We start from the raw sequence: 60,948 nt of genomic DNA, 5'->3' as shown, positions 1-60,948 counted from the left end.
CTATTAATAAAACAAATATGCTCGACCTTCACAAATACTAATAGTAAAAGACAAAGTCAAAAGTAATAGGCCAATAAGAATAACAAGATCTAATAGTAGGCCTAATACCTGGCTCCGCTGGGTAGACATAGAATCTAGAATCTACTTCTTTACTTAAATTTAATTACTTTAGATCTACATTCGATTCAAAATACACCCATAATAAATCAAAAGTAGTCATAATAGGCCTAATAAAGCATTTAATTGTCTCTAAGATTTAAAATCTCGCTCTATTATCTAATCATTTTTTTAGCAAACGAAATTTTCTGAAATTGAAATAGATTATATGACTAGACTTAGATCTAGAATCTGCTACTTAAATTAAATTGTAAAACTTTATACAAGCATGTAGTTGATATTATTGTAGTAGAAGGCTTTAATAAATTACTAAGGCCTACCTACTTTGTTGTCTTTTTACAGCAATATGTATCTGATACTGGACTGAGTTTAATTAAATTCAAATTCATATCTAGTAATTGGTCTACTAAGTTTTTGTAGCCTAGTAGTACAATCTAGATCATACCAGCCAACAACAAATAACCACATTATTATTATTTGGTTAATGATTAGGCTAATTTTTTTTAAATCCACTGTTTATAAAAGAAACAAATCAAGCTAGAAACATTATAAGTGAGATGGTTTAGAATAATAACAATGGACCCAGTCTACAATTGATACAATTGCAGGTCTACATAGGGCCTACAGTCTAGTAGTTTACAGTAGGCACCTAGTGTGTAGCTAGTATACTAGTGTGTAGCTGTCCAGAGTTAAGATTCTTAATGCCTTAATGCTTTCCCCTGATAAGCCATGTGTGCTATAAATGACATAACATGACACCGAGGTGAGAAGTGTTGAGGGGAGAGCAGTGGGACTTTCCCCTTTGTTCTCCCTGCTGGGCCCTGAGGGTCAAAATTATATAAGAAATACTATCTCTGTGGGGCTGGGTATCACGGAGGTGAGACATTTTCAGGGGAGGGCAGGGCAGACTCCTCTTTGGTTTTATTGTGGGCTAGATCCAGGTGGGGGCAGCCATTATGAGGGTTGAACGTCAGTATTAATGTGTCTGATCACTTCCCTGCTGGATTATAAGGGTCTTAAATTGTATAACATGCTACCCAGATTGGTTATTACCCATGGATTATATTAGCCGTTGTAGTGTGGTTTTTGTAGGAGTTAAGTGGTCTCACGTTTGCTACAGTAGATAACCTCTAATATATTACTGCATTTGATCAGCTTCGTCTACTTAAACTCTAAACGCAAACGGTATTACTAACAGTATTTTTATTTAGAAATTTCGGCCACATATTTATATTATCCACGAAACTGTCAATAACTGTATAAGGATCTTCAATTCCTAAGAGTTCAAGTTTTTTAACATATTTTTCCTTTTCCGCGGGCGCGATTCTTTGCATACGGTGAACACGTCCAGCGCTGGCGAACAGCTGATTGTGTTTACGTCTGATGTACACCACTGTGGCGGCGGGCGTAGGTATCACGTGATTTAGGTCACGTGTTTGCAAGGACTCTATATATTTTAAGTTTGTTATAATCTGGATAGATCTAATTATTTATATTATAATATAACTAGGGGTCGTTCATAAGTGACGCCAAACTCAAAGTGGGGGGGGGGGGGGGGAGGTGGGTTTTTAATTTTAGTTTGTATCGTACCACTTTTGCATTTTAAAAAAGTAAAGCTAGTAAACTGAATTTTGCCGGGGTTTATTTTTTTTTTCGTTTTTGAAAATTATTTTAACACATTGTAATGGAAAATTATCAAAATACTCAAATTCCCCCGACTACAGTCAATATTTTAAAAATAAACAGATCGATGTTAAAAAAAACATACACAATTAATTAAACCGCAATTTTTAGTGGGGAGGGGGCGACACCCTTATTAAAGAATCTTAGCTTAAAACCGATTTAACACAAAAATATAGGCTATATTCCACTAAATGGTTTACATTAGAGATCTAAAATCTAAATCTAATATAACTCAATTTGAAGTAAAAAAAAATAGTTCTAAAATATTAATCTGGATTTTTTACTTTATAATTATTTAATCTTCACATCAGGCAAAGATAATGATCATCATCTATGCAAGAGTGAGAACCTCCGCCAAATTCAACTAACACATGTTTTTTAGTTTAGAGTGTCTTCCCTTGGTCTGTTTAGAAACAAAATGGCGAGCATTTTGGACAGATTTCATGATTTCATTTGGAATGAACAATTTTGGCTGGGTGATGACGCACGTTGGGAGGATTTTATCAGTTCTGATCCTTCAGTTTATTACCCAAAAATAAGTCACATGAACTGGTCGATTGTTGTTGGAATTGTGTTGGTATTCGTTAGACTTATTTATGAAAGGTAGGTAGATCTAGATCTCTGAGCAGTTGAGCTGAGTCAGTGACTGACAGGAGACAGACTCAGAATTGTCACTTGTTCACTGAAACAGTGAAGATTACATTTAACGGACTCCATTCGACGTAGATCTAGATCTACAGATTTTTAAAATATGTAGATCTACTTTTATTAATTTTTAGACTTTTAGGTAAAGTAAAGTGTTAGCCTATCTGAATTGAATCATTGATTGAATCAAAGGCCTCAACATTACTCAACAACTTCAACAAGTTACAATGGATTTGACTTGAATTTTGAATGGACCTGAACATGACATTTTTTGAAAATCAGAAGTTCCATTAAATTAATTAGTATAATTAAAAAAATTAGGGCCTAGGCCTAGGCCTTTTAAATTATAAATAGGCCTACTGTTTGATTTTTGTCAGACTTTACTAAAAGCTTTGGCTTGTTTGACTTTTTAAATTAAAAATTTGGGTTATTTTGAACTTAACCAACTATTTGACATGTTAGACTTTTTTAGTAATTTGTGTACCTAAACAATAACATAGAATCTTGTTAAAAAAAAGTAAAAAAAAATAGCTAAAATAATTTTGTTTTTCCTATTCTTCAAGTTGTATTGAGACTGAGACATAAACAAAGACACTCTGCTATTTGATAGACTCGCACAACATTAGGAAATATTGTAGATGCGCAGAAAAGTAATATTTTTATAATTTTGATATTTATTATTTAAAGTAGCAGACACAGTACTTTATAAACATTTTGTCCAGTAAGCATTATACTCGTAGGCCTATACATAATATATAAGCCTATCTAATATACAAAGATAAAATGGACTCTGTATGTTTGTATGTAAAATGTATGTTTGTGTAAAACATGCGCCACATAGTCAATTTTGATGAAACTTTATATATAAGTGTTATATCAAATGTGTAGGTCTACGCAACTTTTTCTGTGATTTCCAGTAACCAGAAGTGTAATTTATTCTACTTTCAGTTATTCAAAAGCTTATAACTTGAGTACTGTTTTTGATAGATAGATGAAATTTCACATAAGTAAAAGATCCAATTTTCTGTTTTCTTTCAAATATTAATTAATTTCCAGCGACTGGAAGTAGTACTTTATGCTATTTCCAATTTCTAAAAAAAAAACCGCATATGAATATATTTAGTACTTTCCCCATTGTTTGCTGTTCACTTGGTGCGCAATTCTTTTTTCTATGAGATTCTGTTCTATTTAAAAATTGAGTAAAAATCATGTCTACATTCCGAGTTGCCATCCCCGGTAGTGTTACATAAGAATATTCGAGAAAGTTTAGGGAGATCACTTCCAGTTTTATTTTAGTTTGTTTTGATGTTGGCAAAAAAACTATTATCTAATTAGCATGGTTTGTAGGTAAAACACAGGTATTTAACTACCTTTTATGTATTTTATATACTGAATGTAGGGTTTATTAATTTTTATTTTTTATCAACAACAGTTTAGAAAAAAGTAAAGTTCCCTTCAAACCTGACGGTCTATAGGGCAAGTGAAGTAGAGTTCACTTGTTTCTGTGACCTCAGCATATAAAGAGAGAGTGTGGTCAGCACTATACCCAGCCGCCTTTACTTTCCCTAACGTGAGTTAGGTACCCATCAGAGTTGGGTGGACTCAGGGACGGTCTACTGCCTTGAACCCGGATTCGAACTCGAGACTTTCGGGTTAGCAGTCCAGCTCTCTACCACTAGACCACTCCGTCCCCAACTGTTTAGAAGTCATATTTAAATGTCCTCTATGTTTATGTTTACCTTTGCGTTATTGTTTATGTTTGTGTTTGCTATTGTGTTTTTGTTTGTTGTGTTTTGATTGAGGTTAGGGTTAAGTTTATTTAGAGTTAGAATTAGTGTTGTGTGTTATTTTCTCAAATGTCCGTATTTGAATATAGACATTTAATTGGAAGAGTAATATAATTCCTAAACCCGGACAATGCTGCTTTATAAACACAACTCACGGTCCTTTACAGATAGGTTTTTTACAGAGGCCAGTGGACTGCCTAGAGGCTATATAAATCTATGGCTGTTGATGGAAAAAGCTGTTATCTAACATATTTGCTGACTGACCTGAATATACATTTGTTCACATGGGAAAATTGATGCCCATTGACTTGACAAACACTGAAAGAGTTAAGAGTAGTGGTTCCTGCAGGAAGTTTAGATTTCAAGTAGTTTAATCCTGTTGTTGACACTTTTGAAATAATATTCATGTGCTTGATGTTGAGTGATGACAACATTTGTCCTTTTAGCAGAATAGTACAGTCATAATAAAAACATAGGCTCATGTAATGAGTCATCACATAGGCATATATTTGTTATGATTGTCATTATGACATATTAACTTTAAAATAAAATTCAGGATTTTCATGTCCTTAACATAAATTGAGATCTTATAAAATATTTCAGTGTTCTAATCAAGCCTCTGGGCCATTGGTTGGGACTCAAAGAAAGAAAGTCTATTAGTTTAAAAGAGTCACCTCAGTTGGAGGCAGCATTTAAAACATATAAAAACAAAGTTCCACGCAATGAAGTTTTGGTAAGATTATAATAGTTTTAAAGTAATTTGCTTCAATTATTAAATTTCTAAAAAAAACTGATATAAAACAAAGTTGAACTCTGTAGCAGGGTTTTGTCAAATAATATATATTTATTCCTTATTATCTAGTCTGTGCATCTTGTTCACATAATAAAAATTGAGTTCTAATTTTTTAACTTTAGAAACTTGTAAAGCAAACAGATATGACAGAGAGACAAATTCAGAGATGGTTTTTCAAGCGAAGAATTTTACAAATGCCTTCATCAATGTACAAATTTAGAGAATGCAGGTGAGCTGTGTTTAAAAAAATATTTTAATATATTTTATATTCTTCATAATTATATTGTTTACTGTAATTTCTACACCTCATTAAAGTAAAAGTTGTCAAGTTTTAAAATACTTGGTAATTCAATAATGATAATAAAGAGAGTCTTCAGTATATACATTGGATTTAAAGTAGCTATGCAAATCATTTTTTAAAGAGTTACTTCCTTTGTATCTCTGATTTCATTATGTTTATTTTATTGTAATAAAAAAATAAATTAAGCATTTCTCTAATTACATAAATAGTGATTGATTTCTTATTGTTTTTTATTACAGTTGGCATGTATTGTTTTATACAACATCTTTTTGTTATGGAATGTATGCTCTCTGGGATGTAAGTAATTTTCCTTTCTCTATTTTATTCCTTCACAGTTATATTTATCTCATTATATATTTTTAACATACAATATATTTCTGCTATAAAAATAATATTTGTATAAGTTTGATAATGATGTTCCTCTTGTTTGTTTAGAAACCTTGGTTGTGGGTTACTGTTAACTGTTGGGTTGGCTGGCCAAAACAGGTTTGTTTACTTTGATTTTATTAGTTTGGTTTTTAAAGTCGTTATGTTGAAGAATTTTAGAATGCTGAAATGTTATTTTTGTTAGAAGATAATTAGTCTTAATAATAATAATACCTTGAGTTAAATCAATATTCTTTGATTTTTACAAAATAACTGTTTACTTAAAAATTAAAGAATCCTCTTTAGCCCTAGCAATCCATTGGGCAGATGAAGTAGAGTTCATCTTTCTTGACCATGGCATAAGAATGGAAGGTGTGGTCAGCACTTTGCCCAGCTGCCTTTACTTTTCCAAACCTGAGTTAGGTACCCATCAGAGCTGGGTGGACTCAGGGACGTTCTACTTACTTGGAGCTTGATTCAAATCCCAGACTTTTGGGTTAGCAGCCTAGAGCTCTCTACTGCTTATGCCACACTGTCCCATGTTTACTTATGTAGATATCAGATAAACTGATTTGCATTTTCAATTACCCTTCAGTGTACTCTTTTAAATCCAGTGTTTATTGGGAGTACATCTGTTGCTTTGTACTTTTCATACTACACAGGGATTATTTTAACTAATCAATAAAATTTAAGGTCAAGCTTTTTTTTTTGTGTTATTTTTATGTTTAATTTTGTTATCCAAATTTGTGAACAAATATACTTTATAATATTGTGATATTTTTTTCTCTCTACAGCACATTGATAATGACGTGTTTAATCTGTATTTGGTAGAACTTAGCTTTTATTGGAGTTTACTTTTTGCCATATTCTTTCAAAGAGATTATCAGAAAAAGGTAGGCTATGTTTTTTGTAAATAGAAATTTTTAGATCATCAGTAGAATTATTTAAATACATGATATTAATCCTCTGAGTATTAGAAGTAATTGAATCTGGCCTTTGGTACCAAGCAAAGGGAATTAACATCATAAAAAAGCAATATATATATATGCAGAAAAATGATGATTATTTAATTAAAATACTACACAATAATTATTTCTAATCATACCAAGCATGGGCAAACATTGAATATTGGATCATACATAGCCAACAGCACCATTTTGTTTAATTTTAGTTAATTTGTTTTTTTGGTTTTTGTTAGAATAAAAATATCTTGAAAGAAGTTAAAATCTCCTAAAGAGCATCAAGATTTTGAACTAATTCACTTTTACTACCTTTTAGTTTCCCAAAATAATTCATAATTATTATTGGCAATATCATTCAACATCAGTTATTCAATCAAACATACAAACACTATACAACAACAAAAATTACTTGAGACTTCCTGTTTATTAATAGGCATTTCAAAACTCCTTAATAAGAAGATTTCTATTCACTAGGCGAGGCTGAAAACAGCATGTTATTTACGGCCTGATTCAGCCACAATGCAATTTAGAGGATCAATAAGAGAAAATAATGCTATAATTAAAAAATACTCTGTGTTAATGTTATTATTGTTTATGTAGAAGTTTTTTAAGACTTCAGAACATCTTGCTACATTGTTTGTAGATTTATTGATCGACATTCTATTCTTTAATTTTAATTGTAATAATATATGCTTACAATATTCCAGCACTTTGCTAAAATATGGTTGTAGAAAGTGGAATTCAACCAGTGTGTTTATATTTTATTATGAAAAACTCAGTAGTTTGAAGAAAATTTGAAGTATAATTGTATCTAATTCACTAAGTGCAATGTCTTTTTATAACAGGATAAAAAAGAGATGGTCGTCCACCACCTTGTGACTATCTTGCTGATATATTTTTCATGGGCATGTAACTTTGTCCGTGTTGGCAGTCTAGTCCTTGTGGTACATGATTTTGCTGATCCATGGCTAAATGTAAGAACTTCTTTAATTTGTTAAAATAGTTTTTTCTTCTTATCTATGCAAGTAGACGCTTTATATTTTAAAGAAAACATAATGACTACATTTATAACTGAAATTTATGAGTAACTCTTAAATCTTTTTTATCCTTCAAAGATTGCAAAAATGGCCAAATATGCCAAATATCAAACAACCTGTGAAATATTTTTTGGAATGTTTATATTAACTTGGATTATCTCTAGAATTTTTGTTTATCCATTCTGGTAAGTTACCGTTAAATAAAATATTTGCAAAAAGTTGCATGTTAATAAAGTAAATTTTATTGTTTATTTTTATATCGCCATAAAATTTTTTATAAAATTTTCTTTTGATTCATGTATTTGCAATTTTATTTTTAGTATACAAGTTATACCAATGCATTTGATTTAATGCTATGCTAACATTTTAAAATATTAATTTTCTTTTTAAATATGTATTAAATAATAGTTTTTATTTTCATCTAGGGTGTTAAATGCCTCAGCTGTTGAAATTCATGACTATGTCACAACATTTCCTGCATACTGGTTCTTCAATGGACTTCTATTTGTTCTACAATTACTGCATATTATGTGGACCTACCTAATACTTAGTATTGCCTTCCAAAAGCTTACACTAGGCTCAGTAAGTCAATGTTTAATATCATGTATCCCTGACAACTTCTACCATCCTTGTACTCTGGTTATATAGTTTAGAACTACTGTTGACGGTTCAACATGATGCTTTTTCCCCCATCATCCCCCACCAAGCCCTTCCCTACAGAGTTCTTCTCACAACTAACCAACTTACTACCTCGCCTACCCCATTTATACCAAAACTCCTGCCCACCCCTAAGCAGTCCCCTTACATAGTATTTCAAAAGATTTTTATCATTAGTGTCTTTAAAATTATTGAGCTTAAATAAAATTATTTTTCATTTTTATACACAGTCAAAGTGAAAGTATATGACATGCATAATATTTTTGCTAAAACAACAGTCTGTTTCATTATTAATAATTGCTGAAGTGATCATTAAATTTAAAATACTGTTTAACTTACAGCCTCAAATACAAGTTTTGATGAGTTAACTGTTTTGACTTAGTGCTTAATTTTCAGCATTTTATGTAAAAAAATGCGAAGTTCCCTTTTGCACTTTATGGCCGATGGGGCAAGTGAAGTAGAGTAAATTTGTTTTGTTGACCTCAGCATATGAAGGATTAGTGTGGTCAGAACTATGCCCGGCTGTCTTTACTTTCCATAACATGAGTCAGGTACCCATCTGAGCTGAGTGGACTCAGAGATGTTCTAGGGACTTGAACTTGGTATAGAACTCAAGATTTTTATGTTTCGAGTTAAGCTTCTTTTCCATGTTAGTCAATAGGATATCATTGAGCCCACCCAGCTGTTGATATTGCTCATTAGAGTACAAGAAAGTACAGTATGCTATTCATAGTGCAGGATACATAATCTCAACATTTACTGATGTCAAAGAAACTTATGAACCCAACATTTTTTTAATGCACTATCGACTCTGATCTATGTTTCTTGGAACTTATTTTATGATTATAACTGATCTGTTCTAAGTATTAGATACTGAATGCAATGTTCTAATGCTGTGTATCTGTGTCCACCAGATTGAGAAAGACATCAGGAGTGAGTCAGACAGTGAAATCAGTGACTCGACCACAGAGGAAACCACAAAGAACAATAAAGCAGCTGTAACCAATGGTGTTTCACAGAAAGGAGCGCAACATTCAAACAATCTTTAGAACCACAATTATTTTTATCATATAATGTTGACCAGTCTACAAGAAATTGAGTGAACAGTTACTGTAAAGATGGAGACTTCTGTTTGTTTGCATTTTCCATATCTCCAAAAGTGTGTATATTATATGTCATAATATGTCATTGTTAATAGAAGCTATTTTATAACTGGAGTTTAGATTGGCTATACAATTTATAACTTGGTACTTTTAATGTTCACATTTTACTTATATTTAAGTGGCTTTTATGTTATGATTATTCGGTTTTAGTTACTTTTTACTCAAAGAAAAAAAGGGTAATTCCTTGTGCATCTTAAACTCTACCTCTTAGAAAGATTTTACTGTCTATTCAACTTTAATTTCAGCTCATACTTTATATATTATTTTTGAAAATTTTAATAAGATCCTTTTAAATTACAGGAACTGATGGATTATTTTTTTTTAATCTTTAATTTTAAACATCTGATTTTTAATACCATCATTATCTCCCATTTGAGTAAGGGCTGCAAATTACAACTATCCAGAGTTCTTTCTCCTGATTCATTAACTCCATCTTATTCCTTCCACCTGTGAACCATCTTAATGGTATCTGCCTCAAGTTCTTGTCACCTTGAAGGCTTCTTTTCTGCTCACCTTAGAAGTACCGTGGCTGGTGATATTTATAGTGTGTGCTCTGCCCATCACCGCCTTCTGATTTTCATCTTCATCCAGGAGTTGGAAAGTTTTTGGTCAAAGGTTGTTTCTTCTTCTGTTGTCTGGCCAACTAATCTGGATCATTCTCCTCAGAATTTCTGGGCTTCCGCTATGGTTACTCTGGTCATCTGTCAAGTCTTTACTTCATACTGACTTAACGTTGCTGTTAAAGGTTCAGATATTTGCTGACATTAAATATATTGTTATCTGCGTGATGCTTTCATCTGCTGACAGTTTAAAGTGAGTTTTTGTTTTTTAGTGAATCAACTTAATGTGTGATAGGTTAGATAACCCTCTCAGATAGCACATTTCCAGTTCTAATAGTTTTGTACTTGCATTCTTGAAATGTATGGTTTTAGTTTTCTCATTTTAAACTAGAATCAAGTTTTAAAATTGCATTATTTTAAAAATTTGGCAAAAGATATAATTAGCATTTTAATAATTTAAGTAGTTCCATATCAATGGGCATTTTAAACTATAACGAAGTTCAAAATTTTAATGTGTTGATGTCACTGTGTCTAATTTTGATATATTGTAACATATATTTTTACTCTTTTGGTACGTCTACTAGTTCTTTAAAGTATATCTTAACTGTTCATTTAATGGCAATTGTTTATTGTAAGGCTTTGTCATGTGCCTCTATAAAGATTAGATGTTATATTAATGTAAATATTTTTAAATTGGAAAAAAAAATATTTTTTATCTATCGACCCAGCTAGCCTTTTCCAGTTTTCCCAGATAAATTTACATGCATGTTCTTATACTATAAATTTTAGTTTTTAGTAGCTGAAGTTTCATAACTTCTTGATTTTGTGTGTATATATTTAAAATAAAAATTAATAGTCAGGCATGTTTTTATATAAAATTTCATATGAACGGAGTGCATAAGACCCCTATGTTTTCATAAATTCTGCATTTTATGCTATTATATCAATTCTTTAATTTTTCCCCATTCTTATTCTGTTTGTTTTAATCCATAACTTATGCTGGCTTTGTTGATTTGTTGCTAACTAATTAACATAATTAGGATCAAAAGTTTAATATTTCACTTTTTGTTTGTTTGTCCGCCACTATGACTGCTCATTACAGTAATAACTTCCTGTGAATTAACGAGTCGTGTTTTTGAGCATCAAGCAAATACTTTCATTGTCATTAATTCACAATCTTTCCTGTACCAGTATTTGTACAACTCAAACTCTTAATGGAGATAACTACATTTACAAATTACTTCTTTTTTTAGCCCTTTTTTACATACTTTTTTATACAATTATGGTTTGTTATATATTTCCAGTTTGATGTAAGTTTAAATTATTTCCTGGATTCTTAATAACTTGAAAACATTTAAAAATACTAAATGTTTTCAGGATATTTAGTTATACAGTCACCTAAGTCACTAACATTTGTCAACCCATTATGACATTGGCCATAGTTTTGTTTCCACATACATAATATTGTCACTTGCAACTTGTTCTTACCACAAATAACTTGTTGTAATACATAAAGTTGTTTACAGCAACTTGCTCAGATTAAAACAATTTGAATAACAACTAGTTCTAATACATAAAGTTGCCTCTCATAACAATTTAAAACATGGTGACAGTTAATTAATTACTAACGGCTGTGAAACAGTTTGTTTGTTAAACATTGAAATAATCTTCCAATCACAATTTTTGCTGAATACAAAATTGTTTTTTTCTTAATTGGTTTTTGTAGATTAAGTAAACCTAATAAGCAGAATCATATTTAAAGTTACTTAAATTATTTTTTTTTTTATTCAGTTCACAGTTTTCAAATGGTGTTTAAGAAATTAAAATTTTTATTTCCAGTTGGCTTCTAGTCAAAGTGTGATATACTTGCTTTATTTAACTAAAATAATAAGATAAAATATTACTAAACAAGGTTATTCATCATTTAGTTGTAAAAATTGGATGACATAGTGCTATAATTATTTGGTGTACAATAGTTCCCTGTGACTATTTTTGAACATATATTTTTAAATTCTTTTAAATTAAACTTCTTTGCAAACATAACATTTTAAACTGTTAGCTTAGTTAAAAAATTATATATTTTTAGTTAATTTAATGTTATTTAAACAGGTATTAATCAGAATTAAAACATGATACAGCTGATTTAAGAAAATAGAGACAAGAATTTGTGTCCTTAAAAAGAAACAGTTTAAAAAATAGTCACTCTTTATTTTGCTGAGTTTGTTTGTAATATATTTTAATTTATATGTTGAACCTGAATTTGCAAAGAAAGCAGAAACATTGTTCTTTGCTATCAAATATTCCATGTTTTGATTTGTGTGCAATTTATTTGGCAAATATCAAGAGGTTTCTTTTTTTTTTACATTTCAACTTTTATTAAAAGTAAAAGTAGCTTATTTCTACTTAATTACTTCATTGTGTTCCTTGTTTTGTTTTAAAAGCATTTAAACCAGGATTTAAAATATAGACATTTTGCTTATTAGAACTAACACAAAACAACCATAGAAAAACTAATCCTTATAATTTCACTTACTCCCGAAAAGTTATAAAACATTTGATTGCACTTCTGTTTAAAATTCTTTTAATCTTACTATTTCTATATAAAATGCATAATATTTGTCATTATTCGTGCCACCAAGTATTGAATATATATATATATATATATATATTTATATATATATATATATATTTATATATATATATATATATATATATATATATATATATATATATATATATATATATATATAAATATATCTATATATATATATAGCATGAAACTATGCAGAGTAAAGATGATAAGTTGGCCAATACAGTCATTTTTATGTTAAATTTTAAAGTATTTGCTTCCTGTGTATAAAAATAATTGTCCTAAAATTTCCTTGTATAAAATAAAAAGCATAGTATGCTGCTTTCTTTGTTGGCGCAATTACTAAGTTACGAATACTGGATGAATTCTTCATTTTAACTTGTTTTTTATTTGTACACAGGCATTTTATGTTCTCATAGAGTAAATAAAATAGACCAAATGTTAACATAAAATATTGATTATTTATTAAAGAATAATGAAACAGCTGTCTCTGTACCTAATTTTAGCTCCTAACAATGTCCAGCTAGCTAGTAAATCGAAGACATTTTAAAATCTTAGTTCTTTTTTTATCATATTTTTTCAAATAATCAAATAGTAAAACAAGAATTTGATATCAAAATATTTTTAATATGAGGCCAAGGAAGGTCAAAGAAACAGTATATCAGTGTTTAATCATTACAAATGTGTCATAAAAAATGTATTTCACATGTAATTTGAGGTGATCTATTGTTTAATTATTTTTAATGTGTAATAATTTGCTGGACTTGTCACTTTTGAATGAGTTAGGAGCAAATTTTAGCTGTTCTAGTCGAGTTCTGTTGTGCACAGTTTAAATATGTCATCTAGTCTTGTAAGTCTCCTGGTTTTGTTTATTTTTGTACAGCTTGTGTATTTTTAGAACCACTGGGTGGCATGATATGATAACTTATGCTATTCAGGTCCATAGGACGAAAGTGTATCTTAGGTACTAAATCAGTATTGATTTTTGAAGGCTAACTAGTCTTACGCAGCTTCTTAAAGATTGTAATTTATAGCTAGACCTCTGTCATGTTATAAAACAGAGAAAAGCTTAGTCTAAAATGTGAAGTTTAGACTATTTATATTTGATAGCTAGACCTCTGTCATGTTATATAACAGAGAAAAGCTTAGTCCAAAAAGTGGAGTTTAGACTATTTATATTTGATAGCTAGACCTCTGTCATGTTATATAACAGAGAAAAGCTTAGTCCAAAAAATGGAGTTTAGACTATTTATATTTGATAGCTAGACCGCTGTCATGTTATATAACAGAGAAAAGCTTAGTCCAAAAAATGGAGTTTAGACTATTTATATTTGATAGCTAGACCGCTGTCATGTTATATAACAGAGTACAGCTAATTCCAAATGTGAAGGCTTAGACTGATTGTATATGATTGCTAGTCTTTGTCAGGTTATATAACAGCACATCATTTTCAAAATGTGAGGGTTCGAGCTCTTTGTTTTATAACAAAGCAACCATCTCCCAATTACTTAAAAAGACCGCTGCTTTGTAACATTACAACTTATCCCCACAAATGAGTTCAACTTTACCTTGTAATTCTACAGCAATTATTTCCCATAATCTAGCCAGTTATATATACCACTCTCATAAAGTATTCTGTACAAGATTAAAGGACTTGATACATTAACGTGTAGTATTGCAGATTAAAGTATGATAGACTTCCCTAAAGAAATGTATTATGAAAAAAATGTCTACCGGTAATTTAAAACATTACATTTAAATCTATAACATTCGTGTTTGCATTACTACACTTAGAAGTTTAATTTATTTTGTATTTTATACCTATATATATTTTTTACTGTCTTTTCACTTTAACTGTAAACAACTTTATATTTATAAAAGCTAGCCAGGTGAACTCTTGAATTGTTTTAATAAATGGTTGGTTAACGTTATATTTAACATATGTACTTTTATTATGTTGTAATATTGGAGGCTTGGTAAGATCAGGTTTAGTTTTTGGATGTCTCAAAGAGATTGTTTTAATATCCAATATCAGATTTATTTACCTACACTATGAATTTCCCAGTTGCACTTGTAGTCTGCAAAAATCTCTGGTCATTTTTTCCTTATGTCTAATTTGGCTGTTGACAGGTTACTTTTATTTTTACTTTGTGTTTTCTTTAAATTTAAGATAATATTTTTATTTATAAACAACGATTAAAAACTACAATCTTTTAGCTGCTTTATTAATTATCCCTTTAATAAGAAGTTTAATGTTTAAATATGCAATACCTTGTTCAATATTTTAAGACAGTTTTATTTATTATTTTTTACAGTAAATTAAATTTCTATCTTTTAAGGTAGCCTTAATAATAACTTCCCTTTGATCAGAAATATCTATTGTAATACATTCAGAATTTCAAAAAAAATTTCAGTGAATTTATTTTTAGTTGTATTCATTTAGTTGCTGTGTATAAAGCTGTTTTAAAAAAAAAACTTGACTTGATTAAAACATTGTCTGTTCAGAAATTTACTTTCTTAAAGAAGTCCCTGAAATGTCAAAATATCTGTAATGCTTTATTTCACCTGTCTTCCTTGCAAATTGGTTCTATATCAATTTGTCCTACAGTTTGCATTGTTCATGATCCATTTGTATAAAATGAGGTTTTTGAAAAATATTTTCTAATACTAAGTAAAACAAGACGTAACTGGTGTTATGACTCAAGACATTAATTTTATAGGGAATATACTAATAAAGCAACTTTTTAACTGCATATTTGTATATTAATTTGGAAAAATTTGAAAGGTGACAATGTTAAAAATGTGTTGTTTCCCTTGATTGACATTTGACAAAATTCTTCTCCTCAAACTTTTGTGTTTCTCATAGCTGAATACATGTTTCAGATCCCAAGAACCAACCTATTTATAGCATTTCCTAGTTAACTGACCGTTACCTGGCAGTTGTGACAATAGCTTTCACTTTGAAATATTTACCAGTACAACTAAATCAATAAATAATTTCAGTGGGCTGTTCTTAAAATCAACTAAACATCAAAATGTTTCATGTTTTTTTTTTTAAACAGCCACAGTGGTAAGCTTAGCAGAGAGGAAGGATTTTATATGACATTTTATTTCATTTCCAGTATGGTTTCCTATCAATCTATTCCAAATTACAGATACACTGGGTATATAATGGTTTGTGTGTTCCTTAAAAATTTTAACATTTTCAGTACCAATATTTTTTTGATTATTAAGTAATGTACATTTTAAAACATGAACAAGTTTCAAAGAACCAGAATAAATCATGAAGTGTGATATAAACAGAATAGTTTTGAGTGTGAAAATTCAAGTTGATTACACAATAGCAGTAAATAATAAAGAAGTGCTAGAAAAATGTAGCTCATTGATTTATTATGCATTGGTTTAAGTTGATTGATGAGAAAATAAACCCCATAATGAATGTGTGCCTGTCTTTTAATAACCTATAACATTGCCTGTAAATTATAGCTTTTCAATAAATAATTTATGAACATGCCCTCGTGTGTTTGTTTTATGTGACGAATATTTATGGGGTATTCCAGTTATAAAAAAAAAATCAATTACCACAAAGTTTGGTAGCAATTCAGTTAGAGATGTAAGATGTTCTATTTAAAAATTGATTACAGTTTTTTGTTTTGTTTTCCAAAATGAATCAAGACATGCCTAAGGTATGAAAATCAATAAATCAAGGAAGCCCTAGTCAAAAACTCAATTTAATGAAGACTAGCCTAAGCTATAAAACTTGATGAATCAAGACTAGCCCTGGCTTGTCAGCAATAAAATTTGGGAAAGTATTTCTGCTGATTTCTTTCCAACGACCACCTTTCTCCAGCTTGGTTAAACAAGATTCAAGGCCATCCTCATGCCAAGGTGCATTCATTGCTTTCTTTCCAAATACGTTGACAACATATCCACCTAGGTTAAAAATAAACGTTTACAGAATATCCAACAAGGTTAAAAAAAAAAACGTTTATAGAATATCCAACAAGGGGTCGTCCATAAATGACGGTGTGTGATGGGGGGGGGGGGGGATTAAGATGGTGCGACGGGGGGGGGGGGGGGAGGTAAAAATCGTCAAAAAAAGCGTTTACACAATATCCAACAAAGTTAAAAAAAAAACGTTTACAACGTATCCAACAAGGTTTAAAATAAACGTTACAGCATATTACCTAGGTTAAAAATAAACACTTTCAACATATCTAACTTGGTTAAAACATGAACGTTTAAAATAAAGTATAAACACAACAAACTATCATTATAAGCTTATTAAAAAAAATTAAATTTTCTTTTTTGAGAATATAATTATTGTAAAAACATAATAGAAGACATTTTTGAAAGTAATTAGAAACATAAATATAGATACATAAATGGGTCAATATTTAAGTACAACTTTTAACGACAAAACTATTTTGTGACCTTAGGGTCATCAAAAACCAAGGTCATACTTTTACAACGATTTTACCCTCCCCCATCACCAACACCTAACCGTCGTCACATTTCTTCACAAAAAAATACAGGCCATCTCCCATCTCTAAAAAATGTCTCTGATGAGCCCGCAAGAATAGCTAATTTTTAACCTAATTAGATATAATCATTAATAACTAATTGGTGCTACATTAAATGATAAGAGGGGAGACAACAAGCTGTTTCATCTCAATCAAACATTCGATCAGTCTCGTTGGTTTAACGCCTGGGAGCGACAACGGATGTTAAACTGGGAAATGGAATTTATACAGAAAATATATACTTTTAACAGCGTCCGTCCCCCGTCCCCCCCCTCCAAAATTTTTAGTCCGCCCCCCCCCCCTTTAAAATTTCAAGTGCCCCCTCCCCCGGTAAAAAAAAAGTCTGGAAGAAACACTGATCGCAAATTTACTGATTGGCTGGTTGGGTTTTAAAACAAATACTCTTAGTCGTATGTAATCTCAACTTCATTAAGAAAGATTTACTAAAAAGTAGATGATAAACAAATATTTAAAAAAAAATATAATAATTAACTTTTAAATGCAGTAAAAATAAATAAATAAAAGAAACTTCATTACTTACTAAGGAAAAATATATCAACTTGTTGGTTTTAATTAATAAACCTTATTTAATTAAGTCACGCCAAACCTACCTGGCTTTACCACGCGAATGATATCGGCAAAACCTGAGCTGGGCAGGTGGTTTTTAGCCATAGCTCCACACATCGCAACAATATCGTAGCTGTCTGCAAGTACAATCTCCATGTCAGTCATATCTGCCTCGTATTTATCAGTTATATTGTCACGAAATGATCTAAACTAATTTTAAGATTCTATGTAAATAAATACAAAGGAATAGGAAACATCTTTCCAGCCATAAAAGTTTGTAAGTTATGAGAAGTGTCTTACGTCGAGGTGATAGAAAATATTACATAACCACAGTAGTTCAAAAGAACGGCTGTCTCACGTAAAATTACAGCTATTGTTGATATGGATGCGTTTGATTTGTGTCAAGATATACACCTCTTTATATTTATTAAATAAGCCTTTATATATATATATATATATATATATATATATATATATATATATATATATATATATATATATGTGTGTGTGTGTGTGTGTGTGTGTGTGTATGTGTGTGTGTGTATGTATGTGTGTGTGGACTACTTTTTTTCTATTTTTCGCAAGCACCAGATTTTCACAAACTAGTTTTAATTAAAGCAATAACACACGGGCGATCCTCACCATTTTCAAATGGCATTTCTTCACCCAGGCCTACAAATTGACAGACGAGTTTGCCGTAGATTCCTTTATTCCTGGCAACCTGAAGCAAACCACTGGCAGCGTCGACGCCATCAATGTTTCTAAAGCCACGCAGGACCAGCTAGACGTAAAGATTGTTTAAAATAATTATTATAAATACATTAATTTACAAATAAAGACAAACAGATTATTTAAAAGAATTATTATGAATACATTAATTTACAAAAAAAGTGATGTTCCCTTATATAACAATAAGTGTTGGTATGGCACTTCCAGTGCAATCGGTTTGTAGAAATATAAAATGTAAAAAAAAAACGGATCCTTACTTGAAATAGGCCTACATGTACAGACCAAAAGGTTTTAGAATATGCTACTTCATAAAGTGAAGCATAACATTAACAAATTCGTATGACTTTGATAAAACAGAAGTAGTATAAAGGAGCAATTCCAGTCACCGGAAACCACCGATTAAGATCTGTTACCTATGAATCAAATTTCATCCACCTTACTGAAACGGTACTCAAGTTATCGGTATTTTAGAAACTGGAAATTGAGTAAAGCAACATTTCCGGTTATCAACGGTCTGTTGAAAATTGAAAATAATCCAAGTATAAAATATTTTACTTGCATATAACATTTCGTCTACCCAGTGGCGTAGCGAGGCCGGGTTTCACCCGGTGCGGCACTTAATGGTGTCACCTCCCAGAGACGTAGCGACCCTTCCCGGGGACAAACTTTCAAATTTTCGATTTGCACCCCCCCCCCCCCTTCGAACTTTCGATTTGCACCCCCTTCAAGTCTTTCTCCATATATTTTGCTATTTTTTGCCTTGGTGTCACCCCCCTAAATGGTGTCACCCGGTGCGGTCCGCCCCCCTCACTACGCCTCTGCGTCTACCAAACTGAAACAATACTCGAGTTATCGTGTTGACACGAAAACTGAGTAAAGTATCACTTCCGGTTACCGGAAGTCTAAATTCAAAGTATTTGAAAAATTGTACGTATGTGATAACCTGTTCTGCTACCAGGCCAGTTCCTGCCGCTATATCTAGGATCTTGGCATCTCGATTATCCTTCAGTAGCTTCACAACTGTTTCTGCCAACACTTTTGGTCCTTGATAATTCAGTGTTTTCATATACTGCAGATAGATTTTTAAAATCCTTAGCCTTTTTATTTTGTGTTTTAAGTGCGTGTAGTATAAGTTATAGCATACATTGGCTTCTGAACTGATATTTTGAGATGAGATTTACAATGAAAATTTCGAATCCCAGATCTGAGTCGTTAGATTGTCTTATAGGCCACCCAGCTTTGATGAAAACCTGATTCAATTAGTGAGGGTAAAGACGGATGGGTATATAGATTTAACTCACTATACTATTCCTTCATATACCGAGTTCACAGAAATAGGTGAACTCTACTTCACCGTATTAACCCGTCATGTCAGAACGGATAAACTTGACTTTTATTTTCATAATTGTTTAGTTTTTGACAACAGTAAATTTCTAGTGAGTTTTCTCTATCAACCAAGTAGTAAAGGGATGAAAGAGTTAATTTACTGCAACAGTTACTGTGTAGTTGAATGTCCTATTTCGTTGAAACTCTTTGTTGTTATGTCCCCTGTTTCACCTGGGTAATGTATTTCAAAGCCATTTGCTGTGAATTGAAAACAGTGCTCAGTTTTCTGGCACTGTTTGTCATGGTAATTGGTATATCGTTGGTTATTGGATACGTGTTATTTTAAGCTTTTTTAATTTCTGATAAATATGCTTAGCTATAATAGTTTTATAAAATCAGCTTTTATTTTTCTGCATAATCGAGTTTTAGTTTTCATTTATCTTTTCTGGCGTATTATCTCCCCTTTTCACAAATGTGCAGTACAGCAGATGTGGGCCAGTTGTCCAGAGCAAACCCCCGTTTAGCTTAATCGATATTGTACTGTCATTGAATTAATTGATTAACTAATTAACATCATTGCGGTCGCATTAGTTCTGGGCACAAAGGTAAAATATGATAATGAATTAACATCACGTGTTCAATGGCACATCTAAGTATTTAAATTACTATTTTTTCTGTTTCAGCACGTAATTCATGCACCTATGTGCTCACTGACAAAATGACAACATGTAATTCATGCAACTATGTGCTCACTTACAAAATGACAATATATAATTCATGCAACTATGTGCTCACTTACAAAATGACAACATATAATTCATGCAACTATGTACTCACTGACAAAATGACTACATATTATTCATTCAACTATGTGCTCACTTACAAAATGACAACATGTAATTCATACACCTATGTGCTCACTTACAAAATGACAACATATAATTCATGCAACTATGTGCTCACTTACAAAATGACAACCTATAATTCATGCAACTATGTGCTCACTTACAAAATGACAACATGTAATTCATGCAACTATGTGCTCACTTACAAAATGACAACATATAATTCATGCAACTATGTGCTCACTTACAAAATGACAACATATAATTCATACAACTATGTGCTCACTGACAAAATGACAACATGTAATTCATGCAACTATGTGCTCACTGACAAAATGACAACATGTAATTCATGCAACTATGTGCTCACTTACAAAATGACAACATGTAATTCATGCAACTATGTGCTCACTTACAAAATGACACTCAGTCGTTAATTTAACTAATTACATAATCTAACTATGCTATTCGTTACATAATCTGACAATGCAATTTATGTCATAATCCAACTAATAATTTCCTAATATGACTAGTCATTAAATAATATGACTGTACCACTTAATACTTCTCTACAATGATTTATTTTATATTACATATCTAAGTTGTTTGCCTACCTCCTCGTATTTAGCACCATGTTCCGAGTAGGCTGAAATAGAACCCTTAGCACCGACGCCCCATCCGATGTAGTTTTTTACAGCTTCGTTCGCTTCTTCCACAGACATTTTATTCAGGTGCTGTTTTTTTTCAAAACGTTAAGGTTATCTTGTATAGATGTAAAAAAAAACCCAGTAAAATTCTGAGTTTTTACATCGTTTTATATCTTTTTTTGTGTGGGACTTAAGTACACTGGATACATGGGATACACGATCAAGCAGCTTTTTGATGCCAAGTCAATTGGTTTTTTAAATTAACAATCGCATTGACACATCCGTTTGATGAGTCTTCGGTTAAAGGGGCCAATACTAAACATCGATCCAACAGTCGACTCAACCAAACAAGAATAAAAAGTGTGGATTAATGCGTCGTTTAAGGACCTATATCGCATCTATCTATATCTAAGGAACTATAACATTGCCTATAAATTTTAAATTATTTAATAAATATTTTATGAGCTTGCCAAAGTATGTTTGTTTTCTAGTAATATGTATTACCCTTTAATTGGAGAGCATAAAAAACTCATGTTTATTAAATATTTTGGGATTCCTTCCATTATGTAAAAACTTATTACCAGGTAAGTTTTGTAATTGAAAAAGAGATGTAAAACATCGTAGTTTTGTTTTTCGAATTTGAAAAAAAATGTCTTTAAAAAAACACCGAGTAATGAAGAAGTATGTAATCGAAGAAAAAAAATCAAAATCTGAGAGCCAAAAAATTTAGTTTTGCAATATTGTCTATGTTGATGTCTGTCTGTCTGTGTATGTGAACACGACAACTTGGGTGTCGCTTAATTTAGGCTGGCGCTAATTTAAACTATGAGTGTTATATCTTATTTATAGCTTCGTGATTTAGGGAGAACGGAAGTGTAATAACTTTCGGTTTTTTCATATACCGATAAATTGAGTACCGTTTCAGCCATTTTTTTTTAAAAGTAAAATATTGTATGAGCAGATTACTTTCTACTTTTTAACAATTTCCGAAAACTTGTACGTTACTCTATTTCCTTGGGAACATGATAATTTGAGCTTTGTTTTTGTTGGGTAGAAGACTATTCATATATTAGTATAAGATCTGAAACTTATTTAGTTTACATTAAATGTTTGATTGACCTCAATATCTGTAAGTGGTAATTTACTATATTTCATGTTCCTAAAATACCGATAACTAGAGTACCAGTTAATGTATGTGAGCGAAATTTCACATACATTTAGATATATATTATATATTATATAGCTAGATTTCCTAAGATTTAGTTACTGCTTAGCATTTATAACATTCTTCAATTATATAACTGAACTGCCACGTAAGCCTATATCTTAGTATCGAATGCAGTAACATGTTCTATTTTTAAAAAAATAACATATTTCTATTAGACAAAAATCATCGTCGTGACGATATTGTTTTCTGAATTTTCCTTGTTGTAAACAAAACAAACAAACAAACAATAAAGCAACCAAACCAAACAAAGCTTTTCTAGCAATCCATTTTCCAGGTGGATTAATTTTTTAAGGAAATTATAATTTTAAAAACTTGGTTAGTTTGGAACCGTTGCTGTGCACGCTAAAAATATAGGCCTATTTCCAAATCAGCGTAACAGAAACATCTGAATTCATTCTACGTTCTCTTTTAGTCAATTACCAATGTTTATGATAAGCCAGTCTGCTTTTCCCCCAAATATGTTGAGCATGACATCAATGATTTTTTTCGTTAAACAAAACATACAGCTTTCACACAATACAGGTTGAGATTGTAAAGTAATTTTACTGATGAGATGTAATCTTGACTATAGATCTCTAACTTTTTAGAACATGGTTTTAATAACATTTTGGTAAATATATAGCCAAGGTAAAATTAAAATATTCTTATTAAATCATTTCTATGGTGCCCTGGGTCTAAAACTTGATAAAACAAGACTAGCCTTAGCTATAAAAGTTAATGAATGAACATTAGCCTTGGCTATATAACTCAATGAATCAAGACAAGCCGTTGTTATAAAACTTAATTAATCAAGACTATCGTGGTTATACAATTTAATCAAGAATAGCCATGGCTATAAACATGATTTAACAAGACTAACATTAGCTGTAATATTAAACGTTCAATAAGACTAGATTTGGTTACAAAACTTGATGAATCAAGACTAGCCCTGGCTTATCAGCAATAAAAATCGGGAAAGTATTTCTGCTGATCTCTTTCCAAAGACCATCTTTCTCCAGCTTGGTCAAGTAAGGCTGAAGTCCATCCTCATACCAGGGTACAAACATGGCTTCCTCTCGAAACACGTTGACAATGTATCCACCTAGGTTAAAATAATACATCAACTTTTACAGTATATCCACCTTTATGAAAAATAATATACACTTAGGCCTACGTTGAAAATGAAAGTTTACTATAGAATATCAAAAGAAAATAAACATATATTGTCTGTTTTTTTCTATTGAAGGAGGTTCACAATAAAAATAAAATGTAAGGTATTTTTTTTGTAAAATATGATAAAATGTTTTTACTGGCTATGACGAAAAACAGAAGTAACATAGGGCGGGGGGGGGGGGGGGTGTCATCCATAAACAATACCTTCCCTTTCTCACATCATACAATAAAGTCACGCAATTCTCCCATTAAATCACGTCACTTCTCAGGTTACCACCCACCCCAAAATTGTAATTTTGTTTTTTAAACATACATCTGTTCCTAAAATATCTATTTCGCTCAATTTACATTTTAAGTACATTTGTCAATTTCTATTACAATTTACAAAACAATCTTAAACATACAAACTAATGGCTAAAATTCAGTTTCTAGTATCACTACCTTAATGCTGGGAGTGTATAAAAATGTTGGTAAAAAATAATTAGCAACACTTGATGCTTAACTTAAAAATCATAGTAAACTTTTTTTTTAGGTTAACACAAGCAAGACTATGCAATATGTACCACGGTAACTTACAAACTTGATACTTTTAATTAACCTAATTTAACTAAGTCACGCAAACGTACCTGGTTTTACCACACGTAAGATATCGTCAAAAGCTGCTTTAGGTATGTGGTTTTCACCCATGGCTCCACATATCACAACAATGTCGTAACTGTCTGCAAGCACAATATGCATGTTAGTCATATTTCCCTCTTATTCAATTGTTTACCCTGATCATAACCATCTTTATAGCCCAACTCTTTTAGGCTTTCAAACTAAATTAACATTAGTCTTTTCCCGACGTTGGGATAAAACTGTACCAGATTTTCACAAACTAGTTTTAATTAAAGCGTAACACACGGGCGATACTCACCATTTTCAAATGGCATTTGTTCACCCTGGCCTACAAATTGACAGACGAGTTTGCCGTAGATTCCTTTATTCCTGGCAACCTGAAGCAAACCACTGGCAGCGTCGACGCCATCAATGTTTCTAAAGCCATATCCCACCAACTGTTCTGCTACAAGGCCAGTTCCTGCCGCTATATCTAGGATTTTGGCATCTCGATTATCCTTCAGTAGCTTCGCAACTGTTTCTGCCAATACTTTTGGTCCTTGATAATTCAGTGTTTTCATATACTGCAAATACATTATACAATTAATTATTTAAATTATACAATTTAAATAGCTGTTATATTAGTTATAGCTTATACTACACTTCTGATAATTTTTTAATAATTATTTTTTATTTCTGATTTAACGATGATTTTATTTTAATTTTTTATCACTTCTAGTATTTTCCGCCTTTTTTGTATGTTTTTATCACAATCGATTGTGTGGGGCAAGTGTTCAAAACATTCGTGTTATGTAGAATTCGTATTTCAATGTCCTATTATGAATTAACGAATTAATTTCATGTGCTACTAAAGACAAAGGACTGTAAACTCACATAAAATAATTGGTAGTAAAGTGTATTTTCGTACCTGACAGTCCATGTGGCAGGTGAGCTAGAGTTCATCTGTTTCAGTGACCTCGGTATCTAAAAGATAGTGCCCAAGCAATGTCCAACTGACTTTACCCTTACGTACCCAAAAATAGCTGGGTGGACTCAGCTACGTCCTGTTGACTCGACCGCGATTCCGAACATGAGACTTTTGAGTAAGCGGTCGTACGCGCTACCATCCGACCACATAACGCGCATTCATAACCAACACTACTCAGTACATGATGTAACCACGCCACTTACATAATGTAACTACGCTAATGCCCTACCTCCTCGTATTTAGCTCCATGTTCCGAGTAAAATGAAATGGCACCTTGAGCTCCTACGCCACGTCCCAAGTAGTTTCTCACAGCTACGGTAGCTTCTTCTACAGACATTTTATTGTATGGCTGTTGATTTTCACAAGTAAAACTTATCTCTAAACCTCGACTTGTATGAGATGTGCTAGCTAGCACATTTCTTAACTGTTTATACCGTAAAAAAACGATTGCTTAAAAAGTAGGCCGAAGTTTTTAAAAATCTTTTCTGGGCCAAAGTTCACGAGAGACACGTGACACATGACAAAGTTTGTAGAAAGCTATGCGTTTTGTTACGAACTTTCACAATGTATAACAATGGTCGGTGGGGAAAAATGCGATTGAGGAATCCGTTTACAGAGACTTGAAAATTGGCCCATGCCAAACGTCGATACGAACATCAAATCAAACAATCAAGATCCAAAGGTGGTATTGCCATTAGGTAAAGTTACACTTTGTAGGGCGGGAGATGAGGAGGGGGGTAAAATGGCGGTCGTGAGGGGAAAACTCACTTGTGTAACGCCTGTGAGCAGTGTTTCTTCCAGGCATCTCTACGAAGAGAGTCCTCCCCGAACGAAATGGAATTTATATAGAAAATTTAACAGTGTCAGCCCCCCAGAAATTTTAGTCCGCCCCAGGAAATTTTAGTCCACCCCCAAAAAAATTTCAAGTGCCTACCCCCCCCCCCCCCCCCCCCCCACCCCCACCCCCGGAGACAAAAGTCTTGAAGAAACGCTGTGAGTGGGCAGTTTGAGACAATATGGAGTAATACTTATGCACTTATCATAAACATAAAGCAATGTACCTAATTTCGACCTTGATTACCAAAGTTTTTATTAGAAATTAGCAATTCGCGATATTTTTTATACAAACCGTCTGTCTAGCTGGCGGTCACATTTTTTCACTGTTTCCAAGGCAAAAAAGGGAAACAACTTAGTTTTTTTTTTGTTTAGAAAGAAAATAGTTTTTAGGGTTAAAATTAACCACAGAGATTTTATCAGCGGTGTGTGTGTGGGGGGGGGGCAGTGGCGTAGCTATGAGAGGGCGGGTGGGGCGGCCGATCTGGGCGCCGACCCTATGGGGTGCCAAAAGGGGTAAGAAAATTAACTTAAAAACTCATTTTAAGCAGAAGTATTGAATTATACACAGTCAAAGTTACTAAAATAAACAACAGCAAGGCTTTACACTGTTTTCTACATCAATTTTGTGGCACCGAAATAGAAAATATTACTGGGAAGAAACGCGACTAACCTTTTCAACTGGGGGTGGGGAAGCGGGGGCTTTTTCACAGACAGGAATAACTCTATATATAAATGGGAGGGAGGGGGCGCAAATGTGATAGTCCACCCGGGCGCCAGAATAGGTCACTACGCCTCTGGGGAGGGGGAAGAAAAGGATGGAGTGGACGTCAGTAAATAGGATGAGATCTGACTTTTTGTGATAATGCTTGACAAAAAGCAAAGTATAAGAATTTTGTTTAAAAACAAACTTCCTATTTGTAATGGAAAAAAATCCAACTAATTCGCCTTCTTTAAAAAAAAAACATTGGTTGCTCAGTTTAGTTCTTTCTTGTTTTGATGTCGTCACCATATACACATTATAAAATATCATTACTCATATTAGGGGGTCATCCATATGTGTCGTCAAGCTTTTTTGACGATTCCCCCCCCCTCCCCTCCGTCACACATCGTCACAAAAAGCCAGACCCCCCCCCCCTAAAATGATCGCATCATCTGAACCCTCTTCTCCCCCTCATCACACACCGTCACAAAATTACGGACCCCCTACCCCCCCCCCCCCCTACGAGTGGGAAGTCATTTATGGACGACCCCTTATATATTTTTCATGGTAATTAAATTATTACACTTGTATATAAAGACGACATACAAATACAAAATAAAAGACATTTTTATAAAAAAATTATAGGATGTTTTAAACATTCAAAGTTTTGATATTTCGAAATACAAATCAGAGTTTCCAAAGCGCGTCTATTTTAAAATCTTACTACTTCCGTTATGACAATATTGTCTACACCCGCTCAGCTGTTGTTAGAAACAAAATGGCGAGAATCTGGGACGGATTTTACGATTTCATTTGGGACGAACAATTTTGGCTGGGAGATAATGCGAGATGGGATGAATTTAACAGTTCTGATTCATCAGTTTATTACCCTGAAATAAGTCACATGAACTGGTCTCTTGTCGTTGGTGCTGTGTTAGTATTCGTCAGATATCTTTATGAAAGGTATGTAGCTTAGAGAATGTATGTCTATTATATTTCATTTTCACCCCTACCTGTTCGGTATGTCGGGTCCGTACTGCCATACTAACCCCTCCACTCCATTGTGACCTGATGTTTTCAAAGGCTACCCTATAAAAAGAACACACCTCACCGCCTCCGTCATGGTCGTTCAAGCGTGACTGAACACCACGTGATCTGGCACATTCCCATTGATGCGACTTGTATCCTATTTAAAGATATTTAAATGTATACTCTTAAGCGTTGATGAAGTATTTTTTTTAAAATGCAGTCTTAAGAATACGCCGGTATCCTACATTTTATAATGTTTTAAACTTTTACGACTTTCCGTTTTTACTTAGTTTAAGGGATTATAAACTAATCGACAACTAGATTTAGATCATCTCGTACTAGGGACACTAAAGTTTTAGGGGGCGGCTCGTTCGCGTCGCGGGGAATATCCACAATTAGAAAATGTTTATATAAAACAACAACGTTACTTTCGGATAATCTAATCAGTTTCTTTCAGAACGAAATGAAATTTATATAGAAAACATATACTTTTAACAGTGTCCGCCCCTCCCCGGGAGAAAAAAGTCTGGAAGAAACACTGAATCTAATATTAGGGTTGTCAATACATAACAATTTAAAGTAGTTTTCTAAATATTAGTAAGCGGGGCGGATAGCGATGGGGGGGGGTGCGGGGGGGGGGGGGGTGTGCGGACCACACCGGGTGACACCATTAAGGGGGTGACACCAAGGCAAAAAATTGATAATATATAGAGAAAAATGATAATTCCACTTAGTTAAGTGATTAATTTGAGTGTTAAATAGTGTTTTAAGAGATGCAACTCGAAAGTTTGAAGGGGGGGGGGGGGGGGTGCAAATCGAAAATTGTAAGTTTGTCCCCGGCCACGCCTCTGGGCGGGGGGGGGGGGTCTGACACCATTAAGTGCCGCACCGGGTGACACCCGACCTCGCTACACCACTGTTAAAAGGCCGTTTCCATAGTAATTGTTTAAACATCAGAATGAGATTTTGATTTTGTTGATATTTGTTTTTACTTTAAATTTATTAGTAATTTAATACAAAAACATACAAAAATCAGCATATTTCCTTTTGGGGTGAATAGAAACAAATATTTTTCACTTATAAGTAAGTCATCAACAGCACAATTAAAATGCAAATCAAATGTACAGCACAATTAAAATGTAAATCAAATGTACAGCACAATTAAAATAAAATGTCAATCGCAATTTTTTTTGTTAGGTGGAGCGCTGCCGATAGTATGACGGAATAGCTAAGTAACGAAATTTTGCCCTTTATTTCTTGTTACTGTTAGTGTTATTTGTGTTTTAGCCATGAGAGTAACACCACCCTCACATCTTACAGTAACAACAAGTACGATTATAACCATTTATATTGCTGTTGATTACGTATACAGTGTCAGAATTACGTATAGAGTCAAATGTTATTTTTGTCAAGATTACATAAATGCAGCATTGTGGTATCAACAAGTGGTGTATATGTTGACTGGTCGAATCCTTCATTATTATCAAAACAGGTGTTAAACGGGGGGGGGGGGGAGGGATGGAATAAATTTAATTTTTAATTAAAATTGATGCCACGTGTCTAAATGTGATCTATCATCGAACGTTTATAAATATGTATTATGACTATAGTTGCAAAATTTCCAGGTGTCTATTAGATGCATCACAAGTGTAAGTTGTTGTATTAATTACTGTACATTACACAGGCTACTGGTCAAGCCGTTCGCCGATTGGTTAGGACTCAAAGAAAGAAAGTCTATTCGTTTAAAAGAGTCACCTCAGTTGGAGGCAGCATTTAAAACATATAAAAACAAAGTTCCACACAATGAAATTTTGGTAAGATCATAATTAGTTTTTAATTTATTTGCTTCAATTAATAAATTTCTTAAAAACTGATGAAAAAGTTAAGTCTTAAAGCGGATTCGTCATTTATCATGTTTTATATCATTTTATATTTCATACATATTCTAGTTAAGTTTATATCTTTACGTTAGAGTATTTTTCACCACAGAAACTAGTAAAGCAAACAGATTTGACTGAAAGACAAATTCAAAGATGGTTTTTCAAGCGAAATATTTTACAAATGCCTTCTATGATGGCCAAATTTAAAGAATGCAGGTAGGACTATGCTTAATGTAAGCGTTTTTTACCTACCTTAAACATTTAAAATAGAATTTAAGTATAAATGAATCTCCCCGTAACGCCGGGTGTGGGTGGGGCTGGGGTGGGGAAGATAATCACAGTTAATATTTACAAAAATGTTGCGATCTTTGTCGATCTTCTACTGCTCTGAGTAATTATACAACGGACAGCTCAGTCCATTTATTGATGCCCTGCATTCACTGTGATCTTTGCCTTTCTCACCTTCTCCTTAGTCGTACCTACAGTCACCTGTATGTGAGGTTTTGATTGGCTTGTGACACATCCCCCAAACCATATCAGTTGCTTAGCTTTTACCATACTAAGAAGGTCCTCAAAAGGACCAATCATATTAATGGTAACTTCACTGATCTATTCCTTTGTTTCATGCTCTGTGTATGGGATCCCTTCAAGTCTGTGTAAACATTACAAGCAAGGGCATTAATCCGTCTCTGAAGGTCTACGTTGTGGGTTCAAGCCTTGCATGCATACAAAAACGGAGATGAGTTTAATTTACCTTCTAAGAAAAATCTTATTGTCACGCCAAATCTTTCTAAACGTGCTGAGTGATATGGTCGTTTGGTTATTCACGCAGTACATTTTCAATTTTATCCTTTATTTTCGTGGTTGGTCCTTATTTTAAGATTGTCAAATTGTCCCTAGTCGGGGTACGCTTTCATGCTATTATTCATGTTCATGTTTTCCTCCATTTCTTCGTATTGAGTTTTGATCCATGCTTCTCTAGTTGTCGCCATGCTTTATCTTGTAACCTATTGACTGTTCTATAGTGGCTCGCTATATTAGTGTTGTGCATATTTTCATTTTTAGCTCGGGACGTTTGTCGCGTGTGTTCAGTGACCCGGGATTTCTTGACTTGTTGCTTTCTCAAGGCCTTAGTTTTGCTATATGAATGTTGGTGGTGTTACTTGATTAGTTTATTCAGCATCTATGATACCGAATACTTTATATTTAGCAATATCTCAAAAAAAGAGAGAGAGAAAAAAAGAGAACACATGTATCACAATTTTTATAATGTACACTATATTTGTTTTTAGCGATCGTATTTTTTAAACACGTTGTTAATTTACTATATTTCATGGTATGTAATTTACTTGCTTTATTATAAAACACTATGCAATTAAATAATGCTGATTGATTTAAGTTTTTATTTTTACAGTTGGCATGCATTGTTTTATACAACTTCTTTTTGTTATGGAATGTATGCTCTCTGGGATGTAAATATATATATTTTTTCTTTTTCTTTTTTATACCTCCAAAATTAGATTTATCATATTAGTCAAAAACGAAAGTAGTTTACAATAGCTTCAGTGATAATACTTGTATAAGTTTGATATTGATATTCCTCTTCTTTGTTTAGAAACCTTGGTTGTGGGTCACTGTAAACTGTTGGGTTGGCTGGCCAAAACAGGTTTGTTTACTTTGATTTTAAAAGTTTGGGTATTTAAAGTAACAATCTAGAATGCTAATTTAAAAAACTCTCGGTGCAGTACTGTAGACGAGAGATGGGTGGGGAGTGGAACCCTCAACAACAGACTCCCAAATGAGCGTTGACTTACGGAAACATTACAGCTACTGACGATGACATATATATATGTATTTAAATTACAATAAATAATTTAACCCCGCCCCCATACATTCAAAGACAAAATCCCGCTTGTGATGCTGTTATTGAATTCTCTAGAAAGAAACCGTCATTATTTTTCTTTCCGTCTTTCTCATAGCAGCACATTGACATGTTTTTCTTCCTATTTGCAGCACATTGACAACGACATATTTACGCTGTATATAGTAGAGCTTGGTTTTTATTGGAGTTTACTCTTTGCCATATTCTTTCAAGGGGATTGTCAGAAAAAGGTTTGTGATTTTTATTCAACTCAAATAATTGTTCTTCTTATCTACAGCTGTGGACTTTAAGAGAAGATATACTTAACTGCAATAATTTTATCAAGTTATTTTATTTTTCACTTACGTATGTTTACAAAATGAATAGAAATTGAGCTGATTGACAGCGACAAGAAGCTCGAAAAAGAAATAAATAAGTTGTCTCTCTTTACTATCACTACTTATGTCGATTCTTTTCAAGAATTCAGAATAACTTACAACATTTTTTTATGTCTTTTGTAATAATATATTGTAATAAATATGTTTATAATATTCCCATATTTTCCTCAAATCTATTTCTTAAACATTTACAATAACTCACCCAGTAACTTTATTTTTACTCTGCGTAAATCTCAGTAGTTTGAAGAAAATTTGAAGTTCAATTGAATCTTATTCACTAAGTGCAATGTCTTTTTATAACAGGATAAAAAAGAGATGGTCGTCCACCACCTTGTGACTATCTTGCTTATATATTTTTCATGGGCATGTAACTTTGTCCGTGTTGGCAGTCTAGTCCTTGTGGTACATGATTTTGCTGATCCATGGCTAAATGTAAGAACAACATTTTTGTGATAATTGGTTGAAATTATTTTTTTTATAATAAAAATGTAAAGACACATTGTTATTACTAATAGAAAGTTGTTCGACATTGTAATTTGTATTTTAAAAACATATCTGTTAAATATTGTTAACCAGTATTTTTTTTTTATCTTTTAAAGATTGCAAAAATGGCCAAATATGTAAAATATCAAACAACATGTGAAATATGTTTTGGAATGTTTATTTTAACTTGGATTGTCTCTAGAATTTTTGTTTATCCATTCTGGTAAGTTTCGGTTTAATAAAACATGCTTAGAGTGTTAATTTAGCTGTTTTCAGTGTTGACATTAAAGTTTTAATAAAAATGTATTCCTCATTTGGCATTCTATTAATAGTTGTATATTAACACTTTTTATTTACCGTGCGTGCTAATTACAATAATGTAAAGCGAAAAGTTGTTTACTCATGCAGTTTGAGATTATTTTTCATAATCAATAATATATTATATATTACTTTTTCCACTAGGGTATTATATACCTCGGCTGTTGAAGTTCATGATTATGTTATTACATTTCCTGCATACTGGTTCTTTAATGGACTTCTATTTGTGCTACAATTACTGCATATTATGTGGACCTACATATTACTTAATATTGCATTTCAAAAGCTTACACATGGATCAGTAAGTAAACATTTCTATTAATATCCCTAATAACCACTACCATCTATGGATACGCGTTACTTCAATGTAGTTTAGAGTTATCGACTATGAAAAAGGAACCGTGGGGGGGGGGGGGGAGGAGGGGGTTGTAGATTAGCACATAGCTGGCAAAGTCTTCATACAGAAATCAAGGATGCGATAACTTCGGGAAGTTCCGAAATCGGTAGGCACTGATTTGATTTTTTGAATCATATTTTTGAACTGTTGGGTTCAATTTACTGGGCCAAAATACTAAAGCAGGTTACCTGTGTATCACGGCAACACGTGATTTCTAGGCCTGTGTAAAGTTAGCCTACTTTGGTGATAATATAGACTTTCAAAATGTATAGCCTTTAACTTCAATCTAGATTTTGCATACGAAATAAAAATATAACAAATAGCTTTTGAATGCTCGAACATAAGAGTATAAAACAAACGTTTTATATCTAGATGTTAATCTAGATGTAATAAAAAAAACTTTGGTCGCTTAAAAGTATTAAAAAGATAAGAGCGAGCAAATTAAGTAAATAGTTTTTTTAATTATATGATTTTATTTCTGCAATAGTCATTCCTTTGAAAAAACTCTAAACATTTTCTGTACTATGTAGGACACTTGAGCCTATTACATGTCGTAATACTTAGATCCGTTTCTTATATGTTACAATGTTCATTAAAAAAACAGGTTCAACATTATGTCATCACATATCTAGAAGATTTTGGAAATTTGTAAAAAATGATTAGCATTAGGAATAAAAATTAAAAAAAATTGAAATTCAAACTAAAGATTACATTGGAATGCTGATTCTTGAACGGTTACAATTTTAAAGTCCTAATCAGTCTTAACTTTTTTTTTAGTGATAGGGCATTTTTAGGTTTGAGTAATAACTAGGCCTACATAACCTTGCGTTTCTATTTAAAACAACGTGTAAAAAGTGTTAGCTTTTAAAAATGGTTAGATTATAAGTAGACAGAACTAGCTAACTGTAAACTATTTTGTCAAATACATAGGGGTGAGATTTAAGATGGCGGTTTGAGTATGGCATAGGGTATTTTTCATTGGTGTAGATGGGAAGCGGTATTGGATGACGAACTGCAGACAGGGTCATCTAGTAACTATAAAAAATATATTTCGATTAATTTATGTACATAATGTGTTAGGTATTAGGAGATTGTTTTCAATGTAGTTTTTGTATCAATCAGATTGAGAAAGACATCAGGAGTGAGTCAGACAGTGAAATCAGTGACTCGACCACAGAGGAAACCAATCCAAACAATAAAGCAGCAGTAGACAGCATTGTTTCACAGAGAAGAAAGCAGCCTTCAATCAAGTCGTAGCAGCCCAAGCAACACACAAACCTCTTTTACATGCTGTCCAGTCTATAAATATTAAATGAACAGCTATAGTAAAAGGAAAGACATTTATTTATGTTTACACATTTAAACAATCCATAGGCTTAGCGACCCCTCCCGGCGCCCGGGGAAAAACTTTCAATTTGGCGCCCCCACCCATATATTTTTTATATTTATAATTCAAAATAGCAGCTAAAATGAGCTTATTTTGGCTCCCGGGGACATATTCCCGTCCCCCCGTCGATACGCCTCTGCCACAATCGTTTCTCTATTATATCACTTGCGTTTTAAATATTTTCGCTATAAAACTAAGTTTTGGTTGTGCATTTTCATTTCTTTTGTTCTATTTTGAATACTTAAGAAAGTGATTCTATTAACAAGCTATACTATTTTAGCTGTAAGGTTATTTATAATGGTTCTTTATAAGACAAGTTCGTGTCACTTTATTTGAATTAGATGTTTTATTTATGTATTTTAAAACTGAACAATAATTTAAAAAAATGGATACAGCTAGTACTTTCCAGTTAAAAAAAAAACAACATATTAACATGCATGTTATATATTCCTATGCCCCTGTTTATTTCTATCATTTTGGTCACTTTGTATATATTGATAACATTAATAACAGGCATGTTTTGATATACAATTTTATATGTTTTATATTGTGTTTTAAATGCTCTGCACTTCACGGTATTAAATAATGTTTCTCAATTCTAGAATATATTTTGTTTAATTCATTACGAATGTTATATGCTGGGTGTGTTGATGCAATAAATAATTATTTCGTATTATTTAAAGTTTTTTTTTTGTTAATTATGATTATAATTTATGCATGTAACTTATCTGGAACCTGATCGATCAAAATTTAAAGTTACCTTTTTTGTGTAATTTTCAGCAACACTAGGCAACAAACGTGATTTGCCCAAAAAGAAAGAACACACATAATTATTATAAATAAATTGATGTTTTTTTTTAACTGAAAAAAATTAGGAATGATGGGGACTGGGGGTGGGGGTGGGGGGCTTTTTGGTAGGCTAAAGTGTTGACATTATTTTTGTGGCCGGGTATTGATTTTTTTTTATTATGTCGGTTAAAAGGGTGTTAAAATCGGAAAATGTTTGGCATTTGTAGAATACTATTAGATCATTTAATAAATAGTGTTTTATGATAAAATCACTTCTAAAACTGTAAATTTCATGTAACAATAGTTGTACAAGTGAAAGTCTACGACCAGAGAAACTTAATTACTTATTCTTTGTTTTTTAACGTTTACTCACAGTTGCTATACAATTGTTTTATTATTTATTTCGTGCTTGTTATTTCCTGGATTTTGTTAAAACTTCAAAAGCATTTAAGCATTGAACTTGTTTTCAAGAAATTGACCTATCTATGTAGATCATTTTAAGATCAAATGTGTTTATTTTAAAAGTATTGTATATAAAGAAATATTCGAAGAAAAATTTGTATATTACATATTATTCATCTACAATGTTATCCTACATTGGAATAGGAGGCAAAGCTACCTCTATCACTTACATAGTGAAAACGACAATTCGTTTAGAAATCATGCTGTACTATACATGACCTCTAATTTTAGTGTTTGCGTTTCTTTTGATTAATGTATATCAAGTTATGTTTTGCGGATATGAATAAACAGGTAAGACCTAATAGTATTTTAGTTTTGTTATTCATTTTAAGTTTCTTCAGTTTATAATACTATTAATGTTTAAAATTTGTAATCAATCGTCTAAATTTAGATATTAATATATCGTAAATTTCATCTGTACATTGGGCGGCCTCCGGCGCCCTTATGAGCACTGAGGCGCATAAATTCATTTTAAAGAACACCCTACACTATTGATTCGGCGAGGCACTACATTCAATGATTAAATCGAAGCACGGGTCACACCCGGTACCCCTGCGGTAGTGTAATAAAAAATATCTGTTAATGGCTTTTTTTTAATTTTTTCAGAAAAATTTCATTAATAAAATCAAATGAAAAAAAACCTTTTGCTTGTTATATATATATATACTAACAATAATAAAATATACAAACATTTTATTTGATATAATACAACTGAATTTCGACAGAACGGGCTATTGTAAAAATTTCAGAACTTCCGTTTCGGCCATACGGGCCGCACCCGTCCAACCCTCTGTGCATTCAGTTACAAAATGGCGAGTATATGGGACATGGTTTACAATTTCATTTGGGACGAACAGTTTTGGCTGGGAGACGACGCACGGTGGGAGGATTTTATCAGTTCTGATCCTTCCGTTTACTATCCTAAAATAAGTCACATGAACTGGTCCATTGTAGTTGGTGCTGGGCTTATACTTTTTAGGCTTGTTTTTGAACGGTAGGTACCACATTGCTAAATATGTCACATAGTATTACTTAAAGTTCATTATTTTTAACCCCGGCTGATCGGTACGTTGAGACCAATATGCCGTACCCACCCCACTTCACCAGCGTGCTTTTTATTGACGTTTAGCACTCTGTGTATGAACACACCTACCCACTTCTTTCATGGTCAATAGAGCGTGACTGAAAACTTTGTGACCTGAATAACAAAGTCCCGTATAAACGAATTCTCATCTCACCGGCGATAGTACTTAAGCAATGCTTATTTGTAGGTGAACTCTACTTTATTTACTCAATATACCATAATGTTTTAATGGAACTTTACTTTTTCTTTTCTACGGTAGACGGGATAAGAAATGCAGTCAATAGTTCCAATGCTTTAGAAGAAATAAACATTGTGCTTATATGTATATCCTCTTAAAGTTTAGATGCAATAAGCGCGTTACTTATTTTCTCTATGTGGTGTGTGTGTGGGGGGGGGATATGTTATTTATTATATATACGTTCGGTAATAAACTCATATAAACTTATAATATTCTCTCGTTGTCGGATCGGCTCTTCTTATATATATATATATATATATATATATATATATATATATATATATATATATATATATATATATATTATGCTCCCAAAGTTTTTTTGTTCAAATGATTGTAAATATTTTCTAATGTGTGTGCACTAGAGCCTTAGACCGATTTCCAGCATCGGAAATAAATTATAAGTAAAACAAAAACCTTAAAACTATACAAAGTAATGTGGTTGTTGAAATTTTAAAAAAATGTTTATCTTTATAATAGCCTTAAAGAAACTGACAAAAAATGGTTCTTTGCGTGGAATTCTTACAATTTCGCAAAAATGTATCAATTTATTTTTTATCTAAATAAAATGTTTTTACAAGATTTTATTTAACTTATTTCCCTTTGATCTATGGGTCGAAACGGGTAAACATAATTTCGACCACTTCTAATCGACCCATTGCTCTGAAACGATGACAATGCAATGTGACATTTTTAAAGAATAAATTAAAATGTCCTTTATAAATTAATATTCAAAGCTTTTCCTTTCAGTTATTCAAATAGTAGTTTACTTTTATAAAAGTCATTTTTCTCCTTTAGTGGTTTACATAAAACTTTGTTATTACAATGTTTGATGAATTTTTAAACCGAGTAGCAATTCAATTATGCACTGTGTTGTTTTTTATCCGGATTATCCGTGTACCACAACAAAATAAAATGTTATGATAAAATGTTTCAGTTTTCTGATCAATCCATTAGCTCACTGGTTGGGACTCAAAGAAAGAAAGTCTATTAGTTTAAAAGAGTCACCTCAATTAGAGGCAGCATTTAAAACATATAAAAATAATGTTCCACATGATGAAATTTTGGTAAGATTGCTATAGTTTCTTTTTAACAAAAAGCTTTATTTGTTACATTTGTACGCGCTCATACGGTAATGAGTATTAAAGCTATAATAATCATAATATCTTATTCACATTATTTCAAAACGGATCATAATATATATATATATATATATATATATATATATATATATATATATATATATATATATATATATATATATATATATATATATATATATATATATATATATATATATATATATATATATCTTGATTTTAGAAACTTGTAAAGCAAACAGATATGACAGAAAGACAAATTCAAAGATGGTTTTTCAAAAGAAATATATTACAGATGCCTTCATCCATGTACAAATTTAGAGAATGCAGGTCAGTCGACGTTTAGAAAATATCCTAATTATTCTTACAAATAGTAATTTGTGTATTCCTCTTACGATATTCTTTATTTCATTTCAGGAATTCTCTAACAAAATAATTGTTTCTTTTTGTTATTGTTTTTATTACAGTTGGCAAGTATTATTTTATTCGACATCTTCTTGTTACGGAATGTATGCCCTATGGGATGTAAGTATTTCTTCCTTCATTTTACAAATGCATTCTTAATTACACGCAGCTCGTTATTTATAAATAAAGTATACAATAAAATAAAATAACATATGTACGAATTTGAAAATGCTATTTTCTTTTCTTTTTTTTTTAAATATTTTTTGCGTTATCAGAAACCTTGGTTGTGGGTGACGGTGAATTGTTGGATTGGCTGGCCAAAACAGGTTTGTTTACTGTTGATCATAGTTGTTTTTTTTTAAATTCATTATCTTAATAATTTTAAAACAAAATTTCTAAAAACTTCGTTAGTCTTAATACACGGTAGGAGGTTAATAATCTTTTATAATTACGAATTCACTTATAACTTATTTATTTATCTGCTGCACTGATTTTATTAATACACTTTTAATTAAAACTCCAAATATGGAGGTGAATACATTTTTGAGCATGATGTTATTATTTGTTTCTCTTTATAGCACATTGATAACGAAATATTTATCCTGTACTTGGTAGAACTGGGCTTCTATTGGAGTTTACTTTTTGCCATATTTTTTCAAAGAGATTATCAGAAAAAGGTAGGTATTTATTGTTCACTTTTGATAAAGTATTCACCAAACGAACATCTGTTCAATTTTGTAGTAGAATTATTCGTTTGTATTATATTTGTTTAAAAAAACGAAAAATTGCAAGAAAACAGATGTTCCTCGTGTTTTAAAAGTTTGTGTAATTATTTGTTTTGCAGTGATCCAAAATTAATCCGAACTTTCTAAAATAGACTTTTGATCTTTGTTTTTGTAACCCCGTTCTCGTTAAGAATTTCAATTGCATTTGAAATTATTCATTAGAACGTTTTCAGTTTAGGTTCTCATCTTTAGGCGTAGGTTTTTTTGTTTCCAAAATGTTTATCATTTACTGGCTGACAAAGACCTAGACCTAGACCAATGACTGACAGAATGACGCACAATTCGATTGTATTCGGCTTAAGATGTTATAAAGAATGGTGTTTATAATATTTTATAATATTCGATGCATAAAAACATGAAAAATTCAAATAATCAAATATTTTATTAAAACTATAACTATAAATTTCAATTTCACTTTATATCATTTTAAAATTTCATTAAATCTATAGTAATTGTTTAAATGTGATTCCCCAAAAAACTTTTTTGCGTGTCCTTATCTTCACTATTTCATTTAAATCAATTATACATTCTTAAACCTTGATAAATAGTTAATACATTTATATTTAACTATAAAGTAACGCTCTATATAGATACGTGGCTAATGGTAATCATTCAATGAGCATTATTATACTGTTTAGCTTCTCTATATTGAAAAGTCCAAGTGCTCTTAACATTGAGTTAATGGCGGACGGACGGAATGACACACTACCCAACGCGTCATATTATAGATGTGTACATCTTATAAACATTAAAACATACAATCGAAATCTTGCAAACTCACGAACGCTTGACATATTTGAGAATAGATGTAGAAACAACTCTCTTCTTTAACGTGTAATACTTCATTACAATAAGATTAAGTAAAATTTTAAGCAATTAATTATGTTCTAAGTGAATTGTCTGTTTCTTACAGGATAAAAAAGAGATGGTGGTCCATCACCTTATGACTATATTGCTGATATATTTTTCATGGGCATGTAACTTCGTTCGTGGTGGCAGTCTAGTCCTTATGGTACATGATTTTGCTGATCCATGGATGAATGTAAGAATACATTTTGTTTGTGAAAATAACCTTAGTTTTTTCTTCTTTGTTCTTACTTACATGAGTAAAACTTAATTATTCGAAAATGACGGTTAATATGGCAAGTGAAATAGAGTTCACCTGTTCCTGTTACTTTGGTATATGAAGGGACTATGTGGTCAGCATTAGGCCCAACCATCAGAGCTGGATAGACTCAGTCCTACTGACTCGAGCAGGTGATCCGAACTCGAAACATGCGGATGAGAAGTTGTGCGCCCTATCATCCGACCACAACGTCCCATTAATTAATTTATCAAAACTTTCTGACTATACATTTTTTTTTATCTTTTAAATTTAATCTAAGTGATTTAAAAAAAATCTATTATACTACATTTTAGATGTTTTTTCCCTCCAAAGCTTGCAAAAATGGCCAAGTACACTAAATATCAAACAGCGTGTGAAATCTTTTTTGGTATTTTCATCGCTTCTTGGATTGTCTCTAGAATTTTTGTTTATCCATTCTGGTAAGTTTTTTGTTTTGTTAAATATATGTTGAGCTTGTTATTCCAAATTTTTTTACACATTTACTTGTGATGAAAATTGTCTTTTGCGTATTAATAATGTTAGAATTATCAAGCAAAATACTTTGAACTTATCATACAGCTATTTTTACATTTTACCCATTGTTTAAACATTATGACTCTATTTTATTAATAATTCATGTTCAACTTGTATTAGGGTGTTATACATGTCCGCTGTTGAAATTCATGACTACGTGACTACATTTCCTGCCTATTGGTTCTTCAATGGACTTCTATTTGTTCTACAATTACTGCATATCATGTGGACGTATCTAATTCTTAATATTGCTTTTCAAAAGCTTACACATGGTTCTGTAAGTAGTGCTTTACGCTATTTCCGATTTCTCAAAACACGCATATGAATTTATAAAGTAGACTACTAATATTCCGCACTATTCTAGACATATTGTTTGCTATTCACTTGGTACGCAATATTTTTTACGAGATTCTATTCTATTTTAAAAATTTAAGTATGTAAAAACTAATTAAAAAGCATGGTCTTTGTCCCGAGTTGCCATCCCCGTAGAGTTATATAAGAATATACGAGAAAATTCAGGGGAGATTACTCCCGGTTTATTTTTAATGTATCGATTGCCATATTTTTTAAAGAACTTTAAAAAAAATTAGAATGATTGTAAATATTTTGAACCTTTTTTGACAAAATTATTTTTAGTGTTCTTATTTGTGCGGTTATAGCTATTGTGTACGAAATATTAGTTGTCGAGTTATGGCTTACAGCGTGTCTTTTTTCAACAGATCAAGAAAGACGTCAGGAGTGAGTCAGACAGTGAAATCAGTGACTCGACCACAGAGGAAACCACAAATAACAACAAAGCAGCCGCAATCTACGGGGTTTCACGGAAAGTAACGCAACATTCAAACAAATCCTAGAACCTCTATAATATTTGTTGACTGTCGACACAGAAAGTAACGCAACATTCAAACAAATCCTAGAACCTCGCTAATATGTGTACATATTGACACAGAAAGTAGAGCAACATTAAAACAAATCCTAGAACCTCACTAATATTTTTACAATGTCGACACAGAAAGTAGAGCAATATTTAAACAAATCCTAGAACCTCGCTAATATCTGAACATTGTCGATACATGAAGTAACGCAACCTTCAAACAAATCCTAGAACCTCCCTAATATGTGTACATATTGACACAGAAAGTAGAGCAACACTCAAACAAATCCTAGAACCTCACTAATAATTTTACAAAGTCGACACAGAAATTAGAGCAATATTTAAACAAATCCTAGAACCTAACAAATATTTTTACATTGTCGATCAATACTTAAGATTGAGGGGAAAGTTACAGCGTGCAGTATCTTAAAACATATCAATATAAAATAAAATTTTAATTAACCCGAAGACAGAGTTCATAGCACACAATTTATAGCTTGATACTTTTAATATTCACGTTTTACATCATTTTATTTAAGTGACATATATTTATTGTAATTTGGTTTGATATTTTAAACTCGGAATTTAAGGGTAGGCCTACATTTTTAAGCGTCTGGATCTCTACCTCCTAGGAATCATGTTTAGCTTATTATTAACTCAGTATATTATTTTGACAATTTTTAGATAATGGTCTGGATATACGATTTGACCATTGCACCATAATTTTCTCCACGTTATCATTTTATTCCTTTTTATAACAACAATTACAGTTTCCGCTGTGGTATTTTTTAACTTTCTGTTACAAATATCTTATTTAAAATAACTGATATTGATTCTTGCTCTTTTGGTTCATTTGTTTTTAAATATATTAACTTTGCAGTTGTGTGATAGCTTTACGAACATGTAAAGAGTGAAAATATTTGTTTTGTAGCATATCCTTTTTAACTATTTTTTAAAGTTATGATTCTTTAAGGTATATTTTTACCTTTGATTGGCATTGTTTATTGTAAAAAAAATTCTGTTTTGCGTTTATGTAGATTACATGTTGTATATCAAATGTAAATATGTTAAAGTGTGAAAAAGATTCGATTAATAGACCATTTTAAAGTTTGGCCGCATAGATGTACTTTCCTCTGCAAATATTAGAACTTTCAGTCTTCAATGATAAAGTCCCATAACTCCTGGAAAATTATGTATGTGTGTAGGCTACTATTTGTAACAAGAGCGCTAATAGTCAATAATAGGCACACTTTTTTCTAATGATTTTACAATAATTGAGTGCATATACACTACTTCTCAAAAATTAAAAAAGAAAATGCTCTGGTTTTTTTTTGCTTTTAATAAATTTCATATTTGTATCCAAAGCTCTTGATGTTGCTACAGAAATAGCTCATGCTGAATTTCGTAGTTTGTTGCTACGAGCAACACTTTTAAATTTATTTAAATTTTTATCATCTTTTTCTGATTGCTCATTATGGTAATAATTTTCTGTTGAGAAACGGAGTCATACATAAATGACGTCGCACTGAGTGTATTTTTCAGTTTCATTCACTAAGTTCAGAAATATAAACACTTAATAAATCTTCTACTTGATCCTGCACAGTTTATAAATTAAGAGTTCTTTCTATCCATTTTATATCCCTCCATTTTTTAACGTTTACATTTCCGTGTGATTTTTTATTTCCATAGGATTTTGTTTCTGTTTAGTTTTGCTCATAGACATAAGCGGGTAAATATTTAACTATATTTTTTAGATTTAATCTTAATTCACATTACTTTAAGCTCTTATTTTTTGGACCATTTTAATATGGTCGGGTAAATAATTAATGTAACTACAATTTTAGATTTAATTTTTAATTCATATTACTTTTAGCTCTTATAGTTTTTGACCATTTTAATATGGCAGTATTAATTTATTATTTAAATGATGGTGACACCTTTTTATGCATTGTCATTTAACTATTTTTTCTAAAAAAAATTCTTGTCTCAGATAGATTATTTTTCGTTATTATTATAAACATATGATTTTAAATCACACATATTGATATCTAATTATTTTACATAATGCTTTACTTTTACGCTTACCTCATTGTGATTCTACCTAGTTTGGTGATTTTATTTTTAATTCGATTGGCTGTGTAACTTTTATTACATCTAAAAAAGGCACACCGATCGAACATTTATATTTCTAGCAATTTTATATTTTCTACCATAAGACGTTGATATTTTGTGACAATTATATTACTCGTTTGGACCACTTTATTGTTTCTTTCTAAAATAATTAACATTTGCCTATTTACCTGTTTGAACTTATGTTATTATCTCAATGTATTTTTTAAAATCTAACAATTCACACCGCTATATATTTTTTTTTACAGATTTTCCAAATAAATCTGCCTGCACGTTCCTTTTAAAAATTAAACATTTTCCGATTTTGAAGTTCAATTAATCATTAATTTTTTTTGTAAATATTTTTAGGAGTAGAATTTTAGTAGCTAAGCATTTTAAAATATTAAACTCCATATTTGTGGGTTGCATTAAGCCACGATGTTTTCATAAATTCTGCATTTCAATATTTTGATAGTTTGCAAATATTTTTTGCCACACTTATTTTAATTTGTTGTAGTTTACAGCTACATAGTCTAACCAAATAGAAGCTGAGTTTACGCAAATTCGATTTATGGCAGTTACTTATAATTTTAAACGGCATTTTAAAAAATCGTTATAGCCATCGAGCAGTGTTTATTAACTTTTATTATTATAATGGTTAGTGATATTTTTTTCTACAATATCAATCAAACTAGCAATCTACTAAAAAGAGAATATATATGATTTTGTTATTTATTGATTATCTCTCATTATTAAAGGGAAACAACTATATTAAAACTTTGGAGATAAATTTAAATAAATTTGCAGTGCTGTTGATGCTGTTTAACGTAATTTGTTTACGCTACATTGTACCTAAAGAAAAATGTTTTAAAAGTTTTTTTAACACCATCTGTGTGTATTTATTTTCAAGGTTTTTTTAGTACTTGGTCAATCAAATAGCTTAAATAGATACTTTTTTAATGGCAATATTTCTTGATTGGCATTAGACTAAATTGTTTTACTCAAACATGTATTTTTTCCCAAATCAAAACGATCTCATGGATTAAACCGTTTAAATCATGTCCTTTTGAAGTGACCTTCAACTTGAATTTGTATCATAGCCTTGAGTTGGAAAATGATGTCCACAAAAATGATATTTTTTTCCTACCCCCACCCTCACTACTTGTGGGCTTGTGCTAAGGATTAGTCCTACCCCGGCCCGGTCCATGATAAACATTGTTTTCTCAAACAATGTATTGTGTGTCTGCCGTGTTAATAGTGTATCTCGTGTATCTAGTGATTTTTATCTTTTCAGTAAAGTCTGTTACTAAACATTGCAAATAAAGTTTAGAATCAGAATGTGTCGACAAATTTGATCAATTTTTTAAAATTAAAACAGTAAAATCAACGATGGACTTTTGCTTACTTATTAATAATTGTATAGAAATATTATATTATATAATACAAATATTAAATATTATTATATATATATATATATATATATATATATACATATATATATATATATATATATATATATATATATATATATATATATAGGGAGGTGACACCATGTCGAAAAGTTGCAAAATATATAGAAGTAATATGCTTTTTGCCTGTTCAATAAATGTTTAATTGGAGTTAATCCATCTATATTAATAATCGACTATAGATAAACCTCTTTACTATTATATTTACACACTTTAAAACTATCTCCCGAGGGTGGGGGAGGGGAGGGGGTTGGGGGAGAGTGTAACACCTACTACAAAATTCACCGAGGAAAAAAGGTTTTGTTGATTATTTTAAATAACTGATATCAATTAACAACCGGGGAGGGGGTGACACAAAAAAATCAAGTAATTTATGATTAAAATGATGCTTTTTCCACATGAATTAGTTTTGTGGATTAATATAATGCGCGCACAAATTAACGACATTAGTCAAAATGGGAGTGGTGATACCAATTCAATTTTAACTATTTTATAAGCCTATGTAGACCTATATTCAATTATATGTATATATCATAAACATTTTGGGGGTGGGGTGACACCATGAGGTGCCGCATTGAGTGACACCCGACCTAGCGACGCCACTGTATATCATGATTACGTAAACCACAAATATAAAGTTACGAAACTTTAATGACAACACTGAATTGCTTTCCTATTAGCCACCTTTCGCAAGATTTATTATAGCCACAACTGAAAACACTAATTTTATTTCTTATTAGACACTTTTCAAAAGACTAATGGTCGCAACTTTAATGAAACAATTGATTAGCTTTCTTGTCAGCCACTTTTAATGAGATTTATTGTCGCGGGTGTAATGAAAACAATGATCACCTGTCTTGTTAGCCAACTTTAACACGATTTATAGTGTAATTATTTAATTCAACTTTCATCGTGATCGATTGTTTTTCTAAAGTGTAAACACAAATGAAGCGTTTGTATTGATAAATTGTGTTGTTTTTTAATCCTGAGTTACACCCACAATAAATCAATGCTACGAACAAACAACAAAAGCTTTTTGGTATAACACTGAGCAGGCTTTAGTGATACGAAAAGAATGTACACAAAACCATTATATGTATACTAAAGTAATCACTGAAACCGCTTGCATTCTCAATAAATTTTAATAAAATATATGTCATTTCAAATTGTTTATTTTTTATTTTTAACTCATGCTTTTTACAATCTTTTTTAACGCTTCCTCTGTCTGTCGTCAGTCTGTCGACAGTCTGTCTGCAGTGTTTCTTCCAGACTTTTTTCTCCGGGGGGGCACTTGAAATTTTCGGGGGGGGGGGGGTAGACTTTCTTCGGGGAGGGGGGGCGGACACTGTTAAAAGTATATATTTTCTATATAAATTATATAAATTTCATTTCGTTCGGGGGGGAGGGGGGCGGTAAAAAAGAGATGCCTGGAAGAAACTCTGTCTGTCTGTCGTCATAGATCGAAACGCGCAAGCGAAATTTCGGGCACTTCTAACTGACAGATTCGATTAAAGCAGGGGTCTCCAAACTTTTCAGTCCGAGGGCCGCATTAACTATCAAATTTCAGTTCGAGGGCCAGTTTCTTCCAGGCATGTCGTGATTTTTCTGGGCAAAGTTCCTCAGCCATCACCAACAAACGTTTTTTCATTGGACAAAAAGATCTCCGCGGGCCGGATGAGAGGACTTCGCGGGCCGCATCCGGCCCGCGGGCCATAGTTTGGAGACCCCTGTATTAAAGCATATTTTCAGACTTCTTAGAATGTATTCATTTAAAATAGTTATAAATAAATACAGACGTTGTAGATCTTTTGGTGAGTGTTACAATAGGAAAATAGCTTTTTTCTTCTCTTGGCTAAATTAAATCTTTTTTTTTCGAGCCTTTAGCCCCTTTCCTCACAAGTCCTAAAACATCATCTACATAATGTATCCGTGGTGTTAAAATGAGTTACGACGGTGGAGGTGGCATGTTGCGCAATAAAAAAAGTATTTAAAGAGGGACAAGAAATGTTGATCAACTGTAGTTCTTGTAGCTACGCTGACATCATGTCTCTTCTGTTCTATATAACAGTAAGTAGAGCATCATAGTTTAGCTTTTAACACGTATTAGTGTACAGTATGTTGATACCGGGCGTATATTGCATATATATATATATATATATATATGTGACCTAGGCTAGTTGCATCTTTCCTGTTCGCAACGCCAAATGTGACCTTCCCCGAGTCTATCCTGCCCGACAACGCCAATTGTAACGAGTTGAACCACTCATGCTACACAACATCGACTACAGTAGAAAGACTCGAAGATGCAGGTTCGCTATTGATCCTTTTATTACATGAATCAAGAAATGCTTCAATATAACACAATGAATCAACAGAAATGTTTCACAATAATAGTCTGAATCAACTGACCCCCTAACAGTCCTCACTAGGCTTCATATAACTGAATCCACATGTCTATTGTCCTTCTTAACACAATATAACCAACTTGAGTATGTCACACAGACTGACTGATCTAAAGCAAGCGATGAAGCTGGAAGAGCGGTAAGAGCCGTAAGAGAGAACGAGTTCAGTCGTCCCCTCCTATTTATGCCTTGTATCCGTACTCGTCTGCATACTTGTGTTCCTCCGTAATCGATACTTGTACTCGATGTCTCCGACCACCAGTTACGCAGTTCTAGCGTACAGTCCGTGAAATAACATCTGCATCCTATCAATCAAAGTTGACAGGCCTTCTGACTCTCTTCGTACCGTTTCCCAAAATAGCACGCGTTGGCTTTGAGATTGTTATCAGTCCGCTCCAATAAGCCACCTGCTATGTTGCGTCAGACTGTAATACTGCGTCTCGGCTTATCGTTCGTTATCAGATTTGTAACTAGTGGCTAGGCCTACCCTAGTCACATCTATATATATATATATATATATATATATATATATATATATATATATATATTACTATGTGCAGATGTATTTAGTAACAATTACCTTTACTTTCAAAAATACTTAGGTGTTTGCTGTGGTGCTTCGGGTGAGCTTAACCTTTTTGTTGTTGTCTTTAAAGTATTTTCTAAAACTGTTTTGAGTCATGAAGTTGATCAAAGTAGATTTAGGTCTACTAGAGATTCCGCCAGGTTTTTGTTTATAAATTCCAAATTTTAAGCTTGAATGAGGTTTTATTGTCAAATATATCTATATAATAATTATAAATTTAATTTTCATAATTTTTTTTTTAACGATACGAACGATGGGAAAATTGCACTATACTACAACTTGGTTAAACTACATATTCTCAAAAGGCGCTGTTTTATTTAATGCTACCCTCTTAATTTACCTAACCTTTTTAAATTACTTAAAATTCAAACAACAACGATCACTTCACTATATAGGTAAATGGAGAAGGCATACGAGAGACCAAGAACTCCACTGATATGGGAAGCGTGATCATCAAAGACGGGAGAGAAGAAGACACATCCTTTCTCCAGCTACGTGACATTAAGGTATGATCAGTGCCGGCGCCAGGTTTTTTAGCGCCCTAGGCAAAACTTATTAAAACGCCCCCTTTCACACACATAAATTACTAAAACATATGTATAAGAAAACAATTAATTAAAAATGACATATTAATTTATTATCCATTGCATACTTGTCTCCTACGTCTCATAGCCCACCTCCCCCCCCCCTTAGAAAATTTTAAGTGCTCCCCCACCCTCACGGAAAAATAAAAGGTAATAAATGTTATAGATTTCAAACTAAAATTGTTATTTATGAATCATTTTGGAGAGGGTGAAAATATGGAAAGACAATTAATTAGATGTTTAATTTACGACTAAGACTGTATGTCTACTAACATTAAGTACTGCAATCTACAACGGCTAGTGATGTATTTGTTTTTCAACTTGATAATGCTAAAAAAAATACCAAACTATTTTGTTTAGAACTTAAGCTCTATATAATTTTTACAATAGCAAATAATAACTTAAAGTTGTATTTATATGTAAGCGGTCAACCTACGGTGCAGGAATTTGAAATGAATGTAAAGTTAAGCAACGAATTATCTCCCATTTGAAAATCCAAATAACACAATTTTATTCAAGGGAAATAACTTTCACAAGAATAGCTAAATTAACCAAGTGTAACTAAGACATGTTTGAAAAACACAATAAAACGCTCTAAATTTCATTACGTAATAATTATAACAAATCTTTTATATTATCTATATAACCTTGTGAAAACAATATATTTTACATGTTGAATACTTAACTGTAGGTTTTGTTTGAAAGTCTAAAAATGGTAGCTTTATAACATACTTCTATTCAATTTTGATGACATACATTAAATGAACTGCTTTAAACATTGAGACATAAAAATTTTGGATCCCCCAAATAAAGGGACGACTTTCAGAAAATCAAACACATTTAGACAATGTTAGATGTATTGATTAAATATATAAAGAAATAATTTTAAAAAAAATTACAGTTAGTTATAAATTCCATCCTTTTTAATATTATATATTAATACTTTAAGAGTGGTAATATAGATTCCTAAAAATCTAAAGATTTTTCAACTAGAGATCGCCTACCTTTTCTTTGTAGTGTGTTCCTTACTGCATTGAAGTCATCTAACTTACGATCAATTCGACTACTCGATATAGGCCTACTCTACTACATTCACAACACATATCAAACTTCGATACCTAAACATAACTAGACTCGATGCTCCAGAACTACGACACCAACTCGTTTAACTTCACCGAGCTCTACAAACGATTTCACTGGACCTACTACTACACTTTAACAGTCAATATAATTCGATACCTTAATACCAAAAGAATCAATACTCCCGAACTCCAGAACTACGATACTTCATCACCTGCGTTCTCATTTCTCTATTACCAATCAGATTCCACTAGACCTTCAACTACAGAACAGCCGAATAAAAATTACGACACTTTAACACTTCGGTACCTTATACCTACGAAACCTTATCAGCAACAGCCTTCCACCGTTACTCCCAAATCTAAACGATTCATCAAAACTTACCAAACAAGTACAATACTTTAAACACCCCGTCATTACAAAACTTTATACACCAGGACAGATTTCTAATTCAAAGTAAGAGAAAACGATAATTACAGGCCCTATTAAAATTAGATAACCGTTTGAAATGTTCGAAATTTAAAGTATGAACTTATTTAATCGTTTTCTACATCAATTATGTGACATCAAATTAAAAAGGCAAAGTGACTGGTAAAAAACGCCCCGACCTTTCCGAATTAGGGAGGTGGGGTTGCATTTCACCAACGCGAACAAATTTTGGGGTGGGGGCGCAATATTGATAGTTCGCTCTGGGTGCCGAAATCAATCGCTACTCCTTTATAAAAGTTATTAATTATTATGTACTTTTAGATAATAGCGATTAAACCTTTTGCGCCCCCCTAGGGATGGCGCCCTAAGCGACCGCCTAGTTCGCCTTATAGGTAGCGCCGGCCATGGGTATGAATGATTGCTTGAATTTTTTAAATTAATTAAATTTAAACGTATTTATAACACATTTTATGTACACATGTTATTTTTCTGCACTCGTTTTCAATATTAACTTTAATTATGCCAAACCTTAACATTTTAAAATATTTTTATGAATGAGACGGCGTGGCGTAGCGGTAGAGTAGTAGAAAATATTGAGTTCGAATCCGGTGTCTGATGGGTGCCTTATTCAAGTTATGGAAAGTACTATACATTTCTAGAAATAAAAACACATCGCAGCAAGTTAATGTTATATGAAAACATCTTACCTACGAAAAGTGTATGCTTTCTTGATGCATTTTTTTCCTTGACATTTTAGTATACATGTCGCAGGTGTAATGGTCATACTAGCTTTTTTTTTTAAATGTTGGTATTTTAGCATTCTTCCTTACCAAGGCGTAAAATTCAGGTTTTGATGGAGAAAAAATACACAATGAAAATTTCAGTCTGCGATTTCCCCTTTTCAATTTTCTGCGCCTCTTGGACAAAACCAGTCCACGCTTGGTTAAGACCGTTTTAATAAAAACATTCGCTTTTAAATTAAAAAGTTATGTTAAAAATCTATGGCTTAGAATACTTAGATGTTATGCTATTGTTTTGTAATATCTGAATTAAGATGTTTACCCTCACTTTTGTATTTTAAAACTTACGCCAAAAATAATCTATATATATAATTCTCTTCTTCGAGCCGTTAGAAAACAAGCTGCAAACGCTCTCCCTACCTCCCCACCCCTACATGGTTTTAGTGAGCTGTGTTCACTCTAAATGTTTACAAGCAGAGCCAACGATTTTAAACGTAGGGGGGGGGGGGAGGAGGGGGGAGGGAAGGAAGGGGGGGGGGGGGGGTTATGGTCCTTAACGAGCTACTTATAGTGTTTTAAAGAAATATTTTCAGTGTCAGCGTTGGTACTGTCGAATTCACAAATTATGAATTATTGAAAATTAGAAACAACTAAATAGCGGCGTATGTTATGCCGCGGGCCGGCTCGTAGTTTATTATTTAAGCTAATATCATGTATTTATAAAAATTATTTTTGATTGTTTGTCTACAGAGTCAAGCGCGTAAGTATATGGTATATGATTATAATCTCGGCATACAGAGCTTAAGGTAATTTGGTTGAATGAAGCAATAGATTCAGAGTTTATCTTTTACTAAGACTAATGCAATCAGACCAGGTAAAAATTGTGTCCATTAAAATTTAAGTACTATTTTCTTATCGATCAAATGTTTATTTTTGTAGCTTATTTGTACACAACGGGTAAAAAAAATATGTTAATTAAATTTTACTACTCTTTTCTAATCAATTAAATATTTATTTGTGTAGCTTATTTGTGCATAACTAAACCTGTAACTAATAAATATGTATGGCCACAAATTAGTGTATGTGAGTTTGGTGAACGAACTCACTGGAAGTGATTTTTATATGTGCGTCCACTCCCCGAAAGTTTTAAGTGCTTCCCACCCACCCATCCATCCACCCACCACGTAAATACGATTGATAGCAAGAAATTCATGAATTTCGTTATTATTTACTCAGCTCTGATGAGTACCTGGTATGGTTAGGGAATGTAAAGACTGCTGAATATTGAACTGGCTACACTGTCAGCGTATTTCACATTCATATTTTGTTCATGTTACTGACATACAGCAGCAACGACATAACGTGTATTTAACCTACATATTGTTACATTTTTCTGACTTACAGTAGCAACTACTAACTACATAACGTGTATTTAATGTAGGCTACATATTGTTACATTTTTCTGACATACAGTAGCAGCTACATTACGTGTATTTAATGTACATATTGTTAAATTTTTCTGACATAACGTAACAATAACATAACATATATTTGATATACCGATTGTTTAATTTTTTTTACGCAGGAAAGCTCGTCATCAAAAAACTAGTACAGTCATGCCCAACTCCAGAGACTTGTAGAGATGTGGTTAGCTCTCAGCCCAGACCTGTGGTCATCCTGTCAAGTGGACTTGAGGTGATGTGTGACACACAGACAGACGGAGGAGGATGGACGGTGATTCAAAGAAGATTCAACGGACAAACAAATTTCTATCGTGGCTGGGAAGAATACAAATATGGGTTTGGAGATTTCGATGTAGGAGAATTTTGGCTGGGCAACGACAACATACACCGTCTGACGTCACTTAGGCGATACGAGCTGAGGGTCGATTTTAAATTTAACAACACGGACTACTTCGCGCAATATTCAAGCTTTCGTGTGTATGGAGAGCAGGAAAGATATAGGTTAAAGGTCAGCGGTTACTTGGGAACCGCAGGAGATAGTCTGACTGACAAACACAACAACCTGACGTTCTCAACATTCGACAAGGACAATGATTTATACTACGGAAACTGTGCACAGATTTTTCACGGGGCCTGGTGGTACTGCGCCTGTCACCACGTCAATTTGAACGGACTTTGGGGGAGCACTGAATTCGGGAAGGGAGTTATCTGGAAATTAAAGACAAATCTATATGCATCTGCTACTTTCACAGAGATGAAAATACGACCAATTGAATAAAATAATCTAACATTTTAAATAAAGAAAACCCTTGGAAATTTAAAATTGCAACAATAAAATGCTTGAAAAATATATCTTTAGGTTCTTCTTTTTCGTTCTAGGGGTCATTCATAAATGGCGTGACGCGCTTTTTTTTTACAATTTTTACCTCTCCCTCCGTCACACATCGTCACAAAAAACCAGACCCCCTCCCCCTAAAATAACGTCACATCTCAGCTTACAACCCCCTAAAAACTGCAGTTGAACTCTTGTCAACATAGAATCAATTTCTATTTCAATTATTAAAACTGTTTTCTAAAACGCGAAATAACGGCTAAAATTCGTTTTCTAACATTGCTTTTTTATAATGCAAAAGTGTGACGTCACCCAATCTGAACCTCCCTCCCCTTCATCACACACCGTCACAAAGTTACGGACCCCCCCCCCCCCCCCCCCCGCCCTTTCGAGTGTGACGTCATTTATGGACGACACATTATTTGTAATATTAGAAGAAATTTCTTCAACATCAATAAGTGTTATGTGTTTACATGCTATGCTCAATATCAGTATATGGCCCGTTGACCCCGACTTCAGCCTGGCTCACTTACTTGATTAGCTCCCTTAGCATTTGTCTACCAAAGAACAATCTGCAGGGCAGCTTTTCTTGATTTTAGAGGTTTCTCTTCTAGATGTGTTGCTGTCCCCAGCTATCGAGCCTCATCTGCACAGTGTCCGAACCAGAAGCGTCGCGAGGAGGGGGCGGGGAGTGCAGACCGCACCGGGTGACACCATTTAGGGGGTGACACCAAGACCAAAAAATAGCAAAATATATAGATCAAAAATTGTTTTTGCCAGTTAATTAATGCTCAATTAGAGTGAAATAGTCTTTTAAATACAAATCCCGACCAATTTTCGGGGGGGGGGGGGGGGCGGCAAACATTTCCGGGGAGGGGGGGGGGGGAGGGCGGACACATAAACATCGTTACTGTGAACTGTACACACTGAAAAGCTATCACTCAATGGTGACAACAACTGCAAAATTTACAGAGGAAAAGATGTTAAGTTGAATATTTTCAGTTACTGGTAATTAAACTCAATTAAAGACCAGGGTGGGGGTGTCACCATATCTAATAATTTAATATGATACGTTGCTTTATATATATATATATATATATATATATATATATATATATATATATATATATATATATATATATATATATATATATATAGCTTTTACTTTTTTTATTTGGTGGGGGGGGGGGGGGGCGACACCATGAGGTTCCGCACCTGGTGAGACCCGACCTAGCGACGCCACTGGTCCTCACTATTAAGGGAGGAGGGTAGATTCACTCAAGGGGTTCACACAATGGGGCGACTGGGGCGGTTGTAGTGTGGACAAACCAGAGCTCTACAAATAAGAAGTACCCACGCTGGCTTTGTTTAAACTCAATTTTAGAAAACAATGTTATACATCCGTTATTACAGCATTCATGAGAAATCCTCTTAAAATTTTTGCTTCAGTTTGGTGAGTTGGACTATATTTGAATATTATATTTTAATATAAATGAGAACTAGATCTCTAGATCTATGTAGGCTAGATATCTAAATTGAATGTTATCATGGCGACTGTCATTGATAATACTTTCTTCTGAGATCGCAGCAACGCACAATGGGTACGCAAATTTGCTATTTTTTTTAAAGGCAAGTGTATTTTCATGTCTACCTCTCCCAATTTTTTAAGGTCAAGTGCATTCGTATTAAGAAGAAATGTAGAATCTAGAGACCCTCTGAAATTTGAATTTTATTGTGTTTTTGTTTCGTTTTAGAAGTTTTTGTTTTGACTCAACCCTGCTCCTAATTTTTAGACGCTTATTAAGATGGCGGTGAGTTGCTGCTAATAATTTGTACACATTAAATTTTACTTTAAACGGGTGCTTTTAAAATTTTAGTAATTCATATTTATTCGGGATTGGGTTTAAAAGATATATTTGTGAGTACTTGTAGATCTAGAAATCAACTGTCAGGTTGCCAATCATCGAATCTAATACTAACTAATTTAGCAAATTTTTTCCAGTCCGTCACAACGCAAGTTCAAGTACTCCAGTACAAGTCACAAATCAATGAATTTTCAATTTTGTGTTAGATCTATGTAGATTTAGTTAGATCTAGAATCTTATTAAGTTAGGTCTAGTCTAGAATCTAGTACTGTACTCAGTGTGTGCTGAAATACTCAATGCTAGATCTAGGTCAGTGTCACAACTTCTGGGTTTGTTTTTTATTTTGGCTGATTCTTACCGGAAAAAGACATGCATGTGTAATGGAGAAAAACTTCCACCTTCATTTGCAGCAATTTTTTCTATGGTACTGCGCATGTGTTTACAAACAAACCGCAGAATCCTAGCCTAGCTATTGAGGTCACTGCGCATGTGCAGAACTATTGAGTTTTGAATTGTAGGCCTATGCCAAAAATCTTTTTCCGAGTTTTATTTCATATCCATCTCCAGGCCATAGTGCTCAAAGCGCATTAAGATAATGGCCTGTTTCATGAAGTCAAGGGGTAGAGGGATAAAACTAATAATTTTGAAGTTATTGTCAATTTTAGCAATCGGAACTACCCATTTCTATTTAAGTCTGTTAATTAAGAAATGTCAGGTGTACTTTTGACCTCATTTTTTATCTCGCAAGCTGCATTTTAGTGAAAGGTCATCTCTGGGATTACTGAAATATTAGGTGATCTTGATGAATCTCATTGATATTTTAATGTGAGACTAGTTCTATAAGTCTACATAAATAATGACAGCTGGAATGAATTATGTCAGAAAAAAATGTGTATATCGGAAGTATTGTAATCATGCTGAAATATCCTATATTTTGACAGTTTTTGCAGATTTGATCAGCTATTAAAAAACAATTTAAAGACTGTTACATGTTGTTTATTATGTTACAGAATATGAATCCAGCTGGAATGGGAATGCCAGGCACAATGATGCCTGCGTTTGGAATGCCTGTAAGTAAACGTTTTTTTTCAATGCTGTGCATTTATAATCCACTATTGATTTGTATTAGTACACACCCACTTCAAAATTTAAGCTTTATTTCTTAACAGTAACATCCTTTAATTATGTTAAAGCTTTATTATTTTGATAGGCCTACTTGTTTTACAGGTTGCTAGTGGTATACCCCCTGGATTGCCTCCACAGCCATATATTGCTCCTGTATTGGATCCTGTGACAGGTTACTAAAAGCTTAAGCTAAAACAAAATAAAATTGCGAATTTGTATCATAGCTGATTTATAATTTGTACAGCATTTTTATATTGCTATTGTGAATTTGTATAATATTATGAAAGATAATTCTTGTACTGTTTTATGCCAGGTTTCCATGCTTCACCTCTTTACAATGCAAGTCCTCTGGCAACTTTTCCACCCAATGCTATTCCAACGCCAATGGGAATACCACCTCAAATGTTTCCAGGTCACTTTATGTATAATTTGCCATAGATATTAGTCAAACGTTATATAATTTAGTTTCTGTGTGTGTGTATGAATGTGTGTGTGTTTGTCATTATGACATTTCTTTACATATTGTTCTTCTTAAAAAGATAATCTCTTGTTTTTAGTTGATGGTGATAAATCTTTTGTGGGTTCCCCAGGTCAAGAAAAGGTTAGTATACATTTTATGATTAGTGTAAAATATGTTTGTATATATAGAAGTATTGATATCAGTTGTTTTTTTTTATGTATATCAAGAAAATTGAATCTCTGCATATAACTTTCATTTTTTTTTAGCTAACTGCATTTCAGGAATTTTTTTTCATTTTGCATCTTAATTTATTCTTTTTGTATACTGAGTATCATTTATGTGTTTTAAAAGACCTAATATACTTTTCATCTAATCAAAAGGTTAATAAGCTTAGTAATTAATTTTTTATCAGCATGTGCTTTATAAATCTGTCTAGCAGTAACTATTGTTTTCTCTATACAGAAAACAGCTTGGGGTGAGCACAAAGCCCCTGATGGAAGAACATATTACTACAACAGTGTAACTAAAGAATCCAGCTGGGAAAAGCCAGAGGAACTCAAAACTCCTCAAGAGGTGGGTAACATTACTGTTATTATCAATGCAATTGTCAACAATATCACAATCATTTTTAACCCTGTTCCTGTTGTAGATGCCCTGACATTTTATGTTTGTCTTCTGTAGAAGGTCTGACATTAACTGTTAACAAACCCATTGGCATTCATGTTTGTTTAAATCTTGAGAGTAGCATAGATTTCCTGACATTAATGTTAATGAAATTGTTGAAAGCTACATTTTTATTGTATCATGTGTTTGCTGTAAATGCTGTGATAGTTAATTTGTTTGATTACTGGTTTTTTTTAGAGACTTTTGTCCCAGTGTCCATGGAAAGAATACAAATCTGATGCTGGTAAAATTTATTTCCACAATGCCGTTACTAAAGAAAGCAGGTGGACAAAACCAAAAGAGTTGGAAGAACTTGAAGGTAACTAAATTAGAATTTTATAAAATTTTATACAAACTAAATCTTTTTGGCTAAATTTGTTCTTATTTATTTCAAGAAAGTTTAAATTTATTAATTCGTTTTTATATTTATTCAGCAATGATCGCAGCAAGTGCTGCAATACAACCGTAAGTATATTATTATTTTTTTTATATTCTTTAATTTGTTCAGTACAAATTGTTAAAAGCAAGTAATACTTTCAATTAATTAAGCTTAATTATAATTAATAAACTATGCAATTAATAAAATACAGGAATAAGCTTGCTAAAGTAATTGAAATACGTACCTAACATTAACAAACTATTTAAAATCAGCTCCTCCAGCCCATCACTGACAAAGTCTGAGCCTTCCTCTGCTATTGAGCAGGCAATGCAAGCAACTTTAGCCTCGATTGAACTACCACCACCTCCAACTAATGCAGCTCCTGTTCATCAAGTTCCAGATGCACCATCAGAACCAATGTAGGTTTTATCACATACTTTACCATTCAAAATTTGTTAGATTCAATATACTTTTTTAATAGGCAGGCCATTATCCTATATATCTCACAGACACATAACTGTTTATAATTCAGCCCAGCACAAATAATCTCAAGTTTTTCTTTTTACCTGTTAAAATACTGCACTTTCAAACTCTTCTGTGACTTTTGTTAAGCTGTATGTAATATACTTGTGCATGTTTATTTGTAGCTTTGTTTTTGGTGACAAGTTGATATAAATAAACAACAAACAGTCATTAACAACAAATCTTTTTAAAAAATAATTTAGTTCAAACTTAGAACTCCAACATTTCATCTACTTGTTACTTTTGTTTTAGTATTGAAGAGAAAGAAGAGCCCCAGAAGAAAGAAGTTTATGTTTTCAAGAACAAGAAGGAGGCTATTGAAGCTTTTAAATGTTTGCTCAAAGAAAAGGTTTGTCTACATTTTAGTTAGATCCTACAAATTTAGACAACGTTTTTTATGTAATACAACTTTAAACCCATTCATATTGTTGAATTTTTGTTGTGCTATAATTTAGAAAGTATACATCACGGGTTCCCAACCTGGGGGTCGCGACCCCCTTGGGGGTCGCGAAAGGCTTTCTGGGGGGTCGCCAACTGGTATACTAAACCTTAGTAATTTGAAACAAAACATATATATTTAGAAGAATTTTTTAAATTCGGCTTTACTAACATCACTGGAAAAGGAATAGAGAAGAAGCAAAGCGTACTGTACAAAGTTGTTCTCAGTCACGAGTTTATGAAATCTTCAAAACTAAAACGTTATTTGAGAAGAGTCATTCGAAACACACCAAAAAAGATATGGAGTTCTTTCGTCGGTATGAAGCTAGTTGCAAACGTCAGAGACTTGATCGAACAGAACGTTTTCACCAAGGAAACACAGCATTAGTGCAAGCATCACATGAAGTCGCGACTGAAAATGCCAAGCAAAAAAAAAACACATTAGGAGAAAATCTCATCAAACGCTGCATGTTGAAGATGGTGAAGTTAATTCTTACATGTTCGTAAATGTTAAATAACACATTTTTATTGTAATTAAGCTTTCACCATTGTTTGCTTTTCAAGTTGATAAATCAACAGTCGTAGTTCGTGTTCGCAGTTGCTGGTCTTTGTCTATATTCATTCAGATGATAGCAAAGAAGAGTTGCTCTTTTGTGAAGATAGCATGGAGAAAATAATATTTTTTTTTTTAATTGGATGATTAAAATGGGTTAAAACGGCTGTGAGGGCTTGTGCGGATGGTGCACCATCTATGTTTAGGTCAAAATCGGGCTTTCAGAAAGCAGAAAAGATTTCGCCCCCTAACCACTACCCTCACCAATCGCCATCAAGACTCCATTGCTGGTATAAGTGGTAAATTATATAAAATCTGGAGCCTTCAAAGAACTGAGCAAAAACATTAATATAGATCACAAGGTTCTGCTCTTCTACACTACAGTGCGCTGGCTGTAAAAAAAAGAATTGTTGTGAATCGTGTTTTTGAATTGAAATCTGAAATCAAATTGTTCTTGGAGAAATGCAAAGGAAACAAGACCTTTTGGTATACTTAAAACGACATAGAGTGGTTGGAGAGAGTATCATACCTAGCAGATGTGTTCGAACATCAACATAAGCATAACCTGAAGCTTCAGGGGAAATTAACGAATATTATCACTTTCCATGATTATCTCGGGGCATTTTATCAAAGCTGCAAAATCGGCAAAGAAAATAAATCTTGGAAATATTGTAAATTTGAGAAACTCTGCAGTGTGGTAGATGAATCTAATTGTGAGATAGTTAAGATTTTGAAAGAAGAAATTTCTGGGCATCTTGAATCTCTTGAAAACGAACTGCAGCGCTATTTCTCTGAGCTGAAAAAAAAAGAATCTGCATTGACGCATTACCCATTCTCTTTTTCCCTCGATGTTGCCAGCATTCCCGATGAATTACAAGATGAATTCTTTGATTTGTAGAATGATTCCGCGTAAGATAAAAAACTGCACACTCAATTTTGTGTAGTATTCACCATTCATACCCAAACGTAAAATTGATTGACTTTTCGAAAATAGATTTTCAACACTATTTTTCGATTAAAAACAAAATTAAGATAATGATAATGACATATGTTAGCGTTAACAAAAAAAATACTTAAAAAAATTAACCGCGAATGTTTAGTGAATAGTATGCAATTTTACTCATGGTATTAAAACAGTTATCAAGAGTAGTTCATATTGAAAGTCTACCAAAAAATCTTATTTTAGTGCTTATTGATTTCCATAATAATTTCGGCTTTTTAATTCTATGGGGGGTCGCGGGTCACTTAATTTTTATAAAAGGGGGTCGCCACTCGAAAAAGGTTGGGAACCACTGGTATACATGTATCTATTTGTAATAG

The 60,948-nt window shown here is 32.5% G+C and overlaps 6 protein-coding genes across 10 annotated transcripts in view; 4 read left to right on the top strand and 2 right to left on the bottom strand.

The window, feature by feature from the left end:
- Positions 1-2,209: 2,209 nt before the first annotated feature.
- On the top strand, positions 2,210-12,788 carry LOC131935937 (ceramide synthase 5). Its single transcript, XM_059292691.1, has 10 exons — positions 2,210-2,403; positions 4,836-4,965; positions 5,148-5,254; positions 5,566-5,623; positions 5,762-5,812; positions 6,487-6,585; positions 7,500-7,628; positions 7,770-7,876; positions 8,117-8,273; positions 9,263-12,788. The coding sequence occupies exons 1-10, from the start codon at positions 2,219-2,221 to the stop codon at positions 9,395-9,397; spliced, it is 1,158 nt and encodes a 385-aa protein (XP_059148674.1). The 5' UTR covers positions 2,210-2,218; the 3' UTR covers positions 9,398-12,788.
- A 2,810-nt stretch (positions 12,789-15,598) lies between these two features.
- On the bottom strand, positions 15,599-21,373 carry LOC131935903 (methyltransferase-like protein 27). The gene is made up of 5 exons (XM_059292646.1): positions 21,266-21,373; positions 19,424-19,549; positions 18,394-18,532; positions 17,796-17,918; positions 15,599-16,594 (listed from the first exon to the last, which is right to left on the bottom strand). Exons 1-5 carry the CDS (start codon positions 21,371-21,373, stop codon positions 16,413-16,415), a joined length of 678 nt encoding a protein of 225 aa, XP_059148629.1. The 3' UTR covers positions 15,599-16,412.
- Positions 21,374-22,816: 1,443 nt separating this feature from the next.
- On the bottom strand, positions 22,817-25,710 carry LOC131935938 (methyltransferase-like protein 27). Its single transcript, XM_059292692.1, has 4 exons — positions 25,493-25,710; positions 24,595-24,859; positions 24,305-24,397; positions 22,817-23,607 (listed from the first exon to the last, which is right to left on the bottom strand). Exons 1-4 carry the CDS (start codon positions 25,598-25,600, stop codon positions 23,426-23,428), a joined length of 648 nt encoding a protein of 215 aa, XP_059148675.1. The 5' UTR covers positions 25,601-25,710; the 3' UTR covers positions 22,817-23,425.
- A 1,868-nt stretch (positions 25,711-27,578) lies between these two features.
- Positions 27,579-41,920, top strand: LOC131935901 (ceramide synthase 6). Its single transcript, XM_059292645.1, has 19 exons — positions 27,579-27,763; positions 29,514-29,643; positions 29,819-29,925; positions 31,124-31,181; positions 31,325-31,375; positions 31,723-31,821; positions 32,272-32,400; positions 32,568-32,674; positions 32,914-33,070; positions 34,289-34,422; positions 38,064-38,193; positions 38,450-38,556; positions 38,694-38,751; positions 38,907-38,957; positions 39,210-39,308; positions 40,330-40,458; positions 40,855-40,961; positions 41,176-41,332; positions 41,775-41,920. The coding sequence occupies exons 1-19, from the start codon at positions 27,579-27,581 to the stop codon at positions 41,907-41,909; spliced, it is 2,130 nt and encodes a 709-aa protein (XP_059148628.1). The 3' UTR covers positions 41,910-41,920.
- Positions 41,921-47,532: 5,612 nt separating this feature from the next.
- LOC131935982 (ficolin-1-like) lies at positions 47,533-53,614 on the top strand. Its single transcript, XM_059292762.1, has 5 exons — positions 47,533-47,574; positions 48,512-48,532; positions 48,891-49,001; positions 52,079-52,088; positions 52,914-53,614. Exons 1-5 carry the CDS (start codon positions 47,551-47,553, stop codon positions 53,567-53,569), a joined length of 822 nt encoding a protein of 273 aa, XP_059148745.1. The 5' UTR covers positions 47,533-47,550; the 3' UTR covers positions 53,570-53,614.
- Positions 53,615-55,294: 1,680 nt separating this feature from the next.
- LOC131935973 (pre-mRNA-processing factor 40 homolog B) overlaps positions 55,295-60,948 on the top strand; it is a 10,744-nt gene continuing 5,090 nt past the window's right edge. For all 5 annotated transcript variants that reach the window (XR_009385999.1, XM_059292749.1, XM_059292750.1 and 2 more), the window contains exons 1-10: positions 55,295-55,434; positions 56,499-56,558; positions 56,716-56,785; positions 56,927-57,025; positions 57,171-57,214; positions 57,536-57,646; positions 57,935-58,055; positions 58,171-58,201; positions 58,388-58,534; positions 58,890-58,986. Coding sequence is in view for 4 of the 5 variants with exons in the window: in XM_059292749.1 (XP_059148732.1) it covers positions 55,429-55,434; positions 56,499-56,558; positions 56,716-56,785; positions 56,927-57,025; positions 57,171-57,214; positions 57,536-57,646; positions 57,935-58,055; positions 58,171-58,201; positions 58,388-58,534; positions 58,890-58,986 (786 nt within the window). In the remaining variant the exon portion in view is untranslated. The remainder of the gene's footprint in view (positions 55,435-56,498; positions 56,559-56,715; positions 56,786-56,926; positions 57,026-57,170; positions 57,215-57,535; positions 57,647-57,934; positions 58,056-58,170; positions 58,202-58,387; positions 58,535-58,889; positions 58,987-60,948) is intronic.

The sequence above is a fragment of the Physella acuta genome, unplaced genomic scaffold (genome assembly GCF_028476545.2).
Source record: "Physella acuta isolate Inbredline_101_S28 unplaced genomic scaffold, ASM2847654v3 ptg000164l, whole genome shotgun sequence".
Classification (NCBI taxonomy): domain Eukaryota; kingdom Metazoa; phylum Mollusca; class Gastropoda; family Physidae; genus Physella; species Physella acuta.
This window is presented reverse-complemented; position numbering and strand designations above follow the sequence as displayed.

Bases quoted from the DNA above. Each gene is read 5' to 3' on its own strand.
- LOC131935937 (XM_059292691.1), top strand. From the start codon at position 2,219: ATGGCGAGCATTTTGGACAGATTTCATGATTTCATTTGGAATGAACAA. The intron at 4,966-5,147 runs GTAAGATTATAA...TTTTAACTTTAG, and splicing joins TTCCACGCAATGAAGTTTTG to AAACTTGTAAAGCAAACAGA. The intron at 5,813-6,486 runs GTTTGTTTACTT...TTCTCTCTACAG, and splicing joins GGGTTGGCTGGCCAAAACAG to CACATTGATAATGACGTGTT.
- LOC131935903 (XM_059292646.1), bottom strand. From the start codon at position 21,373: ATGTCTGTGGAAGAAGCGAACGAAGCTGTAAAAAACTACATCGGATGG. The intron at 18,533-19,423 runs GTTATCACATAC...CTTTACGTCTAG, and splicing joins CTGGCCTGGTAGCAGAACAG to CTGGTCCTGCGTGGCTTTAG. The intron at 17,919-18,393 runs GTGAGGATCGCC...AATACGAGGCAG, and splicing joins AGAAATGCCATTTGAAAATG to ATATGACTGACATGGAGATT.
- LOC131935938 (XM_059292692.1), bottom strand. From the start codon at position 25,600: ATGTCTGTAGAAGAAGCTACCGTAGCTGTGAGAAACTACTTGGGACGT. The intron at 24,860-25,492 runs GTAGGGCATTAG...ATGTATTTGCAG, and splicing joins ATGGAGCTAAATACGAGGAG to TATATGAAAACACTGAATTA. The intron at 24,398-24,594 runs GTGAGTATCGCC...TTGTGCTTGCAG, and splicing joins ACAAATGCCATTTGAAAATG to ACAGTTACGACATTGTTGTG.
- LOC131935901 (XM_059292645.1), top strand. From the start codon at position 27,579: ATGGCGAGAATCTGGGACGGATTTTACGATTTCATTTGGGACGAACAA. The intron at 29,644-29,818 runs GTAAGATCATAA...TTTTCACCACAG, and splicing joins TTCCACACAATGAAATTTTG to AAACTAGTAAAGCAAACAGA. The intron at 38,557-38,693 runs GTCAGTCGACGT...TTTTTATTACAG, and splicing joins TACAAATTTAGAGAATGCAG to TTGGCAAGTATTATTTTATT.
- LOC131935982 (XM_059292762.1), top strand. From the start codon at position 47,551: ATGTCTCTTCTGTTCTATATAACA. The intron at 47,575-48,511 runs GTAAGTAGAGCA...AAAAATACTTAG, and splicing joins CTCTTCTGTTCTATATAACA to GTGTTTGCTGTGGTGCTTCG. The intron at 48,533-48,890 runs GTGAGCTTAACC...TTCACTATATAG, and splicing joins TGTTTGCTGTGGTGCTTCGG to GTAAATGGAGAAGGCATACG.